The 71,644-nt window shown below is 39.3% G+C and overlaps 4 protein-coding genes across 8 annotated transcripts in view; 3 read left to right on the top strand and 1 right to left on the bottom strand.

The window, feature by feature from the left end:
- Window positions 1-832, bottom strand: part of LOC103704856 (O-fucosyltransferase 38) — a 10,838-nt gene extending 10,006 nt beyond the window's left edge. The window contains exon 1 of one of the 3 annotated variants that reach the window (XR_603689.4): window positions 558-828. Coding sequence is in view for 2 of the 3 variants with exons in the window: in XM_026803758.2 (XP_026659559.2) it covers window positions 558-749 (192 nt within the window). In the remaining variant the exon portion in view is untranslated. Of the gene's footprint in view, window positions 1-557 lie in introns of all 3 variants that reach the window. The other 2 variants (XM_026803758.2, XM_008788331.4) reach the window with 2 other exon arrangements.
- Window positions 833-17,786: 16,954 nt separating this feature from the next.
- On the top strand, window positions 17,787-48,709 carry LOC103720513 (phosphatidylinositol 4-kinase beta 1). Of its 3 annotated transcripts, XR_003388156.2 has the most exons (17): window positions 17,787-19,995; window positions 23,396-23,584; window positions 23,679-23,727; window positions 27,829-27,961; window positions 28,246-28,732; window positions 29,664-29,744; window positions 29,823-29,945; window positions 30,869-30,938; window positions 32,336-32,433; window positions 32,533-32,637; window positions 33,572-33,625; window positions 37,338-37,481; window positions 37,592-37,645; window positions 37,727-37,801; window positions 47,540-47,659; window positions 47,848-48,085; window positions 48,186-48,709. XR_003388156.2 is itself a non-coding variant. In XM_026809772.2 (16 exons), exons 1-16 carry the CDS (start codon window positions 18,295-18,297, stop codon window positions 47,947-47,949), a joined length of 3,585 nt encoding a protein of 1,194 aa, XP_026665573.2. In that variant the 5' UTR covers window positions 17,787-18,294; the 3' UTR covers window positions 47,950-48,709. The 3 variants fall into 3 exon arrangements, 2 of the variants coding, with proteins under 2 accessions (XP_026665573.2, XP_008808468.2); XM_026809772.2 differs by having other exon boundaries at window positions 47,848-48,709; XM_008810246.4 differs by having other exon boundaries at window positions 17,788-19,995; window positions 47,576-47,659; window positions 47,848-48,709.
- A 4,269-nt stretch (window positions 48,710-52,978) lies between these two features.
- Window positions 52,979-56,489, top strand: LOC103720528 (GDP-L-galactose phosphorylase 2-like). The gene is made up of 6 exons (XM_039133533.1): window positions 52,979-53,461; window positions 53,560-53,675; window positions 53,793-54,095; window positions 54,186-54,371; window positions 54,501-54,761; window positions 55,650-56,489. Exons 1-6 carry the CDS (start codon window positions 53,356-53,358, stop codon window positions 55,977-55,979), a joined length of 1,302 nt encoding a protein of 433 aa, XP_038989461.1. The 5' UTR covers window positions 52,979-53,355; the 3' UTR covers window positions 55,980-56,489.
- A 7,448-nt stretch (window positions 56,490-63,937) lies between these two features.
- On the top strand, window positions 63,938-71,032 carry LOC103720529 (BTB/POZ domain-containing protein At2g13690-like). The gene is made up of 2 exons (XM_039133532.1): window positions 63,938-64,585; window positions 69,900-71,032. The coding sequence occupies exons 1-2, from the start codon at window positions 64,052-64,054 to the stop codon at window positions 70,815-70,817; spliced, it is 1,452 nt and encodes a 483-aa protein (XP_038989460.1). The 5' UTR covers window positions 63,938-64,051; the 3' UTR covers window positions 70,818-71,032.
- Window positions 71,033-71,644: the final 612 nt, after the last annotated feature.

The following is a 71,644-nucleotide window of genomic DNA, read 5'->3' as shown; positions in this document are numbered from 1 at the left end:
CTTTAGAAAAAATAGTAAGTAAAAGAATAGAAAACTTCAATTGGAGAGCTATGTCATTATGTCACTTCCAGTTTAAAAATATCAGCTCATAGATCATCAGACAATAATCCGATGAGTAACATGATAATGATTTCCAACATGAACATACAGCTATGCGTCGATTCGCATTAATTCACGTAAATTCATTCTACTCAGCACCAGTCCCAAGCGAGGAAATATAAACTTGGAACCTTGATTTTCAACAAACCCAATCCAACTTCCACTACTGATGAACGCACCATTCAGATTAAGCACTAAACAAATGAAACCTCCACAGAACCCGCATGGGCAGTCACACCCACCGAATCATAATACGCATATCAAAACAAAATTAGGAAATATAAGTACCGCCTGGCATGCCATCAAATTTTCACCAGAAATTCGGCGATGAATGGAAAAAAAAAAAAAAAAAAAAACCTATTTTTAACTCGAATTCTTCTTTCCAACAGTCATAAGCACTCGCGGAAAGAAAAAATTTCCCCTTTTTACCGAGAGATTTAGGGAGACGGAAAGAGTACCGAGAAAAACTCCTCTAAGGAGAGGGGATTGCGGTCGACCTCATCGATTTGTCTGTGGGAGAAGAAAAAGAGGACAGCGGAGAAGGCGAGGAGGAGCGCAACGCAGCGAGAGATCGAGGAAGAGGTGTGGATTCGAAATCGGAGAAGTGGAGAAGGAGAAGAAAAAGAGGAGGCGGCCCTGGGATTGACCATCCCTTGTTCTCAGATCTCTCTCTCTCGATCTCGAACCTCTCCGCTACTCCAACCCAGAAGTCGTCAATAAAGCTGGGGCGCTGTTTTGAGTTCGGGTACTCCGCCGGTCAGCCAACAGCGGTGATTGGAGAAGACACGGGTTTCGACTCTTTTTTTTTTCTTTCTTTCTTTTTTTTTTTTTTTTCTTTTGCTAAAGCACGGGTTCCGACTTTGCAGGAGATTTTTTTTAGAAACTATATTTTAAAAAAAACAGTAATTTAGAAATCGAAAATTAAAGATCCATAAAGCGGTGGACCGGAAGTTTTTTTTTGGGTCAACCAGGACCTCCTGTTACAATGGGTCTTTAGAGGAATGGAAAAGTAATTTATCATTTTTTTTAACCTTTCTTGAGTAACAAGGGGTGGCAAGTAATTTTTTTCCTTAAAAAGTAACAAGGAGCTAATTGCAACCATTTTGTAGGTGAATAACGTAATCTCAAATAGAATCTCATTGGTCGAAGGGTTTGGATTATATCTTTCACATGATTGTATGAAAGAATGATTGATTTTTTAGAGCACAGCTCTCAAAGCACTACAAACTCTCTATTTCATCTACATGCATAGATTCATAGCATCTATTGTGTGATCCAACGGTACATATTACGGATAAAAAAAAAGGATCATTCTTTCACGTAAAAGATACAACCCAAACTCTGATTTTATAGCTTATTACCTACGGCCCTTCTAGCAAAAAAGATAAATCTCTATATATAGCATATTAAATCCCATTTGTAATACTAAACTGTGTAGTAAAATAGATCTTTGGGATGCACATACTCTTTGCTATAACTGGCTATCATTGGACATAGAGATATAATAATTTTATATATTATTTGTTTTATGAAAAAAAGGATATAATGTTAATTTTTTGGGGGAATAATTTGGAAATCATTCAAGTAAATTTAGAGATGAGCCATACATGACTTGTCTCTTCGCATTCATAACATCCTTTAAAATTTAAAAGCTATTGCCATAGCATAATAGCCCCTTGTTGTATGTATTTAAGGCATATTTGACTGCTGGGGAAAGACTTTGGAGAACTCAAATTATAGGAAGAACTGAGTTTTCTAGCTATTTAGATGGTAAGAAAACCACAACAATAAAGAAGCAGATTTTTCTATATTCAACTGGATTTTTTTTATTTTTTTCTCTTCATAATTTTGTAGACAATCAACATAAAATAGAAAACATACATATAGAAAGCAAGTCTAAAGTGGAGACTCGTCATGATAGAACTCACCAAAATATATGATATTGCGATCTAGGACTTTTTGCAAAAAAAATTTTCCACTCATCAATTTATGGTTTAACAATAATACTACAAGCATTTCATTGCAACTTCCATCTTTGCATGCATTAAATAAAACCATGTTCATTCCAAAAAATGAACAAATAAAAATTTTAAATTCTCTCTCATTTATAGTCAACTAAAAATAAAAATTAATTAATAAAGAGTGGATTCAACTTTTCATGTCAATGTGGTATTGGAGGAATGCTAAAATGACCAAAATTTTTAAGATGGGTTAAGATGGCTAAAAACAAAACCAATCATGTATTTGGAGATGTTTTGCTGATTGTGTTACAATATATTAACAAATAAGTATGATAGGATAATGATTGTTTAATAAGAATAATTGCATGACTAATTCTGAAATATAAGCTGTGTTAGCATTTTGACAAATTGGCACGGTGAAGTGAAGAAATGTTTGCTTGCTGAGGAGGTATAAAAAAGATGATTAGAAAAATATTTGATGTACTAGCCTGAGGAAAAGTTCAAAACTAAATCCAGGTATATATCATGAAATAAAATAAATGTCAATATATCATTATATATGCATGGGTTAATTTGTGTAATTTAAAGGTTGATGATATTATACACTTGTGAAGCATATGCTGGAGTATGAAGGAGAGAAATATAGGTTTTAAAATATAACTTGGAAAAGGAGGGTGAAAGCAATAACGGATCATCATGAAATAAAATAAACTTCAATATATCATCATATGTACATTGATTACTTTTGTGCAAGTTAAATGATGATGTTATTATGCACTTGCGAAGCAGATGTAAAGTCTGGTGGAGAAATATAGGTTTTAAAGTATAATGGATCATGTGTTTGTTCACAATTTAAATCAAGCATCAATCATGAATATTTGACACCTTGAATTTATCTTGAACAAAATTTAAGTTATCATAATGATCTAGATGAAGTTGTTTATTGTGCTATATTATTTATATTTCCAATTAATTAGTTGATGTATATGATGCTTGTATACATCTTTCTTGATAGTCTACCTAATCCAATGCTATGTATTAAAAAAAAAAAACTATGAACATAACATTCTTTTTAAACATGACTAATTTATTGCATGAGTCAAAAATGAAGAAGGACAATTTTTTTTTATTGAATAATTTTCTTATGCACCTCCAAAATCTTGCTTCATGGCTGTTAGCTGGACTGTATTTATTTTAGAGCAACTTGCCAAGATTTCTTTACTACTATAAACACACATATAATTCTAATGGAAGATGATATTGACATGAATTGCATTGCATTTTATGCATCCCTTAAGGATATATAGGACCATATAATTCAAGCATTGAGCTGTTATCTTGCATTTATCAATGTTTGTGAACCTACTCCATGTTAATTTTCACATGCTTACCACCTAGCTTGCTTTTGTGTGATATACTACTATTCACATGGTTTCAATAAGCATGAGAAGCAAACAACATTTTGGGTATATTTCATAGTTATTGCCTACTAGACGTTACAAATGTAACGGTCGGATATCTCCTTTACAAAATATAAAATTTGCATTTCTTGGAGTCATCCAAACATACAAAGCTCGAGATGAAGCTCAAAAATTTGAGTTGGGTGAGATATCTTACAAGATTTGAGTGGGCTCTACTTATCTCGATTTGGATTGATAATAGATAAGGATGTATTTGGTCCATAATGTTTGATAAATAATCAAATGCCAGAAGCATCAGAGAAGCTCTTCTAACTTTTGAACTCCCAAGGTGTGTTATTATAATATATAATGTTAGATCTATAACTTAATGATAAATTTAATAAATATTTTAAAAAAACTTCTAATTAACATTTTGTTGCTAGCAAGTAATATGGACTTTAATATGATGCTATCTAGTTTCCTCAAACAGTCTTTCATGGTGTTAACATTGCTCCACAATTTTTGTGGTCAAAAACCTCTTTAATTTAACAAAACCAACAATATCTAATGGTTAATCCATGTATCTTTTCCGGTTCGATGAATAATTCAGGTTTTAAAAGTTTTGCTCTATCTCATGCACTAATCAAAAAGCCCCAAAACAACATCCTTTTCCTTTATTTAGTTGAGCTCCTTGCCCTAGGTTTGCAATCCTGCCCAACAATCACCTCTCCTTGCTCCTGGTCGGTTAAGTAGTCCATATATAGGTGGAAAGATAAGAGACTCACTGCTCAACCATGCCACCAGTTGGCACCAACCATGGCAGCCCCACATTATGCTCCCTTGCAAGCGAATGTGCCCCTACCCAAGGAATGTCCTCTTGTCTTCCACTAGGCACCAAACAAAATATTTCCATGGCTGGGTTGCCCCCTTTACAGCCTACTACTCCACCACTCTAGTAAATTTGTCTGGTTAGACAGTACATCTGTGCGGGAACCTTTTATGTAGTTTTTTGATTTTTAACCTTGTTAGTCGCATCCACATCCGTAATATGTGAGTCGCTGCTGTACTAAAAAAAAAATAAAATATTTCTATCTACCCTTGCGGTGTACCCATGCGGTACCTTCCAAAATTCGTGCATCTATTTATTTACTTAGTTTAAGACGGGCATTTTATAACGAGTACGAATATACGCAACAAAATTAGAAAATAACAAATCTCGAAGTGCTCTAAGCAACTCTCCCTTACTGTTGCCCAGAGATGGTCACCCAAGAGGGGGGTGAATTGGGTGTTTTAAAAACTTTTTGACTATCTAAAAGTAAAACACACAAATATAAGAGCTAAAGCAAGAATAAAGCAATGAAGACAACCAATCGCAAACACAGGCTTTTATAGTGGTTCGGAGCCTCCACTGCTCCTACATCCACTCCCCAAAGCACCTTTGGGAATTTCCACTATAATCCACGATTACAGTACGGTAGTTTTGCGAGTTCACTACCCAACTCGTTGTTTTACACCGGGATCACAACAAACCCTAAAACCCCCAATTTAACCTAGGCTTGGGACGCCTTTCCCTTGTTCCAAGTCCCTTGACTGGAACAAGCACAATGTTAAAAGAGTTTTACAAACAATTGGAAAGCTCTAAATAAGCAAATATGACAATGATAAGCAATAGAACCCGGAAGAATCCTTTTGCCGTTGGAAGCGTGGGAAATGGTGATTCTTCCGATGTGGATCGCGTAGGTTTGAGTGTGAGCTTTGAATGCACGAGCGGAAGAGAGTAGTTGAGCTTGAAATCACTTGGGAAGCTTGAAAGCACTTGATTTCTTCACTTGAATGCACTAACTCCCTTGAACCTCTTTTTCTTTCTTCTCTCTTGAATGATTTTGCTTTGGGTTGGTGAAGAGTTGTTTAGAAGCACTTAAGAGGTCCCTTTTATAGCCCAAAAAGCAAATATAGCCGTTAGAGATAAAGTGAAGGAGATTTGAAATTCAAACCAAACCTGAAAAGTTGTCAGTCGCGTCCCAGGCGTTCCGGGGACGTCTCCGCTTCAACGAGAGACGTCTCGGCTACAAGATTTTACTTTTTACGTTGTCTGGGGACGACTCGGCTCTTTACGGGGACGACTCTGGAATTGTACCGTTTGAATCCTTGCCTTTCTGATTTGCTGAGAGGGTCGTCTCTGCACTTTACGGGGATGTCTCGGCTTGTTTGCACTTTTTGAATGGGGACGACTCCGCTCCCTCGGGGACGACTCCGCTTCTTTATCTCAGAAAAACATGTCTTCTGGAATTCCCTGAGAGAGTCGACTCCGCTCCCTCGGGGACGACTCCGCTTCTTTATCTCAGAAAAACATGTCTTCTGGAATTCCCTGAGAGAGTCGACTCCGCTCTTTCGGGGACGACTCCGCTTCTTTATCTCAGAAAAACATGTCTTCTGGAATTCCCTGAGAGAGTCGACTCCGCTCTTTCAGGGGACGTCTCCGCTGCCTTATCACCGAAAAAATCATTCTCTGGAAAACCCTGAGAGAGCCGTCTCCGCTATCTAGGGGACGACTCCGGAGATCTGCTTTTTACTTGCGGGGACGACTCCGCGTATGGTGGGGACGTCTCGCGCATGTCTCTTGAAAACTGCCTTTCTGCCGCCACTGAGAGAGTCGACTCCGCTACTGAGAGAGTCGACTCCGCTATCGCGGGGACGACTCGGCAGGTGCCGGGGACGTCTCCAGACGTGCCAGTTCTTCCTGTTTGTGCCAGAGACGTCTCTGAGACTATCAGGAGACGTCTCGGCTGTCCCTGAACTTTTTCTTTCATCTCAAAAAATTATTCAATAAATTCATAAAAATTATGGAAACTTGCCTAGACATTTCTTAACAATATTCTTAATAAAACACATGAATTTCTCAATTAAATTGTTAAGATAAATGGAATTATACTCTAGTGTTTTGTATTCATCAAAATCCATTAGGGGGTCAACAATCTCCCCCTTTTTGATGATGACAAAACACTGAGTATATGCAAAATTCGAAATTTAAACATATACACAGTATTTGCTCAGATGTACAGGTATAATGTTTTGATTAGAACTAGATACAATGTGAAATGAAATATTGATGCTAAAGATAATTGAAAGCTAAGTTCTTTTTGACTCCCCCTTTCTTTTCCAGAAGGGCAATTATCTTAAAGCCAATATTCTTCAATTTTATCTCTTCTAATTCAACTTTTAAGCATGAATTTTGTATTTTGCATTCCAATGTATCCATATTGGTTCTACTCCCCTTATCCATATTGGTTCTATGGGTTCTACTCCCCCTTTTTGTCATCAACAATGAAGGGGACAAATTATCTGTAGGTGCTTAAAGCATACTTCCTAGTAAGATTCAGCATATTTCCATGAACCACTTAAGAATATTCAAGTTGTGCTCCCCCTGTCCAAGTCATTTCTATTAATGAATTCAGTCATTCATATCACTCCCCCTTTGTTTTGGAATTCATTTCAGACTCATCTTTTTGTTTAGTATAGTTATCACAAGATGTGCTCCCTCTGTTTTATATGCATTGTTTCTTTGTATCAAATTTGAACACTCAAGGTATGTGATAAGATTTTTATGGCACATCACAAAATCACATACACAATCACATACACAGAGTTAGAAATGTACACAGGGTTTCAAAAGAAATTGTATGTCATTCATATGTCATTGTAAACCTTTGAAGTCAGTACATAGTCAAAAGAAGAAATCATTACAAGTATTGATTTCTAATACAAAAAGTGTTTCAAAATAGCCTAGGGTTTACAAAAAGAAGATCCCTAGATGTTTACAAAACGTCCCTTATCGGCGACGTTGCTCATAAACCCTACAAGCTGCATCTATAAAAGCATTGATTGAATCCATTAGGGTCTTAAATTGATCTCCCTGTGACTTGTGGAAGGCTGCCACAAGTGCTTCAAATTCTTCAGTTGCCATTTCAATCCTCCCTCTAAGTTGGGCAACTAGAGTGCCCACATTGCCTCCTGGGCTTGTCAACTCTTTGAGACTCTTGGAAATGGTCTTCAAGCTGTCCTTGAGCTCAATTGACTTGCAGGTTTGGGTGGCACCCACACCAATCATTTCTTGCGTTGTAGCTTCAATTTGAGCTCTAACTTCCTTCAGCTCTTGTAGAAGCCCTTCATGTGAAGCTCTGATGGGGGCCAACTCAGTGGAGATCATGGATCTCATCTCCTCCCTCATCTGCTGGCAAATGACAGATGCTAAGGTGCGCAACTGATCCTCTGATAGGAAGGAAGGCCCACTGACTGGAGGAGGTGGTGGCATGGATGTGGAAGGTCCAGCTGAGCTGGAGGGTATATCAGGGATATCCATGTGGCTAGGTGGAGGAGAGTGATGGTCAGACTCGTGATGTGGGATCTCAAGCTCTAGGGTTTGTGCTTTTCTTTTTGGAACCTTGACCCAAGATCCATCTATCTTATGAAACTCCATTCTTCTCATTGTGCCCTCATTATAGTAGTCGGTGTTTCTCAAGGGCTTTGCAGGTTCATTTTCGGGAATGTGAACCTTAAAGTGTTTGAAAACTAAGGTAAAGATCATGCCATAGGGTAAACTAAACCTAGAATACCTATGACATAGGGCAATGTGGTTTAGCATGAGTCTAGGGAGGTTTAGAGGAATCCCTAGTAGGATATGGTGCATTATAACTAAATCTCGCTCCGAAACAAAATCGAAGCGACCGGTTTTGGGAAACAAGACCCGGTTGACAATACTTAAAAGTAATCTCATTTCGGCGTTTAGGTCTTGGGAGTTGACAACATCAAGAGGGCCGCAGTCCTCTCGTCCTAAAAGTAAATTTAGGGCTGACTCCCTTTGGGGATGTGAGGTTGGAGCCTCACCGTCCTTAGGGATTTGCAAGACAGTGGATAGGACATCTTCATTGACTTCTACTAATGTACCCCGGACATATGCAGTGTACCCTAGGTCCCCTAAGGCCATATTGCTAAAAAGTTCTCTAACTAGGCCGGGGTAGGTCGAGGTATTAAGGGTACAAAGGTGCTCCCACCCTTGGGCTCGGAGTCTCTCTCCAATAGAGAACCCCTCATTATCTAAAAATGAAAAATCTATATACCTACCGGTCGTGACTGTGCGATTTGCACAGGAGATGGTTGTGGTTGGCGGAGCAACCGGAGGAGACGGCGCGGAAGGTTCTTCCCTCCGTTCCTCACCGTCGGCCGCTGCCCTAGGTCGCCTTCCACGGGTCGTCCTAGCTCTTTTGGGTGCCATTGAGTGGAAATCCTAAGGAAATGTGGAGAAGGAGGCTAGGGTTTGTGATGGAGAACAAGCGGAGGCTAGGGTTTTTGGTTTTGGTCGGGAATGAGAGAAGATAGCTCGGGTCGGCTCGAGCTGTTTCACTTATTTTAAAAACCCTAGTTCGGTCCCCGAGACGTCTCCGCGACTAAGGCGAGACGTCTCGCCTGGGGGGACGTCTCTGCGATTTGCCAGAGACGTCTCCGGCACTGAAAAAATTTCAGACTGAACTCTATCTTTTTCCAATTTTTGTTTAATCACCCTAATCAACATGATCTCTTTTGATAAACTCAGAGTGAATTTGTTTGTGATCCTCCCCCTTAATAATACATCCTATAATAATTTGATAATGATTTTTGAATTATTAATATTGAAATGAGGAATGTTTGACCAAATTTCGAATACCTATGAAATAGGCTCTGAAAATATCTCCATGAAGAGTCCAAGGGAGGGTAACCATCCTCCGGAAAGTCAAACAGTTCGTCATTTAGCTTAGATGAATTCATGTTTTCACTTATGTTTACTTTGAGGTGGATTACTAGTTTGAGTAGCAAAGCAATGCAATACAAGTTTAATTCATTTACTAGGATCATACAAGCTCAAAGCATTCCTTAAGAAGTTGAATCTATCTTTACAAAGGGGCTTTGTAAAGATATCGGCCAATTGATTTTCAGTGCATACATATTCAATCATCACATCATTTTTCAGCACATGATCCCTAATAAAATGATGCCTAATCTCTATATGCTTTGACTTAGAGTGTTGAACAGGATTTTTTGTTAAATTAATTGCACTTGTATTATCACACTTAATTGGTATATTATCCATTTTGATACCGAAGTCTTCAAGTTGTTGCTTAATCCAAAGAACTTGGGCACAACAGCTTCCAGCTGCTATGTACTCAGCCTCAGCTGTGGACAAGGCAACTGAATTTTGTTTCTTGCTAAACCAAGAAACCAAATTAGCACCCAAGAATTGACATGTGCCACTTGTGCTTTTTCTGTCGAGTTTGCACCCGGCAAAATCAGCATCGGAATAAGCAATTAAATTTATGTCAGATTGTTTAGAATACCATAAGCCCACATTAGATGTCCCTACTAGATATCTAAAAATTCTCTTAACAGCTTGCAAGTGTGATTCCTTAGGACATGCTTGGTATCTAGCACACATACAAACACTGAATAATATATCTGGTCTACTAGCAGTAAGGTAAAGTGAAGAGCCTATCATACCTCTGTACAATTTGCAGTCTATACTTTTACCTTTTTCATCTTTGTCAAGCTTGCAACTTGAGCTCATGGGTGTGCTGATTTCCTTTGCATCCTTCATCTTGAATTTTTCCAACATTTCCTTGATGTATTTGGATTGACTGATGAAGATGCCTTCCTCTGATTGTTTTATTTGTAGCCCAAGGAAGAAGTTGAGCTCACCCATCATGCTCATTTCAAATTCTCCCTGCATAAGCTTGGCAAACTCTTGACAAAGATTATCATTAGTAGCACCAAAAATTATATCATCCACATAAATTTGCACAAGCAATAAGTCATTTCCTTTTCTTTTGATAAAGAGGGTTTTGTCTACATTTCCTCTCTTAAATTTGTTTTCAATTAGGAAATTACTTAACCTTTTATACCATGCCCTAGGAGCTTGCTTAAGTCCATACAATGCTTTATGCAATTTATACACATAATCTGGATGTAAGTGATTTTCAAAACCTGGATGTTGTCCTGCATAAACTTCCTCCATTATATAACCATTTAGAAATGCACTTTTTACATCCATTTGATAAAGTTTAAAATCCATGAAGCATGCATATGCCAAAAGTAATCTAATAGCTTCTAATCTAGCAACAGGAGCAAAAGTTTCATCAAAATCTATTCCTTCCTCCTGATTATATTCTTTGGCCACTAGCCTAGCTTTGTTTCTTATTACTATCCCATCTTCATCTAGTTTATTTCTATATACCCATTTAGTGCCTATAATTGAAACATTAGGGGGTCTTTTCATTAGAGTCCAAACTTCATTTCTTTCAAATTGATTTAATTCCTCTTGCATAGCATTCATCCAATTGTCATCTTTTTCAGCTTCTTCTAGTGATTTAGGCTCTATTTGAGAAACGAAAGCAAGATAATTACTAGTATTTCTTAGAGAGGATCTAGTTCTTATACCTTGTGAAGGATCACCAAGGATTAGATCCTTTGGATGACCATGTGCATACCTCCATTCCTTAGGAAGATCTTGATTTCTTGATGGAGGTTGATCTTCTTCACCTTGCTGATTTGTATCTTCTTTGATCTCATCCTCATGTTGTTTGTCTTGAATGGAGAATTCCTTCATTCGGTCTTCAAGTATACCTGCATCACCATCTTCTTCTTTTCTAGAAGAATCTCCATTAGCTTCATCAAAAACAACATGAATGGATTCTTCAACAACGAGAGTTCTCTTGTTGAAGACCCTGTATGCTCTACTAGATGAGGAATAACCTAAGAAGATCCCCTCATCTGATTTAGCACTAAATTTGCTTAGATTGTCCTTTCCATTATTTAAAATAAAGCATCGACAACCGAAAACATGAAAATAGCTTATATTTGGTTTCTTACCTTTTATTAGCTCATAAGGTGTTTTCTTCAAGATGGATCTAACTAAAGCACGATTCAAAATATGACATGAAGTATTTATTGCTTCAGCCCAAAAATACTTTGGTAGATCTGATTCGCACAACATGGTACGAGCCATATCTGCTAGTGTGCGATTCTTCCTTTCTACCACCCCATTTTGTTGGGGTGTCCTAGGTGCCGAGAAGTTGTGATTGATACCATTTTCTTCACAAAATTTTTCAAAATACTGATTTTCAAACTCGGTACCATGATCACTCCTAATTGCTTTTAGTTTAAGATTGAGTTCATTTGAAACCCTATTATGAAAATTGATAAAAGCGGGAAAGGACTCATCTTTGTGTGCAAGAAATGAAACCCATGTAAAACGTGAAAAATCATCAACGATTACAAGACCAAATTTCTTACCCCCTAGACTAGCAGTTCTAGTGGGTCCAAACAAATCCATGTGAATTAGTTCTAAGGGTTTTGATGTTGAGACTATGTTCTTAGACTTGAAAGAACTTCTTGTTTGTTTCCCTAATTGACATGCAGCACAAATTTTATTCTTTTCAAAGTCTATTTTTGGTAGTCCTTTGACTAGATCCTTTGTAATTAATTTAGAGATTAAATCCATGCTAGCATGCCCTAACCTACGATGCCATAACCAACTAGTCTCATTGACTTTGGGATTCATGGCTACAAGACATTGACCATCCTTCATGGTGAGATCATCAAGATCTATCATGTAAACATTTCCATGCCTATGTCCTGTGAGTATGATCTCATTATCAATTGGACTACTAATTATGCATAGTGATGATTCAAATGATACTTTAAATCCCTTGTCACAAAATTGACTTATACTTAATAAATTATGTTTTAGTCCATTAACTAACAATACATTATCAATAAATGAGGAGGGTGATATGGAGATTTTACCAACACCAATGATTCGGCCTTTAGCATTGTCTCCAAATGTGACTACTCCTCCTTCTTTTGATTCCAAGGTGACGAAGAGACTCTTGTCACCGGTCATATGCCTTGAGCAACCGCTATCAAGATACCACATTCTCTTTTTATTTCCGGCTGCAAGGCATACCTGCAAAATGATCATGTGAAGCTCTTAGGTACCCAAGTTTTCTTGGGTCCTTCGTGGTTAGTGTAGTTGGTTCCCTTAGGCACCCATACTTTAGTTATGTTTTTGGCTTTCACAAATGTACTCTTGTTAGTTTGGATCTTTCTTTGAATACAAGAGTAGGCTTTATGTCCATTCTTTCCACAATGAAAGCATGTAGGTTTTTCAGTTTTTACATCTTGTGCTTTTATGAAGAAATTCTTTAGATACTTTTGTTGTTTGTTAGTTTTATATCCTAATCCGGCTTTATTGAAAACAACTCTTTGATTTGAAAGAATAAGATTTAGTTTTTCAGAACTTTGTGTAAATTTTTCAACAATTGGTTTGTACTTATGTACCTCGTTCTTAAGATTCAAATTTTCTTTAACTAGTTCTTCCTTATCCTGTTTAAGAGATTCAACATTTTGTGCAAGTGAGGTATTATTATTGAGTAGGGATTTTATTTTTAGATTTAATTCCTTAATTAGTGTTTTTGCCTTTTCATTTTCAATGCTAAGTTTTGAATTTTTGATTTCTAGGTCAATAGTGTTAATATTTTTAATGCTCTCTTTTTCAATTAATAGGTTCTCAATATCTTCCTTCAGTTTTTGATTGGAGACTTTTAATTCTTTATTCTTTGCTCCTAACATACTACAATCACCCATAAGTTCTTGAAAAGCTTCATACAATTCTTCTAAAGTAAAATTTATAGTTGGGTTTTGACATACCTCGTCGTCTTCGAACGCCATGAAGCATAAATTGGCGGTCTCTTCCTTCTCTTCCTCGGAGGATGATGTGTCACTATCATCCCATGTTGCCTTCAATGCCTTCTTCTTCTTCTTTCCAAAGTACTTCTTTTGTTGAGGGCATTCGGAACGAATGTGTCCCGGTCTCTTGCAATCATAGCATATGATTGGGTCTCTTTCTTTTTCTTTTTCCTTTTCCCAATCATTTCTCCCTCCAAACTTTTTCCTAGGGAAGGGTTTCTTTTTCCTCATAAATTTTTTAAACTTCCTAACTATCAAACCCAAGTCCTCGTCCTCACTTTCTTCCTCACTCTCACTACTTTCTTCTTCACACACACTCGAAGTAGCCTTGAGTGCAATTGTCTTCTTCTTTGGCAAATCATCTTCATGTTGCTTCATCGTGAGCTCATGCGTCATTAATGAGCCCAAAAGTTGTTCTAGCCCCAAGGTGTTGAGGTCTTTGGCTTCTACGATCGCCGTGACCTTTGCTTCCCATGCTTTTGGCAAAGACCTGAGAATTTTACTCACAAGTTCCGGGTTAGTATAAGATTTACCCAAACTTTTTAGACCATTAATTATATCGGTAAAGCGTGTAAACATGCATGTGATGGTTTCATTGGGTTCCATCTTAAACAACTCATATTTGTGAACTAGAATGTTCACTTTGGACTCCTTGACTTGATTTGTACCCTCGTGGGTAACTTCAAGCCTATCCCATATTTCCTTAGCGGAACTACATGTGGAGACTCTATTAAACTCATTTGCATCTAAAGAACAAGATAATGAGTTCATGGCTCTAGAATTGAGTTGAGCCATCCTATCATCATTCTCATCCCAATCCTCTTCAGGTTTGGGAACTCGAATGCCATTAACCATGTGTGATGGTTCTTGTGGTCCCTTGACTATAACCCTCCACAAGGCATAGTCTTGTGCTTGAATGAAGATTCTCATTCTAGTCTTCCAATAGGTATAATTTGTCCCATTGAAGAGTGGAGGTCTATTGGTTGCTTGCCCCTCGGCAGGAACATTGTTAAAGGGTGTTGCCATCTAGATCTTTGGCTAAGACGGTTAGGTCTTTCAAGAAATACACAGAGCACCCGCTCTGATACCACTTGTTGCCCAGAGATGGTCACCCAAGAGGGGGGTGAATTGGGTGTTTTAAAAACTTTTTGACTATCTAAAAGTAAAACACACAAATATAAGAGCTAAAGCAAGAATAAAGCAATGAAGACAACCAATCGCAAACACAGGCTTTTATAGTGGTTCGGAGCCTCCACTGCTCCTACATCCACTCCCCAAAGCACCTTTGGGAATTTCCACTATAATCCACGATTACAGTACGGTAGTTTTGCGAGTTCACTACCCAACTCGTTGTTTTACACCGGGCTCACAACAAACCCTAAAACCCCCAATTTAACCTAGGCTTGGGATGCCTTTCCCTTGTTCCAAGTCCCTTGACTGGAACAAGCACAATGTTAAAAGAGTTTTACAAACAATTGGAAAGCTCTAAATAAGCAAATATGACAATGATAAACAATAGAACCCGGAAGAATCCTTTTGCCGTTGGAAGCGTGGGAAATGGTGATTCTTCCGATGTGGATCGCGTAGGTTTGAGTGTGAGCTTTGAATGCACGAGCGGAAGAGAGTAGTTGAGCTTGAAATCACTTGGGAAGCTTGAAAGCACTTGATTTCTTCACTTGAATGCACTAACTCCCTTGAACCTCTTTTTCTTTCTTCTCTCTTGAATGATTTTGCTTTGGGTTGGTGAAGAGTTGTTTAGAAACACTTAAGAGGTCCCTTTTATAGCCCAAAAAGCAAATATAGCCGTTAGAGATAAAGTGAAGGAGATTTGAAATTCAAACCAAACCTGAAAAGTTGTCAGTCGCGTCCCAGGCGTTCCGGGGACGTCTCCGCTTCAACGAGAGACGTCTCGGCTACAAGATTTTACTTTTTACGTTGTCTGGGGACGACTCGGCTCTTTACGGGGACGACTCTGGAATTGTACCGTTTGAATCCTTGCCTTTCTGATTTGCTGAGAGGGTCGTCTCTGCACTTTACGAGGATGTCTCGGCTTGTTTGCACTTTTTGAATGGGGACGACTCCGCTCCCTCGGGGACGACTCTGCTTCTTTATCTCAGAAAAACATGTCTTCTGGAATTCTCTGAGAGAGTCGACTCCGCTCCCTCGGGGACGACTCCGCTTCTTTATCTCAGAAAAACATGTCTTCTGGAATTCCCTGAGAGAGTCGACTCCGCTCTTTCGGGGACGACTCCGCTTCTTTATCTCAGAAAAACATGTTTTCTGGAATTCCCTGAGAGAGTCGACTCCGCTCTTTCAGGGGACGTCTCCGCTGCCTTATCACCGAAAAAATCATTCTCTGAAAAACCCTGAGAGAGCCGTCTCCGCTATCTAGGGGACGACTCCGGAGATCTGCTTTTTACTTGCGGGGACGACTCCGCGTATGGTGGGGACGTCTCGCGCATGTCTCTTGAAAACTGCCTTTCTGCCGCCACTGAGAGAGTCGACTCCGCTACTGAGAGAGTCGACTCCGCTATCGCGGGGACGACTCGGCAGGTGCCGGGGACGTCTCCAGACGTGCCAGTTCTTCCTGTTTGTGCCAGAGACGTCTCTGAGACTATCAGGAGACGTCTCGGCTGTCCCTGAACTTTTTCTTTCATCTCAAAAAATTCTTCAATAAATTCATAAAAATTATGGGAACTTGCCTAGACATTTCTTAACAATATTCTTAATAAAACACATGAATTTCTCAATTAAATTATTAAGATAAATGGAATTATACTCTAGTGTTTTGTATTCATCAAAATCCATTAGGGGGTCAACACTTACCAATCCACAGGATGTCTTGGGAGTAACAGGACACATAGGAGATTACCTAATCTACGGCCTCATTAATCTTTCTGAACACATGTCTTATCTGAAAGGCCACTCTATTGCTCACCCTAGCTCAAATATTACGAAGTAGAAGAAGTGCCCCTCCACCGCCCCCTCATGCCACCTTGGATCTAAAATCCGTGCACCTAGTCCTCAGACCTAAACTTCTTGGTGTACCATCAACACCCAGTACCTGTCAGATTTTCATCACAACATTGATGGCCCGCGTTGCACGTTGATCTTACTTTTAACTAGGGGTGGCAATCGGATCGGGTTAGACATAAACGGATCGGGTCACATGCAGGTCGGATCAAAAAATTGTAAACCTGAACCCGACTTGTTTATTAAACAGGTCAGAAAATTACAACCTGAACCCGCCCTGTTTATTAAACCGGTAACCAGACTCGACCCTTTTATCCTGTTTAATTAAAAAAATAAAATTTAATCCGGGCACTGGGGAGTGGGGAAGAAGGTGCCGACCCTCGTGGTGGTGGGCATGGCAGTCCCCTTCGCCGTCAGCTCCGCGGGAATATACTGCCATGCGTGCGAGAAGAAGGTGCTGACCCTCGCGGTGGTGGGCATGGCAGTCTAGCCTCTCCAGGAAGAACGTCAAGCCGCTCGTCTTTCACATCTTCGTCGGCGTCACCGTCTCCATCAGCGGCTTCCCCATCCTCGCCCGCATGATCACCGAGTTGAAGCTCCTCAACACCGGGGTTGGCCCCGTCGCCATGGCCTCCGCCATCATCAACAGCGTGCTTTCCTTCACCCTGCTTGGCGTCGCCATGGCCTCCGACGTGCGCTACAGGGAGGAGGCATCGATGGCGGCGGCGGTGTGGGTGACGCTCTCGGGCGCCGCCTTCGTCGCCGGGTGCTTCTTCGTAGTCCGACCTGCTGTCAAGTGGATGGTGCGGCGCAAGCCGGAGGTGGGCGAGCGGGTGAGCGACGTCGAGATCAGCATCATCCTCAGGGGCGCGGCGGCCGCCGGCTTCATCTCGGACGTGATCGGGATGAACTGGGTCTTCGACGCCTTCGCGTACGAGTTCTGAGGGAAGGAGAACTCGCTTCCATCGCGGACATCATCCATGGTGGAGCCGTGGAGGGCAAGAGGATTTGGGGATGGAGGAGGCCGGCGCGAGGAGCGAGGGGAACGAGAAGGGTTTTATTTCCGCCTAGGGCTAGGGCTTTTGTATTTGATTTGGTTATTCAAACGATCCGTTGGGCTGAGGCTGTGACTTGTGAGGCACTTGTTCTCTATAATAAAAAAAGCCTGATCCATATATTAAACGGGTTAAAAAGGTTAAATGGGTCAGATATTTAAAATCCATATTCAACCCAATTAATAAACAGGTTAAACGGATCGACCTGTTTACGATCCGAATTTATTTAGGCCAAATCTAAACATGTTTATGGCGGGTCGAATACGGATCGAATTGACGGGTCGGGTCATATTTTGCCATCGCTACTTTTAACGGCCTGAAATGTACCGACACCACTTGAAATTTAACCCGTTGTATTTAAAAAAAGAAAGAAAGAAAATTCTGACAGTTTGGATCCACTGCGGCAATGCGTCCCAACTTGACTTTAAGATGCGCAACGACAACTAGGGGGGCGTTCTGATGCACGACGAATGCAGTCCACGTGGGCTGAGCTGACGCGAAGTCGAAGGCTTTCCTTCCTCTGCTTCGGAGCAAGCCGCACCCCATACGTTCTCCTTCGCTCTTTCCCTCTCGGCGACGGCGACGATGGCGGAGAAATAAAAAATAAAACCAAAATGAATAAAACAATGCAAGAATTTGGGAAAAAAATTTAAAAGCTCTTCCCCAAACCCTCATCGAAGACAAGAATTCTCTCCACTTCTCTCTTCTCGCCGCCGCCTCGAAATCCAAGAATCTCTCCGTCTCTCTCTCTCTCTCTCTCTCTCCCTCTCCCTCTCTCCCTCCTTGGATTTCAAATTAGTTTCTTCGAATTCTCTCTTCTTGATTCGAAGCCATTGAAACCCTTTCCTCCCTAATTCAGACCTTAATTAGGGTTTCTTCTCGGCTTCAACGATTTCCCAGGGTTCGTGGAGAGGATTTTGTTGTTTAGGGTTCGGAATCTTGGATTGCTTTATTCTCGATTTTGTTTGAATTGGAGGCGTTCTACTAGGCTTTGGATTGGCTGAGCGGAGCTGTGGGGATGGGGAATTGATCATGGTGCTGTTGCTGGGATTGAACCGCTTCTTGCTCGACGACTCCCCGCGCGAGATCATCCGGACGAGCCCCATCGTCGCCGGCGGCGATGGCAGCGGGGAGAATGGGTGGCTGATCCGGTTCTTCGACTCGGCCTTCTTCTGCGAGTGGATCGCGGTGAGCTACCTCTACAAGCATGATCACCCGGGGGTGCGCGACTACCTCTGCAACCGGATGTACGCGCTGCCGCTCGCCGGCATCGAGAGCTACCTCTTCCAGATCTGCTACATGCTCATCCACAAGCCGAGCCCCTCTCTCGACAAGTTCGTTATTGATACGTGCTCGAAATCCCTCCGGATCGCTCTCAAGGTGCACTGGTTTTTAATGGCCGAGCTCGAGGACTCCGAGGACAACGAGGGCATCAGCCGGCTCCAGGAGAAGTGCCAGATCGCCGCCACCCTGATGGGCGAGTGGCCGCCGCTGGTCCGCGTGCCCCCGGCCTCCGCCAGCACCCCCTCGAGCCCCAAGGGCAACCCGGTGCTGAATAGGATACTCTCGTCCAAGCAGCGGCTGCTGTCCCTGGCCTCGTCCCCGGCATTGGGGTCCAGCTCTCCGATCGAGGAGAACAGCAAGAGCAATAGCAAGGGGGATGAGAACAGCAAGGCTTTGACCTCTTCCGAGGAAAATAAGCTGTTGAAGAAGCTGATCCCTGGGCCAAAAGTACGGGATACGTTGTTCTTCAGGAAGTCCATGGAGAAGGAGGCAGAGGAGTCAGATAAGGATGGGTTCTTTCGGAGGCTGCTCAGAGACAGCAAGGATAAGGAGGTGGTGGATTCAGACAAGGACGGGTTCTTTCGGAGACTGCTCAGTATCAACAAGGATGAAGATGCGGAGATGACTGCAAGTTCAGAAAGCTTTGTCAAGAGATTGTTTCGTGATAAAGATGAGAAATTGGGGGAGGAGGATGAGAAGGACAGTTTTTTTCTAAGGATTTTCAAGGACAAAAATGAAGAGAAGAAAGATGGCGGGCATGATGGAAATGAGGAGGATAAGGTAAGGAGGAGTCTCGAGGAAGATGACAAAGATGGTTTTTTCCGCAGCCTTTTCAAAGACAAGATTGAAGATAAAAAAAATGGCGGGCAAGACAGGCATGGGAAGAAAGATAAGGGCAATGAGAGTATTGAGGAGGATGAGAAGGAAACTTTTTTCCGCAGACTTTTCAAAGACAAGATTGAAGAGAAACAAGATGGCAGGCATGATGAAAATGAGCGGGAAGACAAATTAAGCAGGAGTGGTGAGGATGTCAATTTCTTCAGAAGGCTTTTTAAGGACAAGAATGAAGAAAAGAAGGTCGTTGGGCATGATAAGAATGAAGAGAAGTGTAATGGGAGCATCGAGGAAAATGAAAAGGATGGCTTCTTCCGTAGGTTTTTTAAGGACAAGCATGAGGAGAAAAAAAATGAATGGCATGCGAGGAATGAGGAAGACAATAGTCAAAATGGGTGTTTTGAGGAAGAGGAGACTTCAGAATTTTTGTCATTCCGTAGGTTGTTTAGGGTGCACCCTGCAGATGTTAAGACAAGGGGTGCCAATGAGAATGGTCTTTCCAATGGTTCACTGGAGAGCAGCCCAGGGACAGAGAACTTCTTCCGGCGGCTTTTCCGGGATAAAGACCGGTCTGTAGAAGATTCTGAACTTTTTGGTTCAAAGATACACAAAGAGGTAACCATGAGTCTTGCTTTCAATGCCATTAAGTCTCTGTATCCTGCCACTTTTCATTTGCTGCTTTCTTGGTAACATTTGAGTGTTTTTTTCCTTTTCTTTTTCTTTTATTTTTCCTGCACACATTCAGTGAGGGTCTGATTGGGATTTTTTAAGCAACTCATGTAATCGTTGACCTCTTGCCAGTTGATTCTGAGTAGCTTTATCGAGATCAGAAGTAAATTGTGTAAAGGCTTCTAACTCCGTGAATTGTGCTAGTTCCTATTTTTATTTATAAAGGCTTTAATTTTAGCTGTGGATCCTACTCTGGTAACAGAAATACCCACATTGCTAGCCAGTGCCTTCTGGACCATAAAGTTGCTGCAACATATAGTTTCTTCTCAATGAATTTTATATCCTCAACCCCTTGACAGACAGAGATGAATCTTTTTACTGTCCACTTTTTACAAATCTATTTATTATATTTATTGCCATCTCCTTACAAGTGAACAAAACCTCATGGAAACCGAAAAAATAATTGCTTCTGTCAGGAATCAGGAATAAAAAGACACCTGTACTTTCAGAGCGTAATAAATGATGTGCTCACACTTTGGTTGTTGACTAGAAAGGTTCTGGTATTGTGGGTAAACTCCTAGTTGATCAGGCAGAAACTCTCTCTCTCTCTCTCTCTCTGTAAAAACCGTCATCCCTCTACCCTCCAGTTGCAAAATATTTAATCAGGTCGGTCGAAGTTGATGATTTGAGGTTTTCAGGGTCTTGCTTTCCCCTACCGGTGAAGTGAGCCAGTCTGTGAAGAAGCTGGCAATGCAACTTATGATGATATTTGTTGCAATTATTTAGACTGTAAGATTGCTGTCTTGTTGTATAAGAAAATTGTATCTACCTTTCCTGTTAACAAAAAATTTATTAGCATGCCAGCATGCCTGAAAATAAACAGAACAGAGAAGTGAACATAATAACTGTTCTAGTTTCCATATTATATCATTTCCTGAAAAAGTACTAGCTGTACCAGTAGCTCTTACGAAACTCCTTATTTTGTGTTTATCTGCCTTCATTTTAGACTCATTTCTTCTCAACTGACAATTACTGTCCCTTCTTAATCTTATCTCTGAATACAATGCCGGGTGAAAAATTTGGGTCACCCAAAATTCTTGACAGTAAGGTAGATCCCTTTACTGGATTTCTGCATAAAAGAAAACTTGATTCATTAATGGCATTGCGAAAATAGTACTATTCTTATTGTTCAATAAGATCATAAGATCCACTAAATAAATAATTAGTTTTCCTGCTGTTCCCTGTGATTTCTGAAGTTCTTAATTTGGTGATCATTTACAAAAACTGGAAATTGTTGCTGTTGTGTATTGAACATCAGTTATCAATGATTCTCTTTCCAAGAGACTTGGTTCATTACAAATCGAATTCATATGCTAAATCCTTTGACTAATTATCATAAAGCTACAAGATGGTGATCCTCAGAGTGCATAGGAGTTCGATGGCCTGAGGAATCTATGAAAAATCCCTTTTCCATCAAGAGAATCCTCGTTATGCTTCCCTTCTGAATGCTGCAGATATCTTTTAAACTGAAACTCCACATATTTGTAATTTTGTACATTACATGACATGGATGTGGATGAGCCTATTGATCATTTGCTCCTTTCTTTTTCTTATCAAATTTTGTATGTTCCTGAGATTGTGCATTTATCATGGTTCTAACGCAGGACATTTTGCCATTACTGGCAGCTTTTTCTGTGTTTCTTGAATCTAAAATCTAGACGTGACATTTAGCAAGAGATCAAGATAGATGAAATAGAAGATATTTCATGATCTTGTGCAAATTAGTGAATATATCGCAAGCTTATCTTCTTTTTTGTACCTTTATACATGGTGCATCTATTTCTTTGTGAAATTGACATGTTGTATATTTTGCCTCTGGAAGGATCACTTCTTTTAACTGTTTACCTGGGTCATTGATTCTCATTCACCCAATTGGATAACTTGTGGCTTTTATTTTGGTCTTTGTGCATGAATCAAATTTTCTTCTTGCCCTACTAAGTGATATTTTATGGGACATAGTTCTCCATTTTGATCCGACAGATTTTATGGTGTAGAGAAGCTTGAGGGGAGAAAGTGAGAATGTGCGGCATTTCCCTAGGAACTTATCATAGAAAATAGAAGTAACTTCACGAACGATTATATAGGGAGCAGTTCTTTTGTGAAAATTGCAAATTCAAATAATCTTAAGCACAAATATATAGAATATAAAATTCATAAGGCGACACATGAGCAGATATATGTTCTAATCTTTAGAACCTTGAAGGTTTTTATCAACATTTCATTTCTTTTTGAACACTCATAAGGTATTGATGGTACTAATCTCGTAATATTGGTGCAAACCATATGTCATGGAAAGGATCTATTTTATGTGCATTAGGCACAACCTTACTTGCATTTTGCAGGATCAGATGTTTCTCACCCTGAACATGTAACTGGACTACTATGCCATCATTCCTTTTTTAATTATTGATTCTTAATCATGCACTTGAAAATGCTTGTCTTTTTGATTATTAATGACCTATATTTTGCACAATTTCTTAATTTAATGTGTGTGTGATATATGCTGAGTGCTGACCAAACTTGTTCAACTACACAAATGCAAGCAAAGACAAAAAAAGAGATTGCCTGCTTTAAGAATCTTAACTCCATGTAAATTGAGTCATCACATACTGGAGATAATCCGTTGACCCTATAATATGTTCTTCAGTTTTTTATATAGGTTATTTTAGAAGGTGTATATATTTTTTTTCTTTTTTCTTTTCCTGATTGTATGTGACTAAATGAGCTAAAATCCGATGGCTTTCAGGTACTCATACCTTCCCTTTAGTGCAGCAAGCTATTAGTTCTTTACAGCTTTTCACTGTTGTTCTTTACAAGATTTTTGATCAGCCTGTTTACCATAAAAGAGCCTTTAATGTGATAGCTTATTAATGTTATAGGAGTGTGAGACAATCACAACTAGATGGCAAACATGTTGGCAATTTGAACTTGAATGTTAATGATTTTGGACTTGCAAAAGAAGCTTTTTGGTTTTATTATTATTTTTTCTAACTCTGATCTAAAGTTTTTATTGCAGAAGAATTCTTGTACCATGCAATTGTTGCCTGTTAAATAGTCTCAAGACTCTCAACAATAATGTTCATGTTGTGATTTCATGTTCCTTACCTGTCATGCTTGTCAGAACATTCTGTCACAGAGCCATACTACTATGGTACTATGACATGATTGCCTGCTTTGGAAATATGTGGCCCCATTGTAAACAGAGTATGCTGATGTCTTGTCATGCCTTGGGCACATGTTGTAATATATATATGTGCTTACCTACTGCTCACTTTGTGCTTAGCAGAAGCGTCCTGGCTCACCAAGACAATGGAATGAAAAACATGGAAAACCACCTCTACCAAATAATGTGGTAGCAGAAATTCGCAAAGGGTCCTATCATGCTTCATTGGAATTTGTTCAATCACTATGCGACACATCATATGGCCTGGTGGACATTTTTCCTATTGAAGATCGTAAAATTGCTCTTCAAGAGGTCTGCTTAGACTTATCCCGTGATATCTTGTTGTGTTTTTCTTTATTTCGAAAATGTATCTTAATCTGCTTTATTTTGCTTCTTTTGCCATTAGTCCCTCATGGAGATCAATTCACATCTTTCTGCTGCTCAAAAAAATGGAGGTATTTATATGAGATCCTACCGTTGCTTTTGACATTATTGTCAACTATCTCTTAGTGTGGTGCTTGCACATGGGATGTTTTAATTACATCAATATGATCTTTTTTAAAGAAGCATTATAAGAATCATGTGACACATCAACTTACTGTGGAGCACTTGCTTGGATGGTATCACCCCTTGCCACTTGGGAAAGAGGAGGGGGGTTTGATTCCGGTTGGAGTCAGCCCTCAAAGGGTGGAGTTGGTATAGGGTAGAAAGTGGTGATTAGCCCCTCCTAATATCAACAAAAAAAAAAAAAGATGTCACACATCAACTTCACTTAGGTGACCAGTTGGGCAACATATAGGTCTATATGCCTAGGCAACCCTCACCTAGACTATTGTACATTTAGATATACAAGGATATACGTGGATGCATGCACACATGCTCTTTGTGCACACATGCATATACATCAGATACATATTATTAGATACATGTGCACACATATAGTAGCTTATATATATGCATATGTAATTTCATATGTATGTATGAGCATGCAAATATTTGTGAACATATAGAGTGCACATACATGCATGCAGACACACATGCACACATAAATGTAATGCTAAATCTTTAGTATGATTTTAATTATTCAAATTCAGATGAGCTACCCAAATTGGAGATCCTTACCATTGATCATGATTTGTATGAATGTTCCATTTTTCAACCTACTTGATTCATAGGTGAGAGACCAATCTACACAACAGATCGAATAGATTGAAAATTTGAACAATTCTTACATCTTAAAACGTTAATAGACCTCAATAGTTTTTGATGCTAAGATAATAGCAAAACATCATGTCATTAGAACCGTCTCTCTCTCTCTTTTTTTAAATACTTGTTCCTTAGCAAACATACCTCCAAAATATGTGATTTTTGGTCTAGATTTCTAATTTAAAATGGTGTAAATTTCCAATTTGAATGACTCACCATCATTTTGTAGTTGTTAAATCTTTTACCAAACATCTAACACTTAGCATGGATTCCAACCATATATAAGTATATTCTCAAGTTTGCAGAAGCCTCATTGTACTTGGTGCAAAGCCAACCATGGGCGTTATGATGATCCACACTTCTGATGTGTAGCATCTAAAATTTCTCCAAACAAAAATAATGTTTTTGGAAGCAAGTTACCTATACATCAAGTGGATGCATGATGGGGAATATAAATGGTCAATACATTAAAATGCATGATAGGTCATGTAAATTTTGAATTCAGTCTATTGATTATGTTCTACATGTCTTAAAGCTGTTTTTTTTTTGAAGGTTTCATGTCTTAAAGCTTATACAGCTAAAAGTCAACATTTTTGAGTGCTTCTGAACCATGCATTATGTCAAAAAACATTATATCCAACCATAAAAATTGTCAATTTTTGAGCCACTTGATGCATATGTGAATCAGTGAATGACTTCCAAAAGGTACTATTTTTGATTTGTAGGTATTTTAGATGTTACAAATCATTATTAATGGTATGAATCGTCATCTTGAAGCACCCATGACTCACCTTGCACAGAGCCGCTCAATACGCTTGAATTTAGACTAGTCTACTTTTGCACAGACATTTACTTATGGAGGTATATTGTTTCATATATGCATTCATGCATGCATGTATGCATACGTATTTGTATGTGTGTGATTGCGCACTGTATATATATGAATGAATGAATGACACAAGGATTCTAATAAGGGAGTCAGACACACTTGTTTGGACCCCAAGGAAAAACTGGATTGCATTAAAAAAAATACATAACTTAAGTTTTGTAGGTGACTACAGAAGGCTATTTGTTCAAAAGATTAGGGAAACTGAGGAATCCAACAATCTCTGTCCTTTGAACTAAGACACTAAGGTTTAAACTTTAAACAAATGTTAATTTAATAACATAGTATAAAAAATTTATGATATAACAGATGTATGAGCTCATCAAAGCTGCTTATAAGATCTGAGATCGGGTTTCTCAAACCCGAGTTTAGATCTTGTCAATCCACTCTACATGACTGTGAGTGCATGCTCATGAGGTTGGGGCTTGATCTACCATCTGTGGATTCTTTTTTACTGTCTCTTGAATTTCTGGAATTGAACTCTCGGTTGCTTCCAGCTCTCTTAGTAATTGCAAAAGAACAAGAAAATGCTTCTTGAAGAATGACTTTGTTGCTAATGGCATTCTTTATTGAATTAATTATTCAAAAACTTATATATTTCCATCCCATTCTTGAAATTTTGGGTAAAACCAATTATATGCAGGAATCAATGTCTTCTCGTCTTGTCTGCTTTATTCTCAAAAGTTTTTGATTAATTGGCAACTGAAAACATTGGAGTGGTTTTCTTCATGTACTTAGATCTTTTTGAGACTTTGGACTATTTTGTATATTTACCTTTTCATTTACACATAGCTACAATTAATTCTTGGTGAATAAGTGATGAGACTTGGAGAAGTCCAAATTTAACTTGAATGAGTAATTGCATCAATGAATAGTGCTATTTGTTAGTTAGGATCCCTTCTTTGACTGAAAAGAAGAGAAACGAATCCAAATTGACACTAACTACTTAATTAATTAAGGTAATGATGAATCAATCCCAGAAGGGCAATAGCAAGCCAAATAATGAATACATATGGCATCCATGGTCAGTTTTAGTCCGTATATGACAGAACTGGCTGACGGCTGCAACTTGATTGTAACTGATCAGTTTTGGTCAAACTGAAAACCTAAAATAAGATTGGCTCTTGTGAGAAGTTTGCTTCTGGTTTCTCGCCTAAACCAGTTAATTTCGACCTAAACTTACAGGCTGGAATACTTTCGCTGGAGTGGTAAGCATAGTTTGTGAGATACATTAGCATGCTTCTTTGATGAAAGACTCGGTCATAAATGATCAGTTTTGGCTGAAGCCTGAAACCTGAAACCTAGGGTTGCTTGTGGCTAGAACTTTGTAACTTATTCTAGTTGAAACTGACCTGTTTTGGCTGAAATATAAGGGCTTGAACATTTTTTCTGGAAATAAGATACATAGTGATGGCAAATAAAAATTATTAGTGCAGATACTTTTGAATTTTCAGAAATTTTAATTGTTGAAAGTAGAGTTAGGGTCCTATTAAGGATAATTTGTTTGAAGAAGTCTTCTTTAGGTATATATTGAAGTGGGCAAGTCATGAGGTCACAATATTTTGAATATTTTGCTGTTTTAGGTGTCTTTTTTTATGGTAGGATTATGTGGATTTTGATTTTTGGAATTTTAGGGAAGTTCTTGGAGAGCTTAGTTGTAAAACAAGTTTTGTATGGTCTAAAAAATATTCCATTAGGTTGATGAAAATCAATTTACGTGATTTACTTTGAAAGGAAAAAAGGATTTCCCTAGGTCAAGTTCAGTCCTTCTTATCTTTCTCTCTCTCTTTCCCCTACCTCTCCCTTCTCCTCCGCCTGTTCTTGAATTCTCTTCTATTATCTTTGATCTTTGTCTTCATTAATCTAAACCTTGCCGCACTCTTGTTTTATATATAGATATAAAATATGTGATCCATATTGCTATGATAGGATTCCTAGATACCACCACCAATTGACAAGTGCTCTTTAGAAACTTGTCCTTTGGACCTGTACCTCATCACATAAATTCTAAAGACCTAACTAGAAATTTTTTGACCTTGAATTTTACAATCACCAAAGAATACCTTTTTTGCCTGTTTTCTGTAATAGGACAGCAGGGAAAATTCTTGACCAAAAGCCTAGTTTTTGAAACTCTCCAGGTCCTTTCACACATTGTAGGCCATTCCCGATTAGTCTAACATCACATAGCTTCTAAAATATGTTTTTTTTTTTTTTTTACTTTAGAGGGAAAATAGCGGAGGGGATGCTATGTCATATTTTATTATCATGCTTCTTTTTCTTTTTCCTGATATTCAAACCTTCATAATAGATAAATACTGGATATTATTGCTAGCTAGCTTCCATTTCCAACTTTAGATGATTGTAATATTAGGTTCTTGTCTGTTTAGCTCTTATTTATGCATTTCAATATGAAGAGAATATTATTGATTCTTCCGCAAGTTTTGATCATGCTGTGTAATCACAGGAGTTTGCTTCCCAATGGGGAAGGGAATGTACAGGGTGGTTCATTTACCCGAGGATGAAGCTGTTCTTCTGAATTCTAGAGAAAAGGCACCTTACCTAATATGTGTCGAGGTTTTAAAAGTTGAAGTACGAAGGTATATGAGATGTTATAGAAGATACATTCCAGTTGACTTTTTTTTGTTCTAAGAAAAAAGAAACAATTGTTGAAATAGTATGTTTCTATAACAAAATCAAATTGCTATTTTTAAAAAAGTGATTTAAGCTATCCTTGAACATGCTTTAAGTTAAAATTACCATGCCATACAAGTTGCTTCTACCACCATTTTCCGTCTAATGACTGTGATTTATGAAGAATAATGCAGTTAAATATTTAGTTATGTTCAGCATTTTTTACAAATGCCATATATTTCTTTTCCAGTCATACAAAAGTGACATCTGATGCTCAAAATATCTCTAAAGGAGGGATTCCTCTAGCAAATGGAGATGCACAATTGCCAAAGCTGCCTCCATGGGCATATCCTTTATGGAGCCAGTATGACATGCATCAAAATGTTACAGATAGGATGCTGATGTCTACCTCGCAGGCTATTGACCAAGCAATGACTCAGTTATGGGAGGCCAAAGTAAAATCTGTTCATGTCAGTTTCTCTATTGAGAAGCACTTCGGAGACTGCTCAAAGAGTAGTGAAGGGCCTGACTCTCGGTGCAACATCAAGCAAGCTACAATGAATGGGCAAGATCCAGCTAGTGAGTTAATATCAAGTGCCGATCATGACTTGAAATGGGTAAATGTTAATCTGACAGCAGTCCCTGACGTCAACATGGAAGATGTAGATGATCAAGAGCCAACATGTCGAAAAGACCACCGCCGTGTTCCCAGCACAATTGCCATAGAGGAAGTAAAGGTGGGCCTGTAAGTGAAAGATATATTATATATATTTGCAGTTTAGGTAGTATGGCAGTTGGACCAGATATTTCTCCCTTTTTGTACTTCATTATGGTTCTCACTTCTTATAATCAAATTATTTGACAAATTTTGCACTACTAGCTTTCATAGACTGCTTAGTTCTGCCTAGATTTTCAGTACCAGCGTGTACCATCTTGTAGCAATCATATTGTACCGTACCCATATCAAACTAATACTCGATATGGGGAGCGTACAGAGTGTTGATCCATGAATTAACCCCTATACGGGTGTACCGACGCTACCAATATGGTAGCCATACCAGGTGTACAGACACTACCAATAAGGTACCAATACAAGATCCAGTACCAAGATTGTGAAAATTGGTAGGTGATGCATACTTTAACTAAATTATCAGGAAACTATCATTGTTCGAAGTCATGATGTGAAATCGACATTGTACGATGCTGTTTTTAAACTGGCATTAGGTCAGAAATAGGTGCATCATCAAATACCGTTGAAGTGCTGGGTCGTCCTGTTGTGGTCTTTGTAATGGATGCTACTAGTTAAAGGTCCTTAATATCATCTAGTGGTTGGTGCTGCACTTTTGCGTCTTTCTTCATTACTATCAATATGACATTATATTTCAGTATTTCAAATTCTCCATTGACATTCTGTGGAACTTTTTCTTTACCTTTGCTATGAATGTTAATTTAGTTTTATAAGCTTCTTCTAGACAGTTTTTCGTTTTGTTCTGGTGGTTGTCATCATAATTATTGTTTTCTAGATGTTCTCAAAATGTTTATTTGGTTTTATCATGCTGACTGTCACTCTGTTTTTAGTTATGCATTTTGATATGAAGCCCATCTCATCAGATTTAGTTGTATAAAATCGAAGTCATTGCTGATTTATTTGAGTTTCTACTTCTTTAGGCTGCAGCAGCCAAAGGACAGGCTCCACCTGGGCTACCTTTGAAAGGAGCTGGACAGGATTCTGAGGATGCAAAACCGAAGGTGAAGGATTTTGGATCTACTATTTCATCCTTTTCACCTGCTGAGTGGAGTTAATAACGAGGCATAAATTTCTTATAGGTGATGAATGGCCGCATTCCTAAACCCACTGATGCTTTATCTGGTGAAATTTGGGAGGTAAAGAAAGAAAGGATACGGAGGTCATCGGTGTACGGGAAGTCACCTGGTTGGGACTTGTGTTCTGTAAGTGAGCTTCTTGCTTATGGCTATGAACATATTGAGTGAACAGGCAAAACACCAATGAGATCACAAAGGGAAGAAACTAAGGATCCATTATATAGGCATGCTCATAATTCTGCAAGGAAATGTGGATTTAAATTTCAGTTGCTATATATAATATAATGCCATAATGATTCTTTTGTCAGCTTATATAAGTTGGGCTCTGCACCTCTTGAACTTTGGAATTCTGATGCAGACCATTTAGATGATATTGCATGCAAGCTGTGATGACCTCAAGCTTCATTCTGGTTTTTGTTCTCTGTGGCTTGTGTTTTGGCCATTCTTTTGCACGAGTCAAATATTTGCTTGGTGTCTGGTGGCAAGATTGGAGGAACCTTGGACATAGTGGCTCAGTGCTTAACTCATCTTGGGGCACCTTAATAAAAATTTCTTCACATATTTATCGATGGAAGGCTGAATAGTAACTTATATCATCAACTCTTGTACTCCACCTTTGAAATCTTATCGACAAGCTCTTTGAAGCTACCTCTCCAATGCTTGTACAGTTAATCTGCTGCATGATTTCATGCAAGTCACTTGTCTTGAAGATGTTTCTGCCTCCTAACCAACTTTTTGCGGAGCATTTTTACAACCTTTTTTTTCCACAATAAGCATCTACTTCTAATGTAGCGACTGAACTAAAAGATTAAATTTGGAGATTTTATTTGCTGCTGAATTTACTAGAGTATGTGATGTTGAACTAAATATCTTGTGTGGAACTTCAGATATCTAATTATGCATATTGTACAATATGTCAAACTATGGTTTAAAGAAAAAATTTTGGTAGTTGATAGCTTTAGCTCAAATTTGTTTGCTCATGTAATCAATTTTTTGCCATTCATTTACATTTCCTCAAGCATTTTCTTGTTCATCATTCAAATCAACAGATGATTGTGAAGAGCGGTGATGATTGCAGACAAGAGCATCTGGCTGTGCAACTTGTTTCTCATTTCTATGGTAGTAAAGTATCCAGTCATCTGTTTTCTTGATTAGCGGTCATATTAAGCTGCTGCTAAGTGCTAACTGCATATGATTGGTTTTCATACTGTTCAACAGCTATGGATTTTGATGATTATGTTAAGCATCTGTTTTAAGACACTGAATTTTACCCGCTCAAATGTCACAATGTCTTTCATGTCATGCCTTTCTTGAAGCAATAGAAAGTTAGAAACTAATGTATTAAGTGGTGGGAGAAATGTTGGCTGATCTTAAATTGCTAATTCTACTGCTCCAAATTGATTGCAAAAAAGTTTATTTTGCCAGCTTTCAGAATGGTTGTAAGAAGTTATTATGATTTATGAAGTTGATCTTAGTTGGAAATAGTTTTGCATAGGATTAGAAATAAATTGATCATTCTACTGTCACCTCAAGAGATCGACAAGTTCATAAATACTCTTGGGCTCAGTTTTGAAAAGGACAAACATTCTTTATTCGATAAAAGGGAAAATTCTCCAGGGATGAGTTTCTGCCTTTTTTGTTTCCTAAACTATCTGCTTGTAAATGTGGCACAAAGCAAATATTGATGCAAAAAAAAATAATCAACACTTTGTCCTCCTCACTACAAATTTTCTGTTGATTCATGGAGTTGGAAATTGAATATATGAAGCAGTTATCATTAACATTTTCAGACGTGTACAATGTTGTGACTGAAATGTAGAAGATATTCTGGAGATGCTGGATTTTATATTAGTGTGGATCCTATACCCATCCTTGGGGATCCTTTTCTAGTTCATTAGTTGTCTTCTGTAAGGCAGACTGTAATTATAACTAGGGCCTAAGCTTAGCTTGCTGTTGTGATGAGCTTTATGGATGGTGAATATCCACTTCTCTGTAAGCAATAGGTTCAATTTCTCATGTGATCATGAGCTTTTGCAGAACCTTTTACAGTTTACTATGTTCCGTTTAGGTTGCCTTAGGTCCTCCCTGTGACCAAAATCCTTTTTTCCTTACCATTGATCAAAATCTGAGGTACCTCCTTATCAAATGCAAGTTTGTGCTTTTTGCTTATTATCAAACTATCTCAGTTGGTTCCCCATTATTCTGTGCTCTGTTGATGCAGCATTCTAGCATTCTAATTTTTGATTTAGTTGTTCCTTATTTGGGTGTACAAAGTCCACGTATAGCAACCTTATACATTCATCAGGAGAAAGGATGGTGAAAGTTTACCATGAAAAGATTAAGAGGTCTAAAAGAAAATTAACATATAAAATGGAGAGGTAGAAAATATAATAAATAGAAACCGAGTGTCAATCCGGTGTGCTAATCATTTGCTTTCGCTGCTTTTATCTGAATCTTTTCTTTAACTTACTGTTTAGTTACTGAGAAGGCTTCTTACTTATGTATCTTATTGTCAGATATATACCAAGAAGCTGGCCTACCACTTTGGTTACGTCCTTATGAGGTTCTTGTTACGTCTTCTTATGCAGCCCTAATTGAGACTATTCCTGATACGGTGATCCTTCTTTCCCTTTAAACCTTACAAATTTCATTCCTATAATATTTATTTTCTATCATTGCCTTAACATTTTACTTTTCCTTTCTTTTTATGTAGGCTTCAATTCACTCCATAAAAAGTAGGTTTCCTAATATCTCAAGCTTGCGTGATTATTTCGTAGCCAAATATGAAGAAAATTCTCCAAATTTTAAACTTTCTCAGGTAATCTACTGTGTGGTACATCGTGTTCTAGTAGACTTGTTGCTAAATCATTTTTTATGGTATTGCTCATTTTCTAAATCTACTTATCATTTATCTGCAATAATTCACTGATCTGTTGCTTATTAGGCACGCATATACTAGCTGGTAATTTTTCAATAATGCAATGGCATTTCTTTATCATTTGTAACTTGTCCATTGAGTACTGGGTTTTCTTGTGGTATCTTTAAAGCATGGAACATTTGTTCAATTGTCAAATTATCGATCAAGATTTTTTCATTGTGGAAGCGAATTCTGGTTGTGTGTATATTTGGTATTTTTTTGTAAACTATACACCCATGTGCTGTTGATAATGTGGCATTTGTACCTGCAAGTTTGTTTCTGTGTAGGAGGTTGATTTAATCAAAGATTGTATGATTTCCTGAGGCAAGTTTTAAATCAGGTGTTTAAAGAACCAAATATATTTGTGTAAGATGAACTAAGATTTTAGAAGTAGGACTCACTGAATCATGTTGTTGAACCGGTTTTGAACCATGCTCCTGCTTCTTCCATTGCTCCCATTCACTGTAGTACCACTTTCATTTTTGAGCAATTTATGAGTTGTTCCCTTTACCTGCTCTTTCTTTACTTTTGAGTTTTGTCATCTAAACTCTATGAAAATGATACCATATGTTAGTCTGTTTCATCCAGCTAATAAGGACTTGAGTTAGAAGCACATTGGAAGGGTATTAGTTAGTATATGATGTTACTTGTTTAATCTTCTGGTTGGTTCTTGTTGGAGCTTTTAGCAGTTGTAGTTTGGGATTGACTCTTTTATATTTGTGTCATTCAATTGATTGTCTGTCATTGCTTCCTGAAACCAAACATTAGGTTTGATTGTTGTTAATTTTTGTACATGAGAATTTTATGCGATATTGATGTCTGATGATCCTCACAGAGAAATTTCGTGGAGAGCATGGCTGGATATTCCATATTATGTTACCTACTTCAGGTATTTCTAGCATTCCTCTTTTTGGATGCTTGATTTCTGGATCAGTCGCTCAGAAGCGGTATGATCATTTTAAGAATTCACAATTATTTGATCCTGCATCGTGTATGTTCTTATTTTTGTTACAATTAACTGCTTAGGAAGTGCTATAAAAATTGAGAACACTTTGACATGCCTGTATGCTTTTATTATGTTGGAGCTTTTAGTTACGTAAATTTTTGAATTTTTTTTGCTTATTTATGAGGTAGGCAATCATTTGGAAAAAGGGATGGAAAGAGAATTTCTATGGTCATCCTTCCTTATTCATGTCAATAGTCCATCCTATGTGATGAGATACATCTAAACTATATGGTGTATTTGATTCTGATCAGCATACAAACTTAAACCAACAGTCAAAAATGTAGCAGGCCTCGAGCACGAGGTTCTTGTCATTGGTTAAGCTGGCTAAGTATGCACATCTTTAAATGACGTACTCAAAAGAGTGCTATCTTCATCAACCAAAGGCTGCGTAATTTAGCATCAAAGGAACCTATGCACATAAAAGTTCGTTAATTAGAAGAATTGAGGTAAAAGGGTATGCATGGTTTATTCCTTAAGGTTCTTGTAGTTCGTTGGGGTCCAATCAAGGTCTGCCGTACCGGCCGGTACGAATCGGTACAAACCGGTTCGACCTGGGACCGGTGCCGGATCAGCGTGGAATTCGGTACCGGAAGCTTATCGTTGGAGATCCGGTATGAGACCGATATGGGCTGGTATGGGCCCGGTATGCGGAACTCCAAAATCCGGCCATTCAACGGGACTTCGGTATGGGACCGATATGGGCTAGTACGGGACCGGTATGTGAAACCCCAAAATCCGGCCATTCAACGAGACCGGTAAAGGCCGGTACAGGATCGGTATGGAACCAGTACGGACTGGTACCGTACCGGTCCGGGCCGTCACCGATACGCCGACCGGTACCGGTACGGCGGACCTTGGGTCCAATGTTCTTGATGTCCAGTGAATGTGTTGAGTCAGGGCACCAATTATGTTTTTCTATACTTGTTTGCAAAAAGACAATTGGCTGGAGACAATTATGCTGATTGTTTTCCTTTTTGAGCATATATGTTATCTAGTTATGATTGCAATATACATGCATACATACATACATACATATATATATGTATGTATGTATGTATGTATGCATGTATATATAAGCATGTATGTATGTATGCATGTATATATAAGCATGTATGTATGTATGCATGTATATATATGCATGTATATATATGCATGTATGTATGTATGCATGTATATCTATATATATAAATTTTCACAGTTGGTATGGTTCATCTTTAGTTATCCACGTGTTCAAGGTCGGAAATGTTTCAGGGGCTACGGAGTTTTGGTTCCAGCAATTTCAGTTGTGTTGGTAGTTTAGCTCCAAGTTTCAGTCAAAAAGTCAAGAAAAAAATAAAAATTGAAAATATAGAAAAAGAATAAAAGGACTTCAAGAAAGTTACTGGACAACATTTTGGAGTATTCAGTTTTAGACTGGTTCTTTATTTGTGCAGTCTCAACCATTATAAGCTGAAGTTAGTATTGCATATAAATGAAACTCATAAATTGTGAGGGTATTCTGTATTGTGAGCATATATATTATTTAGTTCTTGATGTTCATTTGTTTGAAAATTCATTATGTCTAGCAATTTGGTAAGCTTTTGAATGCCTAGTTTGTTCAAGTTATTTTCTTCATTTTTTTTAGTAGAAGTGATAAACATATTAATTTTAGCATTTCAAACTTATATCTTTGATTGTAAGTTATTGTCTAAATTAAATGCATGTATTTGCAGAATGTTATATGTATTTTATATTAAAATAGATGGTAGTTTTTTGTATTTAGTTGTTCACATTGGTCTTTCTTAAAAGAAAACAAGAAAGAACAAGTACCCAAAGCATTCAAGTCCAGTGTCAAAACTGACTGGAATCGAGTTTTGAGGTCTGTTTGGATCACTTCCAGCTGAAACTGGTTAGTTTCAGGCTTCCAACTGAAACCTCAAAGGTCAAACCTTGAAACTGATGCAAACAATGTTGTAGGCATTGCAAGTGAAATCTGATGATCCCTAAGCTTCAGGAGTTTGGATTCCCTCCTCCTAGGAGAAGGTTAACAGGCTAACTTCATGCAGGGTGTGTGGAGTGCTTACACTCACTCGCAAATGGAAAGACGAATGTTCGTTATTGTCTCTGGCAGCAAACTAAAGGCTTCTGCTTACCCGATTTTAGTTTCCTCTTGGAAGGAGGCTTCCTCAGGCATTAACAATGGGAAAAAGTGAGAATGCACACTGGTATGAGAGAGGGAGAGAGAGTTTGTAATGCACAATAGAAGATTGGAAAAAGCTGTAATGACCCATATATATGTGCAGGAAGTGGTTTTGACAGGCAAAGTGAGGAGTGGTTCTGTACTTTAACATTAAAAATATCAACTGTAAACAGTAAGGGCGAAAGAAAAACAAACATAATATAATACATGATATTTTGAACCTTGTGTGATTCTAATCTGATTCTCATTTTGCCACCCTCTTTTTTTGGGTTTTTGTTGATGTTGATTTTGCTGGTTAATCTGATTCCAATCTGATTCCAATCCTATGATTTGGAGACACCTTACCTGTGAATCAAATGGTCAAGAAAAGAAATTATAATTTCTTATCTAAGCTTTCTGTTTTGACCACTTTATGGTCGATGAGCAGTCTAGAGATTATAGATTACATCCAAAAACTCGGATTATCGTTCTCAAACCCCCGTCTTTTGATTTCACGTGACTGGATCCAACTTGAAATCTGGTTGACTAGATCCTAGTCTACTTCATGTTTTAAATATATCGATCATTATATTGTACTATAAAGTAATCGTTACGTGGTGCTGATTGCCTAGGTATTGACCCCACTTATCGTATTACCATATTATTCCTGTCTATCATCGATAAAATCCATGTATATATAAATAGTGTTGCTTTTCTCTTGAGTTTGTATTGACTTCATGCATTCCTACAGTGTTAATTGTCGATAATGATGGTTTTGGGATAATTAATGTGTTTGAAATAAACATCATTAGCTCTACTAAAGTGGGTGTTGGTGTTCTGCAACTGGATACCATTAACCCCCTATAATTGTATGCATGACTTGTCCTCTATAAGCTTCATATTTATTTTCTTCAATTACGTTTTTGGTTATGAAGGGGCCATTGCTTGGTGCAGTGGTAAAAGGCTTGGGATGGCAGACGCAATGGTATGGATTCAAGTCCTGAAAAAATTTTTATGCGAAAAAAAGCCAAAGGTTATGTCTGTCCCCAGTTCGTGCCTGCCAGGACCCCGGATTTTCCGGACCATAACTGTGTAATGGCCTTTGTTTTTGATTTTGGTTAAGATAATATTTCGTTCTGCTTGGTGCTTTAATAGTTCTTTCATAATTGATGAGTAGAACTTCTTTGTAATTTTGAATGCATATTAAAAAAAGCATCATTCTTAATATATTACTTGCATATTTTATAAAATAAGAATGCATGCAAAGAAGACATTACTTCCTTTGCCACCATTGAAGATATTATCTTTTGCAGCGATTGATTTACTTGTACTCCTTTGTGGATCAGTTCTCAGTGCTTTACTATCACCATTCTGTAGTTGCTATTCTTGCATTGGCACGTAGTTCAGTAATTAAAGCATATTTTTGTGGTTGTATAGATTAAGGATCGGCACAATGGCAATCTTTTAATAGACGAAGAAGGTCATATCATTCATATAGATTTTGGTTTCATGCTATCTAATTCTCCTGGGGGTGTAAATTTTGAGAGTGCACCATTTAAGTTGACCAGAGAGCTTCTTGAGGTCAGATATTTGCAGCATTTATTTTTAGAATTGTATTTAATAACAATTGTCTTGTCTAATGGTTGTCGTCTTTCTTTTCCTTGACATCTCATGGCATGCTTGTTTGCTAGGTGATGGATTCTGATGCAGAAGGAACTCCTAGCGAATTCTTTGACTACTTCAAGGTGTGTGATTGACCTTGACTTTTTTGTTGTAATCACTAATGCAACTTCGGATATATTCTGTTTTTAATTTGGTTTGTACAGTTGTTATGCATCCAAGGTTTTCTTACATGCCGCAAGCATGCGGAGCGCATCATACTTCTTGTTGAAATGCTACAGGTAATACAAGGTTTCTATGGAGGCATCACTTTTAACTTGCATTTGAATTTTCAAGATATCCATCTCTTTTACTGCATGTTGTTCTCTCTATAATTGTAATTTACCGGCAAAGAGATTTGTTCGCAATCAAGAATATATTTGTTTAACCCAAGATTTGAAGTACCAGTACCAATACTCTTACCAACCTTACATAAATGACATGATACTATACTGACATGCAATATGCCTGTATGTGCTGGTACAGCAAAAACTAGGCACTGCATATGTTGGTAGGGTGCCTGTACAAGAGACTGAAGAGAGTACAATTATCGATACCAATATCTTACTAGTACAAGCTAGTATGGCTTGGTATTCACTAGTATTTGAATCCTTGGTTTAGCAAATCAAAATTATTTAGACATACGAAAACCCTAGTTTAAATGCGAGGCTATTTTTTTGCCATTGTAAGTAAATTACCTTGTTCTTTCTAAGTATAGTTCTTTGTAATTTAATTTTTCCCATCTATAAGCATTTGTATAACCTCATGGGTATGGCATTGGCTTCATCATGATATATGAACTAACTGTATTGGTGTTTGATATGAAATATCGGTAGCATTGGTTTATCCTCATGTTTCAAAGTATGTGGTTCTGAGAGCATAGAAATATAAACCCGTGTGCCTGACCCCCTGTAAAAAAAAGAAACAAAACATGGGATTTTTTTGTGACCTCTTGATTTTTTGGGGATATGAGGTGAACCCCTGTACTTTCGCAAGAATAAATTAACCTAGTAAATAAATGGAACATTTTCTTTAATTTTGTCCTATCTTATCCCATTTTTGGATATCAATGCCTAGGCGGCCAATCTTACTCTGGTAATCCTTTGTACAATGGCATTTGCCCACGTTTTGTATAAGTAACAGACACGTATAAAGAAATTAACTAAAACTTGCTCTCCTTCTTCCTTCTCCAACCCAACTTGTCCAATTCAAAGTTGTACATAAACCTATCTCATCAAGAAGCCTACCGAACTCCTCTCTCTCTCTCTCTCTCTCTCTCTCTCTCTCTCTCTCTCTCTCGCTCCCTTTTCTCTTTGATGACCTATATTTGACTCATCTCACCTCCAACTTTCTAATTACTAATTGCCAGCCAGTCTTTGAGCCCTTTTATATTTGCCCACCATCTTATGCAGCAACACTCACCCGCAATCTGCTACCTCACGCCCAAACCATATTTCCAAAAAACCCTCTGTTCCGTGCATTCCTTCAAATAAGTTGGGAAGACCTGCTGACCAGTTGATATTTCATTGACCTTAGCCTGCTAGTCTTTATGGATTCAACTCCAATCTCTTGTTCTCCTTCTCTCTGAGATGCCATTGGCCATTTAGTTGTTCAAAGATTGATAGCCACCAGAGCCGCCAGAAATGATGCTTTTTAACTTCTAGTTGGGTGGCATTTGGTTCCTCTGGTGGCTTCCTCAACCCTCCTATCTTTCTAGTTCTTCTGACTCCCCAAACCAAGAAAGCCCTATGTCTTCTACCCAGTTGCTCAATGCTCATGATTTATTTTCCCTCTTGGGCTTGTAGCAAGGAGTCTTTTTTTCTAGAGGTCAAGATTTTGCTGGAAACAAAGTTGTCGAAAGCAAAAAGCATCCTTGAGGCAATAGGACCCCTATATCGCCTGAGGCATTGAGCGCCAAAAAGGCACTCATTTGGAGAATGAAAGCTGCTAATTTAAAAAAAGTTCAATAAATATATTAGAAATAAATACTGTCTATATATATATGGAAACAATGCAAGCGTCTTAACATTAGTTATTCAAGTATCAACTTCAAAAATCATAGTTGTTTTAAAGCAAAAGCATTATCATGTTCTTAAACAGAAGTCAGCAAAAATAAACCACTAGACATCCTTCCGTAGCTTCAAAATTCAAACGTCACATCTAATTATGATGTCTGTAACATCGTTTCCGTCTCATAAAAGGTAGTTATAAGTAATCATAGCATCTCGTTGCCTGAGATTTATGCATGTCTGATCTTGCCTAGCAAGCAATCCAATGCAGTTGGCGTGACAAACACAAGTGTCACAATTTACATGCATAGAGTCTGCCCAGGCATGCAAACACAAGTGCCAAAACATATAATATGAGGCTGTGCTTAAGGGACTGATTAGATTTGCCTTGCTTGTTTGCAAATTGTAGCCCTGCTCAGTGATAGATTTTATGATTTTCATTTGGTGGAGATTCCAAAGGAAACAGGGATAACATTGGTGTAAATGTGTTTGATTCTAGTACAACAAACTGAAACAAGAACTCATGTGACATACAATATCTGCCACGGCATTTTTTTGTTGCGAAGTAACTTGCACTTGGTCTCTGGAAGGGATATATTATACCCTTTCCACATATCTTAAGCCTTTGAGGCTGATCTTCTAGATCAATTGCTCCAATTTTAGGTACTGCTTATGTCTGGTAGACATGAGAGCTGTGTAGGAACTATTTTAATCACAAACAGATGACCAATTGTGACTCATCTTTCATGTGTTATGCACTTGGAATTAGGGGTGGCAATCGGGTCGGGTCGGACATAAACAGGTCGGGTCAGATACAAGTCGGGTCAAAAAATCATAAATCTGAACCCGACCTGTTTATTAAACAGGTCAGGAATTACAACCTGATCTTGACCCGTTTATAAAACAGGTAATCCGACCCGACTCGTTTAACCCGTTTAGCCCGTACATGAAGTAGACCGTAGACGCCGAACGGAAGAAGTCGCGCATGGAGGGGAGTCACATCCAGGGAACCCTTTTGTCAAGGGAGCGGAGGAGGGCGAGGGCAGCGCGCGGCGGCGGGGGCGCCGGCGACGCGGAGGCGGAAGACCCTGGTGCAGTCCTAGAGGGAAAGCAAAGCAAAGTATTCGAGAAGCGCGTGGGAGAGAGAGTAGAAAGAAGGAGGAGGAAGAAGAAGGGAGGGTGAGGAAGGAGCCGAGGGTAAAGGGGTGGGAGAGGAGGGAGGGGAGGAACTTGGCGGAGGAGGGGGGTAGGAGGCGGGCGTAGAGGTCGGCGGCGAGGGAGGGGGGACGCGGACGAGGGTGGCGGAGGAGGACGGGGGGAGGCGGTGCGCGTGGATGGGGTGGACGAGGACGGCCGGCGATTGGAAACGGGTGTAGAAAAGGCCGGCGAAAAGGTTGAGGGAGGCTGTGTTGATGTGGTCCAAATCGTCGCAGTCGCAGCTCACACCACTGCCCGCAACAGTGCTCTACCATGCGGAGGTGCTCGTCTTCTTGGTCAGCCCCGGATACGGTGTCTTGCGCGTGGAAGGGCGAGTTGGATTGATTGCGAGCGGCGGGCAGCAGGCTAAGCTCAACATGCAACAAGGCGTGGTAGGTGAGTGATGCGAGGCGACGAGATGGGTGGCGCGGGAGGAACCAGTCGTAGGCCTGCAGGCTGCAGGGGCTTACGTTTCAGTCACATTAACCTCCCATAGGCTGCCTGTTTTTTTTTTTGGTTGAATATAGGCTGCCAGTGGAGAGCTTAAAAAAAACCCAGTGAGAGAGCATGGCAGTGTCTTATCGAGAAAGCATGGCAGGAGAAGATGGTACTACACTATGGGTTGCGTTTATTTATGACCTACTCTCACCCACCCTTTTAAACTATATAACTCGACGCAACCCTTTTAAACTATATAACTTGGCATTTATCTCTGACGCGATTCGCCGTGCCGGCGGCATTAGGTAGCCATAGCCATAATTAGTAGCCACATGTAGCTTTTACTCCACTGTAGCCATAGGCCCATATTCCGTAGCCATAACTCTGAATCCGACCCATATATATATATTAAACAGGTTAAACGGGTCCGATATCTAAAACCCGTATCCGACCCAATTAATAAACAGGTTAAACGGGTCAACCTGTTTACGATCCGAATATGTTTAGGCCAAATCCAAACCTGTTTATGGCGGGTCGAACACGGGTCGGGTTGGCGGGTCAGGTCATATTTTGCCACCCCTACTTGGAATAGAGGGAGAAGTTGTAACTTTGATGTAGCACCAGTGCGGGGGAAGAGGAGAAGAAGGAAGAACAAGAGAAGGAGAAGGAAGAATAGGTTGTAGAGACGCAGGAAGAATAGAGAAGGAGAGGAGAAGAAGAGAAGAAAGAACGTAGGGAAAAGAAATTCTTAATCATTCATTAAACCCTAATTATGAAAATAGTTCCATATATATAGGGCCCAAATACACAACTTGCATAAACCCCCCTTACACAGAAATAAATCCTAATGAACCCACAAATAACACAAATAAGCCCTAAAATGCAAATAAGCCCAGAAATAAAATAAACCACAAATAAACCCTAGAATGCAAATAAGCCCAAAAATAAAATAATAAAATAAATATGCAAATAAACGAGTCTGGCTCAATCCGGGGGCTCAGGATCATCTGGATGAAGGGCTCTGATGTCCCCATCAACTCCTCCCGGGTGAGAAAAACTCGACCCCGTCGAGTACAGGTCTGGCCGGCTGTCGTACTGCTCCAGAAGATCGGGGTCAATGCGCTGCAACTGTGCTTTGGAAATCCACGTCACATCAGACTTTGGTCGACCTTTCCACCGAACAAGGTAACGTTGGTAACCATCGTTCCTGCTTGAAATAACCTGCTCATCCAATATATGTTCTATTTGTTCTCTGCGTGCATGAAATTTGGGAGGTGGTGGCTCAACAGCAGGTAATAGGGCAGGGTGTCCAACATGGGCAGGTATAGCAATAAAGGGGTCAGAAGGCAGGAATATTATCTTTTTGTATGGGACTAAATCTTCAATATTAAATGTCGCACTAATCCCATAGTCATCAGGAAGATCCACAACATATGCATTCGAACTGGTTTTCTTTAAGATTTTGAACTGTTCTGCACTACAAATTTGCAATTTCTTAAACGTTTCCGAAGAAAGTCGTGCAAACCTAATTCTTATCATGATGTAATCTCTTTCACTTAACTCATTATAACGTCTGTGTAAATCAGCAAAGGATTTATATTTTAAGTTATTAAAGTGACTACAATTGCTGATTTCTCGATGCAATGAATGTGGATGTGATACAATTGATTGTGCAGACTCAAAGACTCTATACTGATGAGACATGAAAAACAGGTCTATGGGTTGCCTAAGTTTGTAATCATGCACTACTTCGAATGGACTCATACCTATGGACTTGTTAACCGAACTATTACATGCAAACTCAACTGTCGGTAACATTAAATTCCAGGTCCTAGCATATGCATTCGGTCTGAGCCTATGATGTAGAAGGTTGGGCAGAGATGCTCCGGGAACTAGATCGATTGCGCGTTGGATATCATGCATTGGAGAAAGTGCATCCGGAAGATCATCAGGGAGTGCATCAGGAAACTCCTCTAGAAGGGAAACTACTACCGGGGAATGTTCAAGGTTGGACTCCGCATGGGTAACTTTAGCTACAAGTGCCAATTCAGATGATTGGCTCTCAATATCTGTCACTACCTCTTCCACAGTTGTGATGTGAAGTGGCTTGGTTGTACTTAGATCACTAGTCTCCCTTTGGGAATCATTTTGGACAAAGTCTAATTCTGTAGGTTCGTCTTCAAAGTCTTCTTCATAGTCTTCTATATTTGGTTCATAGACTTCTTCGACATATTCGGCCTCTTGGTTCCTAACTTCTGGTTCAGTAATCGGGTAGGTCTTAGTGGAACATTGGGGCGCTATATAGCCGAATTGTTGACACCTAGAGTATTGGGTTTGGTGCCTAGGAGAGTAGGGAAGGACTACAGGTGGTGCGACCAAACCGATTTTAGGTTGGGCTGTAACAGGGGTTGGCGATTTAGGGGTCCTAGAATGTTGCACGAGCTCACGGATCTCTTGTCTGAATTCTTTGTATCCAGCCCGTATGGCAACGATCTGTTCTAAGACAGACTTCAAAATGTCGGAATCCATGGTAGCTACAGGGGTTTTAGGTTGACTGAGATAGTACTCCATATCACTACAGGTTGGCATGCAATGATGACACTGGGTGATGATGTGAAATGCAGTGTCACTAATGAAACCTTAATAACTATAATGTAGGACCAAATTTGATGCAGGACAACCTACTAATGCAATCTATTATGATTTCAGAAATCAGCAAGTCTTCACAATAATAACTTCAAATTTAAATGTTGCTGATTTTTACTTCGGTTATTCAGAATTAAGGATTAAGATTATTCAATTTAAGAAGTTAGATTGCAATCAAGTAGTACAGTTGTTCTGATCCTAAATCAATATGATCGAAGAATGTTGAGAAGCATCCAGTTGTTAGGGTGTGCTAATTTAATATTTAGATTTTAACAAGGCAAATAGGATGGGTTTGAAAGTAGGGGTTCTATGTTCTGAATTTTGACAACAATATAAATTTTCAAGTATATGGCTATCATGCAAGAGAACTAGAACATAATTAAATGAACAAGTCCAAGAAAAAGTGGAAACCTATCACCTGTCGTGAAGTAGTCGACCAGAATCGTGTGCTCGTGGACTGGGGCGACGATCGGTGTGCGGCGAGTCGGCTCGTCAGATGGCACGAATCTAGTCGAATCACAGCAACTTGGTGGACCTGATATCAGCAACTTGGGGGCCTAATCAAAGAACTTCGATGGGTCTGATGATGGGCCTCAGGGGCATGGCTTGGGCCTGATGAGTTAGCTGGGCCGCAGGTGGGTTGAGGTTTGATGGGGCTCGGGTGAGTGCAAATACGGGAGTGGGCGGGTGAAATGGGTTGGGGTCCTGGGCGTGTCGTGTGACAGAGGGGAGGGTTTTCGATGGTAGTGGCCTGTGGAGTGAAGGAAGGGTGTCTCGGGTGAGTTACGGCTGAGAGGAGGGGGGAAAATAATGGGGAGATTGGGACCGGCGGCCGACGGAGAAAGAGGAGGCGGTGCGGTAGAGCAGCAGCGGCGGCGGTGATGGAGGCCGCGAGAGCGGCGGCGATGGCTCGAACTCCGGCAGGGAGGTGCGGCAGCTTCGACGATGAGGAGACTGAGCGGCACGGAGGTGGCGACGGCGAAGTGGCGGCGGCGTAGGCGGTGGCGGAGAAGCGACGGTGGAGAAGAGGGGCGGATCGTGGCGGCGGAAAGGGAGAAGATGAACAGGTGCTTCTCTCTCTCTTCTTCTTCTTTTTTTTTTTTTCTCTTTTTTTTTTTTCTTCTCTTTTTTTTTTTTTAACTCGGATCCGTTAGGATCCGGATTATCGGGTTTGACCCGACCCTATACCCGTTACGGGTTTGTCACGTGAAATCACGTGCGTTTTTTTTTTTTTTTTTTTTTTTTTTGTTTTGGGGCTACCGGATTCGGCTTAACGGGTTTAGGCCTTACCCGTTAAACCTTTCTTCAACCTCCCGATGGGTTCGGGAGGATACGCCGATCTCGGCGGCGGCGATCGCGAGGCGGGGCGGCAATCACGGGCGGCGGCCGGTCACGAGCTCCGGCTGGTGGCGGCTGCGGACTTTTGGCGACAGACGGCGGCCACGGGCGGCGTCAACAGGCACGGGAACCCGGGCGGCGACGTTTCCGTGGGGATATGGCTCCTCCGACGGCGGGCTCGGACCTTCACTGGGCAGCGGCGGCGGCGAGAACGTCCGAAGGTGGCTCGGCTCTGCTGGCGGCGACTGGTGGCGGCGGTGGGCGCGGGTGAGGTGGTGGAGGCGGTGGCGACGACTGCTGGCGGGAGGATCCGGCGCAGGGCTTCTGTGTGGGAACCGTGAAAGAAGAAAGGGAAAAACAGAAGGTTTTTTTTTTTTTTTTTTTTTTTGCTCTGGTGAAAACACAGACCGAGAGAGAGGAAGGTTTGGATGCGGGTGGCTGTCGATCTGGGTCTTCACAGACTCGGCAATGACCCCTTTTTTTTTTTTTTTTTTTGAACAGACTGACAGAGGGAAAGAGGCCTGTTCTTGTTGTTGATGGTAACCGAGGGAAAGAAAAAAAAACTGTTGATGGATCGCGGCTTTGGCAATAGAAGCAAAACCGACAGCTCTGATACCAAGTTGATGTAGCACCAGTGCGGGGGAAGAGGAGAAGAAGGAAGAACAAGAGAAGGAGAAGGAAGAATAGGTTGTAGAGACGCAGGAAGAATAGAGAAGGAGAGGAGAAGAAGAGAAGAAAGAACGTAGGGAAAAGAAATTCTTAATCATTCATTAAACCCTAATCATGAAAATAGTTCCCTATATATAGGGCCCAAATACACAACTTGCATAAACCCCCCTTACACAGAAATAAATCCTAATGAACCCACAAATAACACAAATAAGCCCTAAAATGCAAATAAGCCCAGAAATAAAATAAACCACAAATAAATCCTAGAATGCAAATAAGCCCAAAAATAAAATAATAAAATAAATATGCAAATAAACGAGTCTGGCTCAATCCGGGGGCTCAGGATCATCTGGATGAAGGGCTCTGATGTCCCCATCAAACTTTCACCTATATGTATCCCATCTTGTAAATGGTTTGGCCCCTACATGAAAAATCAAGAAGATGGATGGTTGGACATTTACTCTCATGATGCTGGTGCAATGGAAAACACTCAAACAAGATTGAAATAAATGTAGAAAGGTCTTAGGTATATGTACTAGGTTGCCGCCAACTTTGCTGGTATAGCTGTTGTTTGGACATTACTGTACTGACCCTAGCAATTTTTAATCCCTTCAGATATCGTGCTGAGGCTCCAAAGCTTCCACTTCCCAAGACACGTGTTTCCCAAGTTGCTTTTGACAACTAGATTTCAAGATGAATGGTTTCTGACCCTTATCAAGTAGCCTAGTTTTTAGATGTCAATTTGCTGGAGGTTCTCCACCTATTAAGTTATAGTATAAGCCATTCTTATAGCATCTTTCCTCAAGTCATTATGAATTTTTGTTTACCTTCCAAGACAGGTTTTTGTAAGGGTGTGCAATTAGAAGCCTTGCCTATAGAAAATCATTGATAAACTCATGCCATAGTATTAATTAATTTTTCACTATCTCCAAATTTATTAGGCTCTTCATTGGGTATGTTTGATGTAATCACATGGCACTGCTTAACTAGTAAGTATCATTATATCCCATTTTGTGGACACAGATGATATCTTTATAGTAGGGCTTATTAACACTGACAAATTTTCTATTATTAACCTTTTAAAATTGATCTTACTCTTTATAACATGCTTTAAACTGTCATTTCTCATTTTAAGGACTTCACTAAAATATTAGTATTTTCTGATCCAAGTAGACAAATTATAAAAATGTTTTGGTCGGATAATTCTTCCTGAACATTTTTAGGCTCTTGATAATGTGTGTGTATGACTGAAATGAAGGATATCTGATTGATAGCCAACATTTTCTATGACTCAAAAAAGTAGAAGTAATACTTGAGGAGTTGCTCTCCTTGCTTAACATATAGGAAAATCATCAAAGCACTTTGCCATTATTGTCTTTTACACGTACCGCATCAGTAGGTGGCATGAGAAAATATCGAAGAAAGATGAAATGGATTTCTGACAAAGGTCATGTTATCCAACTTGTCCAACATCCTTGATATATGAAATTCATCAAAGACCCCTGCTCCTTGCCAATGAATCTCAAAAATTCTTATCTGCATAACCCAAAAAAACATGTACATGTCATCTGTTAACTGCATTCCTATTTGAGAATTATAGGATACTAAAATTTCTGCATATATGGAAATGACACCCAATGAGATTTCCTGTATTTTGACTGAACTGTTTTTATGAAAATGTAGATAGCTTTCTTTATATGCATCTGCTGTTTATATCAGGACTCTGGCTTTCCCTGCTTTAAAGGTGGTCCTCGTACCATACAGAACTTGAGGAAACGATTCCATTTGAGCCTTACAGAAGAGGTTTGTTTACCTAATTTTTCATATTTATCTTTTCATATCAATATACAGAAAACTTCTTTCTTTTGTTCGTTCTTTTTCTTTTGAGAAAAGGGAGGGAAACCTGATCCAGCTTCATTAAGATAATGAAAGATACGTTACAACAAATATCCAGAAAATACCTCACTGCAATATCTGGTGATTTCATGCAGCAATGTGTCTCGTTGGTGCTCTCCTTGATAAGTAGCAGCTTAGATGCATGGAGAACACGGCAGTATGATTACTACCAGCGAGTACTGAATGGGATTTTGTGAGGGGCTCTCATACTTGCAGGTTCTTCTGGCGATTTGCTTTTCTCCTTCATAAAAAGCAAATCTAGGGAAGCGTGTTAGGCCAAAGGAAGTGCGGTTTTGATAAAGGGGTTTTGTGACACTGACCAAGCGGCTTAATGTTAGTGCTCGGCACCTCTGACACTTTGGTCTCACATGGTGACTTCCTTGAAAGTTGCACTGCAAGAATTTTGAAGATCAAATTGTTTAATCTTTGGCAGATTCTAGCAGGAAGCAGGATGACATTGTTTCCATGATCTGGAACTGAGAGCTGCGTTCCCACATTGTTGTAGATATACAGGTTAGCAAATATGAGAAAATCAAAAGAAAAGAGATTTAGTTGTCAGTGACTGTATAAAAGAGGTTAATTTGATGTAGACCGGCCAAAAGAGGGCCTCGAAGAGAGGATGTGTCTGAGGAACCCAGTTGATTCTTGGCTGAAATGTAGAAGTTTTCCCTGACCTTAGCCGTGATTTGTGAACAAAACGGTTTTGAGGTTGTGAGGTACTTAAACATTTGTACATTCAATTCTTGGCTGACATGTAATTAAGCGCTTGGAGTTTTGGAAAAACAAGCTGCAACTACTTCCAGTCTGCGCTCATTGACATCTTTGCTTTATTGTCATGATTCCTTGGAACATTTCCTTAGTGGGTTCCCTTTATGATGGTTCCATTCTGAATTGGGGATTTTTTCCCCTTTTGTTGTGTGGGTTGAAGCGTCAGAATGTTGGGCAAGATTATCTCTACTCGTTAATCTTTCTCCTTGATAATGCTTATTCCAATCATCTGCCTCGTTATGATATTGTTGCATTAAAATACAGTTGTATTTAAGCATTTTTAGTGCATCCATTTGGTTGTGCCATTCATTTGTCAGCCTTTTCAGAGATTTCCAATTTCTTGCAACGTCATTTGGAAGATGGCCATTGACCATACTTCATATTTTCTTTTCCTGGTTTACTGGGGGATCTGCTTCTAGAGTATATTGATAGTCGCATCAGTTATTTAGCATTCTTCTATGAGGTGAGGACAGGCCAGAGTGTAATTATTGGATCTGTTGATTTGTACATTCTGAATTAGACACCAAGCAAATGCTAATGTGAGGCCTGGATCAAACTGAGATCTCCTGTATCAACATCATGGACTTCATACGCAGTTGGTCGGTTGGTAAAAATCATAACTTTTTTTTCTGACATATTTTCTCATTTATTAAATGAAAAGGAAATCCTTGCCCAAATAAGTAAATGAATGGTGCTTATGGTTGATGTACTCTTTTGCAGCGCTGCTTAATTGTGCCGTTACTCCTCCGTGTTTTGGCAGGTTGCACGACGGGAGCTCTCCTAAAGTTCTGGTTGTGCCTGCTCCACGAGCTACTTGATCCTAGAATTTTGTTGAGAATGTTATATCAAATATATTTAAAGCGAAACACGAGGAACATGATTTGCTCAACTTTTCGGCTGGTAATGAAATTATTCAGCTGGAAAAATGAGGGAACCGTGTCGCAAACATTCGTTTAATGTGCAACGCGAGTTGTACGCGAGATTGTGAGGATCTTCTTAATAGGGCTTGTTTCATTGTCAGGATTTTCGCTTTCGGCAGTGCTTTTCAGGATTTTCGCTTTCGGGAATGCTTTTTAATAGCATTGACCATTCTCCCTTTGTTTGTAACATTTACCTAGTAGAATTAACAACTTTGCGTTCACTCTACTCGGCCTCACAACAGATGTTGTTTCCTTCTTTTTCGTACCTTCTTGGAGTTATGGCTTTCAAGTTTTTGTGGAACATGATTTAGTTCTGAGGAAACAAAAAAAAGAAAAAGAAAAAAAAGAGGAAGGGGCTGACGTCTCTGTGCTGTCATGAATGTAGCTGCACATAACCTTGCCTAGATAACAATGGGTTGTTGCATATTTACTTTCCAAATATCACTATTTACATTTATTCCTCAGATCATTCTGTTTTAGCATAAATATCTCTTTTATTGATGATGCTAATAAATGATGGTTTTGAGTATCATTTTGATACTAGTACCTTTTTTAATTAATATCCATGAAAAAATTGAACATTCAATTTTTATGAGTATGATATATATTTTTATGTAATTTTTTACTGGTATTAATGCAGAAGGACAGTAAAATCGTTTTATACTTAAAATGATTGTTTATTAAATTGTCAGTCAAAAAAATATTGGAAAATATTCATGTAAAAATAAAAAAAATTTGAGAGGTATTGTTAAATAGTATTATTTAAAAATTAAATATGCAATGAGTTATATTTGCCATGATATATATAATAAAACTTCGACGACTTATTTCTCCTGGCCTTGTCAAGAGCATTAAGAATCCTTAAAAGTCTAATTGATGGGTACATTTTAGACAAGGCCTCCAAACCAGAGTAACGGCGATCGGAGCCAATGGCCGGAGTATGAACCTAAAGCCTTGGGAATGAAAACAAACGGTTCGCCGTAAGAACTTTCCTGCACCGCTCATTATTGTGTTGTGGTAGGGGATGCAAGATTCCAGTGTGTCTTACCAGCCTACGGTAGCGAGGCTCTACAATATATATATATATATATATATATATATATATATATATATATATATATATATATATATATATATATATATATTTACCCTAGATGGTACTGTTATCTCTTGGGATTTGCCCTGCTTTTGTTTTGTTGATGAATGAGGTAAATTTGTCATTGGATGCTGTGATTGACCAGCCTATTTCATCCATTCCATGAGAAAGAGATACATCCAAAAAGGCAGGACATATAATATTGTTGTTTTGGATTGAGAACACACCATGCGAGGGAGATATTCTTGTTTCTCGACTATCCTTCCCTTATTCTTGGAATCACCCGATCACTGTAAAAAAAATAAAAAAACAATTAATTTTTTTTGGCATTGTTGTCGGCTTTTTAAAAAATAAAAATAAAAATAATATATTTTTTAAAAAATTCTAATAACAGAAAATATGTTTGATTTTTTTTCTTTTCTAACAACAAGAGTTGATGGCATGGTCGGCAATGATGGAGAGGGAGAGATGATGGGGTTGGCGACGTGGCCCAAAGAATGAGGAAGAGCTCAATACCAGATGAAGAAGCACTCAAAGAAGCAATAAGAAGTGAAGCAGTAGAGATGGGGCTGATAATGCAGTCAGAGAAACTGATATAGTTAGACGGGCTGATAATTTTTAGTTAAATAAAAATAAAATTTTTTCACTTATAGTTTTCAGAAATAATAAAAATTATTTTATATATATATATATATACACACACATATGATAACCAATTATTTTCTGCACCGGATTTTATATTTTTATTTTTTAAAAAATTAAAAAATGCCAAACAGTTGCGGATCCGTACGAGTTCAACACCTGCACTTTTATATTATTTTTCTCATTCCTTCCAAAGCCCCTCTTTCAATTAAACTAATTGATTTGACTAGAATCTTCTCTTCCTTAGAAGGAAGCAGACTTAAGAATGGCGACGTGACTAAAATCTTCAAGGATCTTAGTTGATCACAACCTTTGGATTCGAAACGAGGGAAGAGCTGGAAGGGAGCGAAGGGAAATATGAGAGGTAGAGAAAAACTCAAGGTCCTCCGGGACCACGGGATATGCAAACAAAGGACGTGAGTGGGGAGAAAGACACCACATCTATCGTTCACCTGATTGGATCCACCATATCCACATGCTGCTGTTCCGAAAATACTTTTTTTTTTCAAAAAGATTGGATTCGAATCTCCCTACGGTTTGTACCTTTTGATTTTTAAATAACTACCGTCTTTGGTTGCAACTTCCCAAGATAGCCTTGAGTGTGATTAATTTGAAAATAGTAATCTTTAGGTTATTTTGTACCAAGACACTGAGTGCTTGAATATATGGGTGACATAAAAATAGTTGGTGTCCATGAAACGATTGGGTTTTAGATCCATTCCTCAAATCTTGAACCATAGGTTCATTGCATATTGGACAGTATTGCAATTCGGTGGTGATATCGTTCAGCATCAATAAATATTTTCGTTCTTTATTAATTTTTTCTCTATTTATTTAGGAACATTTTGTACTTAAATTTTCTCATGATTTTTGTAAAGATTACTTCCTCTTAAGCTCCAGTTTTGTTCCATCCACATCTACTTTATGGATGGATGCAAAATTCATATAAAAAAATAATTTACAATAATCTCTTAGCAAGGACGATGCCACATTTGAAAGAAAGAAGTTGATAACTAAAACAAAAGTAGAGTGAATTATAATCAAGGGACATTTTTGGTCTACTATGTAGTGAAAATTATTATTTGAAGGGATAATATAACAAGCTTTAGGATAAGTGGTTGGAATGAGATATGAAGGAAGATACGTATTAGTCCCTTGAGATATGGCTTTTGAATAGGCTTTCATAAATATTAACAAAGTCCATTATTCAACTTTATGATTTTTTTTAACAACTAAATAAATTAATAAAATAAATTTGTTTTTCAAGCAATTGAGAAAATTACTTTTTGATATTACAAAAATATTTTTGAGATTGAACAAAAGTCAAAAAGCATTTTTTGTATTTCTTTTTGTCAAGATAGAACCAATAGAGGGATTGGATACTTTATTTGGTTAAAAAGAAATAAGGTATGGAATAAATAACTTTCTTTTAAATAATAAACAACCAAATAAAGCAATAAAACTAATTATTATCTTATCATAAATTTCAGAGACTATTTGGTATTGAATTTGGTTGCAACAAAAGAAAGTTATTAATGCATAGAAAACCTACCCCACGTTCCTGAAATGGTAGCTTTTTATTGTCTAAATAGCACCAATGGTAAACTTAAAAAAAAAATCTACATATAATAATAATTATAATCATTTTAGTCAAAATAGCACCAATGGTAAACTTAAAAAAAAAAAAAATCTACATATAATAATAATTAAATTTGTAAGAAAGAATTAAAGAAAAGGAAAAATTGTACAGGGTCCCACCACCTTCTACAAAAACGAACCCCGGCCCGGCCCCCCGACCCAGCAAGAGACCAGCGGCGAAGAAGAAGAGAGCACGAAGCCGAGAGATCGAGCGCTCGATCCAATCGTAGGGCTTCCGATTTGAGACACCACGGCTAGCCTTGCAGCCGACCGGCGGGCAACCGACCGCCACCTCAACCCCCACGGCCGCCACCAACAAGTGGAGCGCCGCCGGGCTACCGACGAGGCCCTCCGCCTCCCCCTAGACAAGCAGCGCAGCCCCGCCCCACACGGCGGCCGCGGCGCCCTCCCCTCCGCCGGCGGCCACCCCTCCGACCTCCTCTTCCTTGCCGGCGGCGGCCCTCTATCTGCCCTCCTCTTTCCCCGCTCTTAATTGACCTGTTCCTCCCTCATCTACGTATCGATAGAGTTGTATAGAGATGCTGACCATCAAGAGGGTCCCCACCGTATTTTCCAACTACCAGGAGGACGCCGCCGAGCCCCGCGGCTGCGGCCGGAACTGCCTCGGCAAGTGCTGCTTGCCCGGTAAAGACACCTAACCCATCATCTTGATCTAATCAACGAAGTCCCTTCATCAAAATCCCTTTTTTACTGAATTTTTGAGTTTTTTTTTTGGGTAGCAGTCTCAAAACTTCCCCTTTATGCCTTCAAAAGCGACTCGAAGCCGCCGGTTTCTCCCTCTGGCGCCACCGAGGATCCACCGGCCGACTTTTTCCTCAACGCCCTTTTGCTTGGACAGGTATTCGTCATATATGAACCCTCAAAATTTGATCTTTTTGTTGTCTTCGATTTTTCTTATGTGTTTTAGTGATGTGCTTGTTATTGGTTTGTTGATTTTCGGGTGGGGGGTTTGTAGTGGGAAGATCGGATGAGCCGGGGGTTGTTCCGGTATGATGTGACGGCCTGCGAAACCAAGGTGATCCCTGGGGAGCAAGGGTTCATTGCCCAGCTGAACGAGGGCCGCCACCTCAAGAAACGGCCCGCCGAGTTCCGGGTCGACCGCGTCCTCCAGCCATTTGATCCTGCCAAGTTTAACTTCACCAAGGTTGGCCAGGAGGAGGTGCTGTTCCGCTTCGAGGCCGGGGGAGCCGACAAGAGTCGCTTCTTTGAGAGTGCCTCTGTTGATGAAGCCAACCCTCCTAGCGTCGTCGCAATCAATGTAAGAGGCCATTTTTTGGTGTATTCATCTTAGTTTGGCTTTTCGTATCCGGCTATATGATATTACTGTTGATATTTCTAATGGTTGCAGGTAAGTCCTATTGAGTATGGTCATGTGCTGCTGATCCCGCGTGTGCTCGACTGCTTGCCTCAGAGGATCGACACCGAGAGCTTCTTGCTTGCCCTCCATATGGCAGCAGAAGCAGGGAACCCTTACTTCAGGCTGGGATACAATAGTTTGGGTGCCTTTGCCACTATTAATCACCTGCATTTCCAGGTCACTACTTCTTCCTGCCTTACTTGTTCTTTCCCATGGGGTGACTGCTTATGATCGCTATTTTATTTGCATGGAGTATGAATTATTGATTACATTGATAATGGAATGCTTTCAATTGTATGGCGACAGGCTTATTGCTTGTCGGTGCCGTTCCCGGTGGAGAAGGCTACAACAAAAAAGATACCAATAGCTAAGGGCCTGGCTGATGGTGGTGTGAAAATCTCACTATTGATGAATTATCCTGTGAGAGGCCTGGTTTATGAGGGTGGGAACACCTTGAAGGACCTAGCTGATGTGGTAGCCAACTCCTGCATTTGCCTTCAAGAAAGTAACATACCATTTAATGTGCTTATTTCTGACTCAGGCAGAAGAATCTTTCTTTTTCCACAGGTAAATGTCGTCTTGCTATTCATATTCACCTCTATGATGGTTTGACTGTTCTTCCATGCTGTCCATGTTTCTGAAATTTCATGCTCAGTTTTGGTTCGATAGGCATAACCAACAAACAAGAGTATGCCAGTTTTAATTTGTGAAAGTAGGTATATCAACTTAAAATGATTTGATGACTTGTGTATAGAATAAAGGGAAAGGTGTTCAGTCATAGATGCCTCATGCGGGCAGCTCTGAGACCTCGTACAGTCATAATCATTCTTGTGCAATTTATTAGTTTTGGCATAGGACTTCATGAATGTATACTGGACACTATTGTATAATGTACTAACAAAAGAAGATAGGATGATGAGGTCGTATACATAGGCGTCGAAGCTCTTGTTGATGTGACATCACAACAAAGAAAAATTCAGTATTGCAGAAAATGCATCGCAGTGTCTATTTTTTTGTTGCTTGCTATTTGTATTCTTTAGTAAATTCTATTATTTTTTTCTAGTTTCATTTATGCTGGTGTCTATGCACTTGATACTTATGTGTGGAATACTCCTTGATGGAATGTGGGTGGGAACAAGCGGTGTGAACTAATTCATATCCTGAACTAGTAGCGGTGTTTGAACTTTGAACTGTTGGTTCTCTTAACTATACTAGGCATAGTAGTCATAAATTGATGGGCTAATTTTTTTTAAGGATGGCTAGGAATTGTTTATCAAACATTTATTGCCATTACCTGTATGTGGAAGAGGGTGATCTCTCGGTATTCTAATTTTTTTTTCTAAATATGATCATAACTTACGAAGGTGGCCTAAATCCATAATTGTATCATGAATTTTCCATGGTGTAGTAGAAACAAGCCTTGCTGATTTTCTTTCCTGTGCCCAAATTGCTCAGTGCTATGCTGAAAAACAGGCTCTTGGTGAAGTGAGCCAGGAGCTCTTGGATACTCAAGTGAACCCTGCTGTATGGGAGATCAGCGGGCACATGGTGCTGAAGCAAAAGAAAGATTATGAAGAGGCATCAGAGGACTATGCTTGGAGGCTGCTGGCTGAGGTCTCCCTCTCTGAAGAAAGGTTTCAAGAAGTCAAAGCTTGTATCTTTGAAGCCACAGGTTTGGTGGAGGCCGAAGTGGAAGATACAGATGCGAACGAGAATAAAGGAACTTATCAGTCTACCACAGCTTCCAATACTCATTTCCCAGAAGGCTGTCTGGTTCTACAGTGAATGATGAGCCTTCATCTGCTACTGCTGTTTGCTTTCGCTTGCTTGCTTCTGTACCAAATAAGGGCCGTTATGGTGCTGTTTTGTGCAGGAACGTTGCCTGAGGACTTGTTTTTCTTCAGTGTGTGCTCTTTGTTGTTGGCTTATGTTCCAATTTTCAGACTGCCAAGCAGATGCTGAATCTATTGTTTGTTTTCAACCCATATCTAGTTCTATCATGTTCTCGTTCTCATTGATGTTTCTAATGAAGTCTATGGGCCTAAAATGAGTACCAAGACAACTAGTGAGAGCATGTAAAAATGAGTACCGAGATGTTTGACACAATTTGAAAAGCTAGTGATTACGGCCAACCACTTTTGATCGATAGAATCGTGGTTCTTTTCCAACCTGTGCGTAAAGTCTGCGCGTAATGAAGATAGGAGAAGTGAGGGAGTTCTATTTTGTCCATTTTCAATTCAGTATGGTTCTGTCCCTTCTGTAATGTCAGATGAATAAATATACTAATTCTGCTTCTGTCGTGCTTCTTTTACTGGTTCTGAATGACATCTATTTAAAACCTTGGAGTTGAGGGAGCAGCAGAAGTATGGGTTTAAAAAGATCATCTTCCGAAGAACCAAATGATTGTAATCATGAAAAAAATCTCCGAGCTATAGAAACTGAGGAAGTGACTTTCCTACCTACAATGTGCTCGAGCTTCACAAGTGCTGAAGTATGTAAATAACTAGGTTGCTTCAGAAGAGACTGGGTGCTGTGAAATGCCCAACTGTTGTTCAAGATGTTTCATCATGACATTATTTATGACAAATTTTAACTATCATTAATTGAACTCAATTTAACTGCCATTCAGATTCCTAGTTCCAGCAGTTCACTGGCAGCCTGAACTCTGTCAACTCAAACCACTGCCTCCAATAGGTCATCCTTTACCACATTTTTGGCTTGTTTCCAGCAAACTCTTATGAACATTATTCCGTGAAGTTAATTGAAATTGATTGGCATTATAGGGAAGTTTCCCTGGTGAATGGGGCACCAATATTGAAGTCACAGCGGAAAGGTGGTGGTGGCTGTAAGAGCTGGAGTCTGCAGGATAAGGTGAAATGCCATGAGAAAAGCAGCAGCCCAGTTGAAGGAGGTGAAGAAGAATGGGTAGGACAGTGAACTTGATGGACCACCACCAACTGAAACACCTCATCTTTGTTATGAGGGGTAAAATGGTTTATGCTACTGGTTAAATGCAGCCAGAAATGGTTAAGGCCTGGGTTGTGCATATTAATAATTTTTTTTATTATCCCCATTCCAAAGCCTGGCCCAAACCAATATGAAGTTAAGCCCATATTCTCGGCCCATTAGCAGCCCATCGATTACACACACAGCATATCTGTATATCCATAACGGATTGTGGGATATGCATGCACAAGGTATCCATATATCCATTAGGGCCAATATACAGTTTGTGCATGTGCATGCATGTGCGTGCATGTGCGCATGCATGCATGCATGTGTGCGTATGTGCGTGTGTGCTTTCAAGAACTCAAGTTTGCTTAAAGATTATTTATAATAGCCTAGGCTTCTTGAAGAAAATTCCAACTACAAGCAGTATCACAAAATTGTCACCAAAATCTTTCTTCAGCTGAACTATGCCATGATTTTATAGTTTTACAAGCTTAACTTGCAGAAGGGTTTAGAATGAGTTATATCCACATATGTACAAAATTGGACATACCATACTGACCATCTGACTGCATATCATATTGTTCATGGGCAGCGCCTATCGTAGCCCTCTGTTACCCTGGATTTATCTTTTGGTGATGTTCGATGGACTTGTATTTAATTAGGTAACACCAGATGCAGAGATATGTGCGCATCTTAGACATCCTTAAAACTCTTAAGATGAATAGCCTCCTCTAGAACTTTTCCTATGAATACTATAACTTTGATTATATGAAGTCCAGTTTATTAGAGAGTAGATTAAGTCTAGTTTCAAGGAGTTCAGTTTTTGACTTCCTGAGAAGCAATTTATCTGGAGCCTCATATCAGGCTTCCGGTTCTTTCTTCTTTCTAAATTATGCAAGTCTTGTGGTCGTCCCGAGATGAAGAGAACAACAACAAATAACATAGAAGAGACTGGAATAAGAATGAGAAGAATAGAATAGAGAATAAGAATAACAGGAAGGGATAAAGAAGGTAATAGAAAGGGTGTGGAATTTGAAAGATTTCTTGGTTTTATTTGACTATCATGTTGGTGTGTTTTATTGTAGCTCTTAACTGGATAAGTGACGACTCAGCTCTCTCCATTCTGGCTTATTTGCCATATTATCAGAACAATATCCAGCACCAACGTTATGAATGGCTGGACCTCATAGATTCCACATGAAGTGCTCCAACTTTTGAAGTCCCCAAGAATTTTAAGGAGCAGAGACGGAACAGGGGATGATTAACTGACCTGCCAATCCCTCATCATTACTAAGCTTCATCCCCAGGTTTTGTAAAGACTCTTGTCCTGCCGACCCGTCCTCCATGGTTGGGAGCCTGCATGGTCTAATATTCTGGGGCCGAGTCTGCATGGTCTGATTTCATCGCAGGCTCTTTTCTCTCCTACGTTCTTACGTTGAAACTCTAGCAGCAGCATCAAAGGCGCACACATACGCTTCAATTCCCATTTGTTCTAATCTTGATATATTAGTGTTGTTGTTCTAAGTAGAGGTTATTATATTAATTAAGAAGTCAGATCCAGGCTTCCACATGTCGATGAGGGCCAGAGCTGGCAAATCAAGTCAGAAATTCATTAACAAATTCAACCTATTTATTAAATAAATCAAAATTTTATATCTGAATTCAATCTACTTATCAGATAATCTAACCGAACCTACGTAACTTATTTATTAAACAAAACGAGTGAAATAAATTTTTAACAAATTAAATATATTTAAACAGATTAAGCATATCAGATTAAACGGATTAGAAATAAAATAAGCAGCTTTTAAACAAGTTTAACAAATTTTAAATAGATCAAATGTGTCCGGTTATGACCAACGGATCAAAGGTTTGAATCTAAACCTAACCTATTTAATAAACAGAGGTCATAGGTTCTAAACCCAACTATTTAATAAACATATCTAGATAAATTGACCTATTTATGATCCAAATTCATTTATATCAAAACCAAACCTATTTAAAACGGATCAAAAAAAATTCAATGAAAAAAAAAACTGCATACAAAATAAACAACATAGGCATTCGATTAGCACACAACATCCACCTATTGTAACCCTATAAAGCATTCAATTAGCATGTATGTACACATAACAATTAAAACTAAATAAGAACAAATTATAGTCTAAGCAACTGTAATAACTGAGAACCTCATTTAAAAAATAATTAAAAATATTATTTAATTTTTTAATTCTATATAATAATCAAGATCTACCGGATGATTAAATTAAGCATACGCTCATACGCATCCTCATATATTTCTTCCAATTAACCTCTAACTTGTTGCGATATTCCCTAATTAAGATAAACCATTAATCAGTTCTTTTTAATACTATTTTTAATAATCCAAAATTTCTCAAAAGTATTTTAATTCATCCATCCTATATAAATATCGGAGACGCATAAGCACAGGAGCCAAGCTAGGAAGGGCACCACATAAGCTATTCCACCACTCAACATGCCAACTTTATACAAATATCTGGATGTTCAAGCCGGGCTAAAAAAGAGGTCAAGGAAAATCTGGACCAGTTTCTCATGTACAAGGACTAGCTAAAAAGGAGCAGACAAACCCTCTCTCTCTAAAAAAGGGAGGTTTATATGCTCCATTTCAACACAATCCAACATCTCAGCATCGTCATCCAAATCCAAGTTGTTCCTTGTGCTGAGCACTGGCTTCAGACCCTGAAAAACCAACACAAGATCATCAGTAGTTATTATTAAACAACCTTCTTGAATGCTTTAACCAGGCAAACCTTTTCTAAAATTTTAACCAAAGATGACACATATATGTGATTCACACACCTCTGTAAAGATTTGAATAGCCTCTTCCATGGTTTTGGTGCTTAGCACATACAATGCTGCCTCCTGAAATAACAAAAGAAAGGAATAAAAACATTAGAGTTGATTTCAGTTTGTATCTAACTCCATCATAAGGCATGTAACTAACAAATAAAAGCGTGCCTTCCCAAGGAGAGACCATATAGAACTCATTAGTAGGAACCATGAGGGAAAGGGAAAATAATAAGATTCAAAGATTGGTTGCGACAACACCTTCCTCTCTTTTTTCTTTTTTCGCCCCAGTTCTTTTTAAGTAAGAAATATTCATTAACATATACTTTTGAGAAAAGAGTAGAGCGTGAAGCCCAAATCAAGTACAAAATAGAGTGAAAGATTGCATGGAAAACTGTAAAAAAAAAAAAGAGGATACAGAGGAGATGTAGCAGAAGAGATTATTCATTATTAAGAAAAAAAAAACAAAATAAGAAAGATAAAAGGAAAACCATATATAAGGATATAAGGAAAGTAAATCATGTATTTAATAAAATGTTTAGTCGATAATAGCCTATTTGGTTGCAAAAATAAGAAAGAAATGGCTACCCTTGCATATTTGAGCTGATCAAACGTGAGAGTCCGAGGCTCATCCTCTATTGAAGATTTCCTCTCTATCTTCAGACGTGGAGATGTGTTCATGTTGTTTCCTTCTCTTTTTTTTCTTTATCTTTGTAGCAAGAAGAGAAGAAGAAGAAGAGGAAAGAAAGAGAGAAAGAATGGAGGAAGAGAGGAGAATATGGAGAAGGATAGCAAATTAAGAGACTACTTCACATTAACGTACAAACGGTCATGTTAGCAATTCAGCCAGCACGAGGAGATCCATATATAAAGGAGCTAGCTGTCCACCTTACGGACGCGTGTCGGTCCAACTTACGGACGCGTGGACCATACACGTGTAGAGAAGATTGTGGTGCTTCCGCATACGTGGCAGTGGCGGGGAAAGGAGTCTTGCGGTGGGCGAGAAATGGACGACTGTGATTTGTAGACTTGTAGTGAGGCAAAGATACGATCTAAAACTCGTGGTCGAGCCGGGCCTCCTAAGTTTCACCCCGCCACCTTATGTTTAATTATATATTGTATTTATCCACCACCGGCCTCCACTTGGCTTTCTTCTATCAAATAACAAACAGGATTCGATTTGGATTCTTTCAACGCAAAAAACAGGACAGTTTACTGATTAGGATACCAAACAAATGGTAGGGGACTGAGCTGGACCATCCGATATTCATAAAATTTATGAATCGATGTCATATGGACCACCAATCAATATCTGGTGGGTGCATTTAAATATTCTAATCAAACCATGACGTGTTGGCTTGAGATACCAACAGCAGAATCACAGGAAGATGGCGGTGGAGAAAACGCCATCCCGCCCAAGCTGGTGGAGACACGTTTGCAATTGTCCATTGACTCCGATTATTAACTCGTGAGGTTCAATGCAGATGCAGATTTAGTCCCATATCAATTATTATATAGAAATAAATAATTTAAAAAATATATTTTTTTAGTTATTTTGGGTGAAGTTGTGAATTGTTACGAATGATAATAAAGTGAACTCGGCTCATAACCTATATGGATCAGGAACACTGTAGCTGGATTCATAAAGATTGACCACGAGATGGTCGGAATGGTTGTGATTAGATTTGAATAGATTCAAACTCTTAGTCTAGCTATTTACTATCTGTATAAAATGCAATGCACTTATGCAGACAAGGTGGTAGTTAAAGACTGGCATCCAATAAAATTACTTGCATAGATTTTTGAGAGCACATATACTGCACCTAACAAAATTTTTATTTATGCTAAATAGAAGATCTGGCCTCAATTGCTAGCTCCAAATTGTCGCCTTCATCATCATCATTCTTCCCAATGGTCACTGCAATGCAATCGAATAAATAGTCTTTGCGAAGGCTAGAAAAGAGATGGCTCGAGGCTTCCATTATCCAAGCCCGGCGGTGGCGAAGGATTCTGAAATTCGCAGGCGTTATATATGTTGGGATATTTATACCGGACGCCATTGCGTGAGAGTCTCCACCTCCATCGGAGTAGAACGTCGCCTCCATTGTTTTTTTTTTTTCTTAATGGAACGGGAGTCGTGTGCCAAGTGCCAACACCAACACTCACAAAGAAAAAAATAGAAAATCTTTCTGAAGAGGAACCGGACAGAGGAAGAGTACTGTTTGAGCTATGGTTATGGAGGATCTTGTGAAGTATTAACCCACTGAACACCCCAGATAACAAAAGAAAACGTTCGGCAAATACTGAGTGATTATTTCTTTATGAACCTAGCTATAGTATTACTCTTCCTCATGAAATGCTACTCGGTTGAAGGCTTTGATTTTCTCCAGAATGGGTAGCTTCCATCTCACCTTGCAAAGTTGGTCCGGAGCCTCCTCTACCTTTCAAGAAGTTCTTTCATGTTCTTTTCCAAGGAGGCATGCAAATAGCTCTTGAATCATTTGGCTTGATATGCAAAACTGTGGTTAGATTAGGTGCAATGATTGATTATATTAGGAGACTTGCAATGATATTGATGTGGTCGTTAAATGGTGCTATCAATTTGCACCTAACTCACTTTCTTTTTATTCTTTGACCTTACTGATGCACTGGCACTCGATTTGGCTTTATAACAAAAATCAAAAATCTGTCAGCTCTGTGGCTTGCATAGAAGGCTTTCTTCTATGTATTTGTGCAAGCTAAGCATCTCTTTTGCAAAGGGAAATGTCATGAAGCACCATTTCCTTACCCACTCAGTTACCCAGGATGCCCCATGAACCATATCAATCCGCTTCTGTCATATCAAATAGGCAAGCAGTGGGTAAGAGAATGGTGTTCCACATCATCCTCCTTTTATAAAGTTAGTTCATGATAGCTAATCATATACAATTATGAGTGGCCTATAATTGGATCCTGATACGGAATCTATATCTAAATTCTTTACCCCGCCCCACCCCAAATTAGAAAGAGTAGAGTGGGTGGGCAACTGTGGCATGTCCAATTAGAAATACATTTCGGCTCCAGCATGATGTAACCCAACAATGGTGGAACTCTTGTAATGGTGGATACAAAGGTCCATGAATGCCACTGATGGCAATAGAATGGATAGTGATTCAAGAGAATCCTTATAAGATTTACACTTCCTTTATAGCTTTCTAACATTTGCTTTCATAAAAATAAAAGAAAACAAAAACATTCTAACAAGTGCGAAGTGAATTTATCTATTTTGGATATTCTTGGTTTTTGCAAATGGCTGTCTATTCTATTTTGGCCACCATCTCAATGCCAGCCTGATCTAACCCAGCAAAGGTGGAACTCTTGTAGTGGTGGATGCAAAGGTCTATGAATGCCACTGATGTTAATAGAATGGATTGTGATTAAAGAGGATCCTTATGAGATTTACACTCCCTTTATAGCTGCTTTCATAAAAGTAGTTTTTTTTTTATCCATATGATCGATCGATAGTAAAATTAGGAAGATATGAAATTAGAAGGAAGGTCAACTATCTATTCCAATATATATTTTATTGTATATTAGAAGTTTTTACCTTCTAATTTTTATGATCATATGCAACTAACATACTATAGTGTGTTTGCTTATTCCTTTATTTTAATATCAGATCTAAACTTTGTTAATGCTTTACGGTACGTGCTAAACTGCTCATCATTGCTAAGTAACTTTATCTCAAAATAAAAAATCATCTCTTAGATTGAAAGGAAGAAACAAGTTAAGTGCATCTTTTATATAAATTATATAGAGAACAAGAGGAAAAAAAAAAAAACTTTGATCTGATAGGACTACGTGTCATTTTTGTTGCGAGCCACATTTGCATGCTCTTTTGCAATCATCGCACTCTAAATAATTTAGTCTCCGGGGTCTTGGACAAGTTAAATAAATAAATAGATGAGCAATAAAGAATTTCTTTCTTTTTTTTTTCAGTTGGTAAGCCCAGAATCCAAACTTCCTACCGCCAAGCCAAGAACTCCTACCCCATTTGAACCCATCCGAATCCCCCGTTCTCCCCTTCGTAGTGCGAGATGCCGAGTTTGTTCCGCTCCCCCACGGCGGACTCCGGCGGCCGGAGATCCGCCTCCCGCCGGAGGAACTACCCGAGTCTGCGCCAGGCCTGGTGTTGCTCCTTGGCCGTCGCGCCCCACAGCCCCGAGATTCTCGTTTCCTCCTCAAACCAATCGAAGCTGCCGCAGAAGACCATCGACCCCCGCCGGATTCTCCCCCCCGGAGGTGTCTCTCCGATCGCCACCGACCCCCCTCTCCCGAAGACCGCCGCCGAAGAGTCGGAGTTGAGGGTGAGGTTGAGGGGGAAGGATGGGAGGTGGCTGGAGTTGGATTTGGACTCGGACGTGTTGTGCGAGAACAGCTCATTCTTTGCACGGATGGTTGCGGAGGCTCGCCGGAAGGTCTCGGATGTTTCGGAGGATTCTCGGAAGATCGAGGTCGAAGAATTGGAAGATTTGGATGCTTTTAAGGAGACAATCGAGCTGATGTTTGAGAAGGACGCAATGAGGTGGCTCATGAATGCGGGTGTCTCTCGAGCGATCGATGTACTGGAGGTGAGGATGGTTCTTTGTTTCGGTAACTAGCTTTTTCTACTCAATTTTATTTATGCTCTCTTAAACACCAATTTGGATGCTGAGATGGATGTGTGGGGAAAAAAATAGAATGGACAATGTGTGGAAGGTCAGTATTTGCACATGAGATTAAGAAATGATTCATATACAAGGAAAATAAGCACTTGATATGAAAAGATTTACCTATAAATTCAGTACAATTTTGTCTGATTGGTAATGGTCATTGAATTTGTATCTTTGCTCCATGTTACCTAGACACATACTGGGGGTGTCGAGAAGTGTCCAGGAGTGTTGGATATGGGATCTTTCAAAAGATTGAACTTGGGGACATGCCCATATTATATAGATGTGTCCTTAAATGTGTATGGCCTCCAGGTTACAATAGAGCAACCATACCATTGCACCAAGGCTCACCCTCGTGTGTATATATCTAAAATTTCATAGAATTCATGAAATCTTTTGCTAATGTTATATATTAGATTTGAAGACTTCTAGGTGCCAAAAGTTGATATGTAACCATGATGACATCGTGGTTCATTGTCTTGAAGTATCCGGGTAACATTTTAATTACTTAATTACCACTTAATCTGAAGAATAAGATTTATCCCTTGCATGTGGGGTTAGCCTTCTGGTTCAAGGTATTATTCATTGGAGTTTGAGACTGTTGCATAACTAGCTCTGCTGTAGATGCCAGCCTTGTATGAATTGGGAAACTGGGAAATCAATTTTGCAATGTTAAGTTTGACAAACATTAAACTGTAGAGCGTGTGGCTTACTAATTGAGTATGTGCTGTCATCTTATAAGGAGGAAATCATTACTCATGTATTTAAATCTTCTCTTGGGAAAGTTTTATGTTTGATTAGGTAGGCTGAAGAGGAATTTGCTTTCCTTCAAAGTAAGATCACCCTTAAGTAGCTTTGGCCTTCTTTATGTACTTTACACCTGTCTTAAATTTTCCCACCTATATGCCTGATGAATCAACAAGAATCCAAACCAATCGCGTATGGAGAAGAGCAATAGGTTAGTACGGCGAAAGTGCATGTAGTTGATGTGGACAGAGTGTCATCGAGATAAGAAAAGATAGGAGAGTGAGAATCAAAGGAAACACGAATATGCCTGTCTTAAATTTTCCCACCTATATGCCTGATGAATTAAGGAGAATCCAAAGCAATTGCTTATGGAGAAGAACAACAGGTTAGCATGGCGAAAGTGCATGCAGTTGATGTGGACAGTGTGAGGCCCAATAGTCCCACATCGGAAAGACTCGTTCCAGAGCCTGGGCATATGAGGCGGGTGTCTCCAAATCCTGCATACGCGTTTTGGGTGGAAAACAAAACCGGGGAGGGGTGAAGGACGCTTGCGTGAAGCCCCAGAACCGGACAATATCTGGCAGGGGAGCCCCGTGTTCCCCCCTCATGTGGTCCCCACATGGGCACTAGGTGCCTCACGTGCCTCGCAGAGGCGGGGGCGTGACATTTGGTATCAGAGCCGAGGACGGCTCTTGTCCGATGGTGGGAAGGGTATGAGGCCCAATAGTCCCACATCGGAAAGACTCGTTCTAGAGCCTGGGCATATGAGGCGGGTGTCTCCTAACCTGCAGATGCGTTTTGGGTGGAAAACAAAACCGGGGAGGGGTGAAGGACGCTTGCGTGAAGCCCTAGAACCGGACAATATCTGGCAGGGGAGCCCCGTGTTCCCCCTCATGTGGCCCCCACGTGGGCACTGGGTGCCTCACGTGCTCCGCGCAGGCGGGGGCGTGACATTTGGTATCAGAGCCGAGGACGGCTCTTGTTCGATGGTGGGAAGAGTGTGAGGCCCAATAGTCCCACATCGGAAAGACTCGTTCCAGAGCCTGGGCATATGAGGCGGGTGTCTCCAAATCCTGCAGACGCGTTTTGGGTGGAAAACAAAACCGGGGAGGGGTGAAGGACGCTTGCGTGAAGCCCCAGAACCGGACAATATCTGGCAGGGGAGCCCCGTGTTCCCCCCTCATGTGGTCCCCACGTGGGCACTAGGTGCCTCACGTGCCTCGCAGAGGCGGGGGCGTGACAGACAGAGTGTCATCGAGATAAGGAAAGATAGGAGACTACGAATCAAAGGAAACACGGATATGACCCATTTATGTATGTATATTTCAAGGTATGGTAGGATTAGGGTGTATGCGGAAAGAGGTTATTAATGAAAGATATCATAAATAATGTGGGTTTGAGCATTAAGTACATTGGAAATGTACTGGGCCTACAGGAGATCATAAGGGTTGCTGGATGTGTTTAAGTGAGGTTTAGTGTAGGAAGAGTGACAAAGTTAAAATTGATTTGTGGTTTAAAGGGAGAAGCATGGGCTCTGTATCATGCTTGTGCAGTACATACCACTTTAGTCGTCCGGTTGGACCAATAAAATCATGATTAATTTGCAAACCTTAGACAATCTGGATATATGAAGATATTGTCACTGTCCTTATCACCAATATGTAATTGGTAAGTGTCGTTTATCTCTCTCTTTTCATCTTCTTTTCTTTAACTAATGCTAGCTCATGCTGAGAGGTAGGAGAATGGGAGGAGAAAAAGGATCTATGCTTTGTGGTGATATCTACTCATTGATGCCTAAATATGCTACTTTGGCATCATCTTGACTATCTGTATGTAGTGATCAAACTTCATACTTTGTCTTTAACATGCATAGCCAGATTGTGATTGGCGGCAAAGCCATCTTAGTATCTGTTGCATTCACTTACAACCCTTCCACGTCTTCATTTCTGAATAGTCCAAGGGAATATATAAAGATTTGTTTATCTTCGATCTATGTTTTCTACTTAGGTTGCTATGTTCAAAAATGATACAGCCTCGATATTATGAATGTGTCTCCCCTTCAGTTGGGTGATTTTGGAGTTTGGACACTACTTGAGCTATTGCACATTTCTCCCTGTTGGTGTTTTCTACCTTTACCGCCTTTCACCCTTACCTTATTGCAGGATCACCTCATATTTTTATCAAGGAGTCAAGCCTTATTTTTTCTTATTCTCATCTGATTTCACCACAAGATAGACAATTTAAGCAATTATTCTATGAATTTTTCATTCTGAAAATCTGTTTTACAAATTTGATGATATGAGAGTTATGGTTTAACCTCAGCAAGTAGAGAGGCCAAACTGGAGACCTTTGCATTTCTATGTATCAAGTGATTGTAGAACAATTAGGAAAACAAAGGGCTGGTAAAGCACCCTTGAATTGATATTCATTTCCACCCTCCTAGTTAGATCTCCTCCCCCTTAAAAAAGTGTTTCCAATCATGAAGGCTGCTTTTAATTTAATTTCATCAATCACCTATTCAAAAGGAAAGAAAAGATCATCCATCTTTCAGGATTACTTGTTTAGCTCCTTTTGCGAACCATATGGTGTCTTTGATTTATAAATCTATCAGGAGATATGACCTAGCCTATCCAATTTTAGAACTGGATCTATCTTTTGTTTCAGAAGCCAGATGAATGATAAACTGATCATAATTTTACATTGTTGCAAATGATGGGCGTGCCCTTAAAACTAGGTTGCACCTTCTAAAGCCTACTTTTCCTTGACTAAATACTTGGACAACAAAAGAACTGTCAGAAATAGCAGACTTAATTGCATTTGAACAAACATTTTTCTATAAATTGGACTAGCAAAAACACTGAATAACGAAAAGGGTGGCCGAGCGCACAACGCTCCTGCTATTGGGGGGTCTAGGGAGGGCCAGATATATGCAGCTTTACTCTTATGTGCAGAAAGGCTATTTCCATATTTCAAACCCATGATCTCCAGGTCAAAATGGAGAAATCTTACTATTGTGCCAAGATTCACCCTCAAATACTAAATAATGAAAGATTCAAAATATATAACATATCTCCAAATAAATAAATAACCGTCAGATCTTGGAAAGTAGATTTATATGCATATTTAAATAATTTTTCTTAGTTATTGCACCACACCATATTGTCCTTTTCTAAAGTCTTTTAGTAGTCAGATTCCTCAATTTTCAATCATAAAGCAAATCTGCCTAGTCCAGCATATCGAGTGCACTCATTTTTCGCTTGATGAAAATAGAAAAGGAATAGGAGGTATTGTCAATTATTAGCTGGAGATTTCATCGCACTTCAGTATTCTTAAATGCTTCGTAATACCTTTAGGTGGCTCATTGGTTACTTTACAGTTTTGTTGTGGTCATACATGTAGAAGATAAAAATGGACAGGACAATGGTTCAGTTGAAACCACAAATGAATTAGCAAAATCAGGTAGTTTTACCATCTTTTTTTAATTTTTTACTTGATTGAACACTTCTGAAGTGGATTTTATATACCTCTCACAATCTTTATGGATGAAAAGGTATCATGAAAATTGTTGGAGTTTTAATTTATAAAAAAATATTTTTTTTAAGAAAATAAAACCAATATTATATCCTATTTGTTAAATGTGCCAAAGACTTTAAAACTTTCTTTATTTTTTAGTCCCACATTGGATATGTGAAAGCAAATCTTCTTGCTTAAAAGGAATTTTTTTTCAGAAAGCCCAAATCGGGCTTTGAGGGAGTGGGTTGGTGACCACACACACACGCGTGCATGCTCGGCTCGGTCGGTCGTGCCATGCACGTGCACATTGCGTGGTGAGGGCTGTCCGCTCTGCTCTTACTCACACTCACTCACTAGTGCTCTATTTTCAAGATTCTTCCACTCTTAGACAGACTTCTTCTCTCTTCAAATTTTTGCTTCTTTTCTGCTTCTGCTTCTTTTTTTCCTTTTTGGGCATCTGAAGGGGTCATTCAAATCAACCCTCCCAGCGATCATGCTCCTTAGAGGAGGATCGGGTTGAGTCTGGTTGTTGTACTTTGGGAATGAGATCGTCATAGACATACATATAGAGGCCACATCACGTTCTTAGGGCAATGTTAATCACATGCCTCGATCTAGGCAAGCTTTAAACCAATTGATTTTCAAGGTTTTGTAGATATAAAGTTTTATTTCAATTTATTATTTCAGAGCATAAATAGTAATTTCTGGGTGTATTCCTCCAAAAAAATAAGTATTTGAACTAATGGTTAGCTGTCTTAGGCTAAAGAACCAGTAATGGAGGTTATAGGAGGTTATAATCAGAATAATGGAGGTTATAACATATAGTGCAAAGCCTCTTTTACATCTGGCTTTTACCATGAATTAATTCTTCATGGTTTTGATTATAATTCTGCTTCATTGCAGTTGATTTTCCAGAGATTGCATACTCCAATTATTTGCTATTTATATTTAAGATCCAGAGTTTGGCTCTCAGGTATCCTCCATGATTATGTTTGACAGAGGAGTTGCGTCATGTGTTAAGTATCTGGAAGCTGTTCCATGGAGTGAGAACGATGAGGAAAAGCTGATGAATTTATTTGCAAGATCTTCTTTTGATGTAGCAATGTCCAGAGACGTGCTAGCCAGGTTATATCCACAAGGTCCAAGCAGCTCCCAAGATCTAGTGGTGCAACTCATACAGTCTGTAACCAAGGGGACTGACAGCAATGCTAGGAAGAGGCTGCAGTCCTTAGTCTATGGTCTCTTGTCCAGGAGCTCATTCTATCATAAAGGCTCTGTTGAAATATACAAGGATAGCTTGTATAGCATTTGCCGTTCTTGTCTGAATTCTTTGGTGGGGCTCTTTCAAGAAGCCTCTGCATCAATTCCTGTTGATCGGACAGAAACAGTCGGAGGAAGAAAGACATTGATAGAACAGATCTCTAAACAAGTTGAAAATATCAATTGGTTGCTAGAGATACTTATAGACAAGCATATCGCAGAAGACTTTGTGGAGTTGTGGGCAGACCAGAAAGAATTAATTAGGTTGCATGAGAAGGCATCACCAATGATAAGGTATGAGCTCAGCCGGATTTCGGCTAGTGTTTTCATAGTCATAGGGAGAGGGAAGCTGCACTGCTGTAGAGACAAGAGGTTCAGTGTCCTCCGGGCATGGTTTAGTCCAATACTGATGGATTTTGGTTGGTTGCAAAGGTGTTCAAAGGGGTTAGACATGAGGGTCTTGGAAGAAGGTCTTGGTCAGGCAATCCTCACCCTCACACTCAACCAGCAGCAGAGTCTATTTTTGGAATGGTTTGGGGTATTTGGTAGGCAAGGCATAGAATGTCCAAATCTAAGCAAGGCCTTTCAGGTATGGTGGCGAAGGTCATTTGTGAGAACAACAGAAGCATGAAGCCGGCTTCAGTGATTCGATCTTCAATTATTATTGTATGTATGCAGTGTGATGCTATGTCAGGGAAGAGAATGGTTGATGTAATAATCCAAATTGCATTCCTTTGATCACAAATGAAGTCTTGTCATTTGCTTTTCACACAGATATCTCTCTGTATCATAGCTCAAGTTATTTATTATTACAAAGCAGAGCCATTTCAGGCATACGTGATCTCACAGGCATCCAGAAATCTACTTCCAATATCTTTCTGAGATTCCCAGCATCTAGATATCTTTGTCTTGTGGGGCGAAAAAGAAAAAAGAGAAGGGGGGAAAAAAGGATTGTTCAAACAAAGATATCTCTAGTCTTCTGAAGTGCAGCAACAAGCAAAATCTTTGACGGAGCCTTATTGTTAAGTTGACGGATGCTCTTTGAAGGGTTAGGAGTTTGACTGCTGAATTCTATCTCCTAGACATGGAATAGAAGTTTTCCAATTCTTTTAACTCTCGCAAGATGGACCATTTCTGTAACAGAATTTAGGTATACTAAGCTATTGGAGCATGAGTTGGGTCAATGAATACAGATGTTTATAATACAAATAAGCAATGTGCAACTTCTGAAAAGCAACATTAAAATTACCTTCCGATGTTGCTGGCAGCAATTGTTGCTCAAGCTATAAAAGATATTTCGGGATACTTAAAAGAAAAAAATGTAATAAAATTGAGTGTGGAAGAATCTTGAACATAGACTTACATGTGATAATAGCTCCATACATTTTACGTGCAATCAATCAAATGCGATCAATTAAATAGAAGGAATCAAAACAACAGATGAAGGTTAGATTCTTA

This window comes from Phoenix dactylifera, chromosome 14, assembly GCF_009389715.1.
Source record: "Phoenix dactylifera cultivar Barhee BC4 chromosome 14, palm_55x_up_171113_PBpolish2nd_filt_p, whole genome shotgun sequence".
In the NCBI taxonomy this organism is placed as follows: domain Eukaryota; kingdom Viridiplantae; phylum Streptophyta; class Magnoliopsida; order Arecales; family Arecaceae; genus Phoenix; species Phoenix dactylifera.
This window is presented reverse-complemented; position numbering and strand designations above follow the sequence as displayed.

What these genes read in the sequence shown, in the direction of transcription:
- LOC103720513 (XM_026809772.2), top strand. Translation starts at nt 18,295, where the DNA reads ATGGTGCTGTTGCTGGGATTGAACCGCTTCTTGCTCGACGACTCCCCG. An exon ending in GTAAAATTGCTCTTCAAGAG is followed by an intron (nt 23,585 to 23,678) that starts GTCTGCTTAGAC and finishes TTTTGCCATTAG; the next exon opens with TCCCTCATGGAGATCAATTC. An exon ending in TGACCAGAGAGCTTCTTGAG is followed by an intron (nt 37,482 to 37,591) that starts GTCAGATATTTG and finishes CTTGTTTGCTAG; the next exon opens with GTGATGGATTCTGATGCAGA.
- LOC103720528 (XM_039133533.1), top strand. Translation starts at nt 53,356, where the DNA reads ATGCTGACCATCAAGAGGGTCCCCACCGTATTTTCCAACTACCAGGAG. An exon ending in CGGCAAGTGCTGCTTGCCCG is followed by an intron (nt 53,462 to 53,559) that starts GTAAAGACACCT and finishes TTTGGGTAGCAG; the next exon opens with TCTCAAAACTTCCCCTTTAT. An exon ending in GAATCTTTCTTTTTCCACAG is followed by an intron (nt 54,762 to 55,649) that starts GTAAATGTCGTC and finishes CAAATTGCTCAG; the next exon opens with TGCTATGCTGAAAAACAGGC.
- LOC103720529 (XM_039133532.1), top strand. Translation starts at nt 64,052, where the DNA reads ATGCCGAGTTTGTTCCGCTCCCCCACGGCGGACTCCGGCGGCCGGAGA. An exon ending in GAGCGATCGATGTACTGGAG is followed by an intron (nt 64,586 to 69,899) that starts GTGAGGATGGTT and finishes TTTGGCTCTCAG; the next exon opens with GTATCCTCCATGATTATGTT.